At 39.9% G+C, this 72,089-nt stretch overlaps 1 long non-coding RNA gene across 1 annotated transcript; it reads right to left on the bottom strand.

The window, feature by feature from the left end:
* Positions 1-38,698: 38,698 nt before the first annotated feature.
* Positions 38,699-64,174, bottom strand: LOC106009780 (uncharacterized). The gene is made up of 4 exons (XR_001183781.3): positions 64,026-64,174; positions 62,944-63,007; positions 45,954-46,044; positions 38,699-39,287 (listed from the first exon to the last, which is right to left on the bottom strand). It is a non-coding gene; the product is annotated as an uncharacterized LOC106009780 (long non-coding RNA).
* Between the last annotated feature and the right edge of the window lie 7,915 nt (positions 64,175-72,089).

Here is a 72,089-nt window from a genome sequence, read left to right as displayed (position 1 = left end):
GAGATTTGGGAAAAACTCTAAATCTCTTCTTCCAAGGGTACCTGCGCCAGTTCCTGCTAGCAACTGGGAAAGAGAGGGAGCTGCTCAGGGCAAACATGAGGAAGTGACTGATTTCTTCCTTCTGCCAAAGGGGGTTGGGTAGCAGGTAGCGCAGTGAATACATATATTTTTCATGACTCTCAAGAAGGGGCTAGATCTCCAACCTGAAATTTAATCCTTTTTCTCCCAGCATGGGGAACAGTTCTTGCAGCACTGCTCTTTGAATATTGTCCTGGGGGCCTCACTCTTTATGCATGTCTTCATTCTGTACCCAGTAAGTGGAACAAACAGTTTGCAACTGACTCCAACCTGGAATAGAACAACATCTTACAGGAACCATCAAAATCTCAAATGTTCCAGTGGGTGTAGAAATAACCACTCTCAGCCACAAAAGCCAGGCATCTGGCTGGGCTGAGATGTGTAAGTAGATGGATGAAATTGAATACTGAGAGCTTGAGAGTCAAAACAAGGTGCAAAAAGTACTGCAAAAACAGATTAAAACAAAATCAGTACTTTAAATGGAAAGCAGGAAGTATAAAGGCCCCTGATGAAAAGTCCAAGGAGGGAAAAGCCAGTTGAATCTGGGTTGGTTGAAGAAGAATTTACAGAGATAGTGGAGACGAAGCTTGTCCTGGAAAGACAGAGAGGTCGGTGGAGAAGCCCTAGGAGGACTTAGGGGGTGGGGGAGGTGCCATGCACACTTTTGCATCAAGGAACAGCCGAACTATTTTCAGAAATGGGAAGAATTTGCACAAAGCAACACAGTGTGATTTTAGGTGGGAGAATGGGATGAGAAAACTCACCGTGGTGGGATTCATTGAGGATGGAAGCAAAGAAGGATGCAGAAGGTATGAGGAAAGTTGAACCATCAGACTTGCTGAGTGGACTACTCGTGGGGCTTGAGAAGCAACGCTGCTCAAAAGTGACATTTCCCGGGACACGAGAATGTTTAGGTGTTCATCCTGCAGGGATGAGGAAGTCCACACAGCAGCCCTGTGGGTGTCACAAGGGCAGCTCACAGTCCCATGGGACTTGTCAAGCAATTTCTTGTCCTTCTGAACACTGCTTCGATGGTTAGCAATTTTTTTCTCCTAAATGTTAGATTTGGAAGGTCATGTAGAATGGCTATAAAATGAACTAAAACAATCTTTAGCTTTTGAGCTATAAAATTAGTGTGTGACATAAAAAATACATTAAGAGAAACATTCCCATTTGGCTTTAGTCCTTAAATGATTTTAAAAAATATTTTGGCATATATCCTTCAGTCATTCCTCTATATGTTTTTAAATTCTCTACATAGCTTTTATATTGTACTCTTTTACTTTTATTAAGTATTGACTATTTAAAACATTATGTTTATGATATTTCTGAAGGTTATAATAACTGGGAATTTTCTAAAGGATACATAGCCACCATGAGTCTCATGGACCATCTGGAAGATGCCTATGCTTTCTCTTTGACTCAGCCATAATTATCATGTCTTGAGAAACTCTATCCAATCTTCATGCCCACAGTTGCCTGGCTTTAAGAATAGATGGAAAAAAAAGTACGTATTTTTAAAGTATTTATATGTGCAGATATATTCTAAACTGTCTTGTTTCACAAGATTGATGAAATCTCTTTTCTTTTTTCTTTTTTCTTTTTATTTTTCCATTAAGTTTATTGGTACATTTTCAGTATAAAATACAGTTACATTCATCATTGGGATCTTGTACCTTTACATGAGTATCTTCATTCTTATTTTTTTCCCTTTTCCTTGCCCACCCTTCCCTATTTGCAAAGACCTTGTTTCCATTTTTTTCCTCTTCTCATATTTTTTCCTTTTCCTTTTTTCCCTTCCTCTACCCCTCACAATTGCCCTGCTCTTTTAGACCTTTTCTTCCTGTTACACAATATTAGTTATACATTTTTAAATTCCAATATTAAGATCTAGGAGATATTACCACAGATTTTACAGAATTTAAAAGGATATAGAAAGTATATTACAAAAATCTTTTTTGAAATAAATTTGACAACTTCTAAGAAGTACCTTGGAAGACAAATTAATGAAACTAACTCTGGAGGAAATATAAAATTTGAATAGCACCTATTAAAGAAAGTATATTCCTAGCTTGAAAACCTACCTATATGACAACAGCAGGCTCATAAACATTTTAACTGATAAATTATATCAAACAAAGCAGAAAAAAGAAGGAACACTTCTCTCATTTTAGGAACTCAACATTGTGCTAATCCTAAAACTGGATAAAGATAACAGAAGAAAAAAGTATGAACAGAGATAGAAATTTGTCTAACAAAACAAACTATTGGAAGTCAGATCTGGCCATATGTAGAAAGTGGTTTTGTTATAGGGATGGCAATGTTGGTTCAGCATTGGAAGATCCACCCCCAAAAGTCATCATTTTAACAGAGGAAAGGCAAAAGCCATATGATCCTGTCACTAGTTGGAGAAAAAGTACTGGACTAAATTCTACAGCTGTTCATGGTAAAAGCTATCAGGAGACTAGAAGTAGAACAGAAACTTCTCAACAGATTAAAGACATGTACTCCATATTTCCAGCGAGAGTGCCTTATATAAATGGAGAAGATACAATGCTTTTTCCTTAAGGTGGGGAACAAGGGCAGATATGCTTACTCTTTATCTGTCCATTAAACTTTGAAACCTAGTCCCCACCAAAATAGTCTGGCCGTAAAATGACACAACTAGGATAGGATTGGCATGGCAGAAGCAAAATCTTTATATGTAGATGAAATGATCATCTACAGAGAAAATACTAAGAAATCTCTAGGAGCCCCTAGAACTTGTACTTGAATTTAGCAGGATTAGAAAACACAAGATATATATAAAAATTCAGGTCTGTGTATACTTGCTATAAATGAAGAATTGGATATTGAAATTTAAATGTTATGTAGGAGTACACAGGACCTAGAAAAGTTAAAAACAAAAACACAAAACTAAAACAGTGTTGTAAGACATTTAGTACCTAATTTTAAGACTTCTTCTAAAGCTACAGTAATCAAGGCAGTGTTGGTGTAAGGAAAGACATATAGATCATTGGAATAAAACAGAAAATCTAGAAATAGAACCACACATATATGGTCCACTGAGTTTTGAAAGATTATTTAACATTAGCATTTTATAGAATATAAACTCAATTCAAGAGCCGAGGAAGAGACAGTGTTTTCAGCAAATGGCACTAGAACACCTGGTATCCATATATAAAAAATTAACCTCAACCCTTTTTTTCCGTACATGAAAATAACTTGAAGGGATCTATGAACCTAAATAAGAAAGCCTAAAAGTATAAAACTTTAAGAAGAAATTACAAGGGAAAATATTTATGAATTCAGGGTAGGCAGGAACTACCTAGGATACAAAAAACATGATGTATAAAAGAAAAAAAATGATAAATGAGATTCCATCAAAATTTAGAACTTTAAATGACATCATTAAAATGAAAAGTAGTCCTTAAACAGACCATATTTACAATACATATAACCTATGACCAGAATATATAAAGAATTCTTAGAGCTCATTAATAGACAACCCAATTAAAATGTAGACATAACAAGATGATAAATAGCAAGTATAGCACAAAGAATGGTGTGCAACTCTAGAATCAGAAAAATACTAATCAGTACAATAATAAGATTGAATTATACATTCATTAAGGAGATGAAGTTAAAAGTTTTAAAAGCCTTGTCATGACTTTTTCTTTTTGTTGGATTCTCCCCCTTCGCATTTAATTTGTCATACCCAGTGGATTCATTCTGCTGGGTTTCCTGGGGTTGTGACCCTCATTGTCTTTTCCTAGGGTATTGTCTAAAATTTTTTGGAGTGCCCGTTTGGTATTCATGAAGTTCCTGAGGTGCTCTTTGTCATGAAAGTATCTTATTTCTCCATCCATTTTGAAAGATAGTTTTGCAGGGTACTTCAATCTGGGTTGGAGGCTGTTTTCCTTTAGGGCTTGAAATACATCACTCCAAGCTCTTCTTGCCTTGAGGGTTTGCATTGAGAAGTCTGCTGTGATTCTGATGGGCTTTCCTTTGTATGTGATTTGTTTCTTTTCTCTCACTGCTTGTAGAATTTTATTCTTCTGTTGGATTTCTGGAATCCTAACTATTATATGCCTATGTGTAGATTTATTTTGATTAAGGCTAGCTGGAGTCCTATATGCCTCACTTATCTGTATGTCAAGTTCTTTTCCCCTCCTTGGGAAGTTTTCTGCCATCACTTCTGTGAACAGTTTTTTTATGTCATCTGCACTCTCTCCTCTTTCTTCATTGACTCCAATCAGTCTTATGTTATTCTTCTTTGCATCATCTAGCAGCTGCTGGATTGATTTCTCATGTTCCCTTACAATTTTAAAGCAATTTTTCTTTTCCTCCTCACTGATTGCAATCTTATCTTCTGTATGTGAAATCTATCCTCACATTGGTTCATTCTGCTATGAAGACTTTCGATGGAGTTTTTAATCTCTTGGAAATCTGTTTGTATCTGTTTTATGGATTCCATTTGTTTCCTATGTTGGGATTCCATCATGTTCCTCAGATCCTCTATTTTTTTATCTGTGTCCTCTCTAGATTTATTAATCATGTCTTGCACCATGAGCAAAATCTTTGCTGTTATCTGAGTAATTCTTTCTGATTTCATTTTTCCCAGATCCTCTTTTGTCACCAGTTCAGAGAGTCCAGGTAGTTGAGTATCTGATTGTTCCATCTCGTTTCCCTTTGGGGTTGCTGTAGGTGATCCAGAAGTCTGTTTCTGAGACTTGTTTATGTGTCTTCTCATTTCCACAGGAGGGGGTGCTTCTGGTGCCCATGTGGCTCAGCTTCTCTGCCCTAGGAGCCTGGGATGGAGGCAGAGACCTTCCTTCCGGGTTCTGGGACTGGCTGAGCTTCTCTGCCCTACCAGCCTGGGATGGAGGCATGGAGCTTCCTTCCAGGTGCTGGGACCCGCTGAGCTTCTCTGCCCCTCTTTTCTTTTTTATTTTGCCTTGTATGAGTTGTAGTTTGTGTTTTCCATATCCTTTCTTTTACTGGCTATCCCAGATATTTTTACATGAATACTTAAGATGGCCTAACTATCATCAAAACTTTTATCCTTTTTCTAAATAGAAAGACATTAGAGTGCTTTGGATAGGATCAGTCTTCACTCAGATGATGGGCTATTGCAGTCAATATCTTTCTTTATTTTGATGAAGTAGATATTATTATTTTATGCAGTCAATATTTGTCCAGACTCATCTATGTATTTGTAGAAATTTTTGCTTGCCATTCCATTTTACATATGAGACTTCTCATTTGATAGCACTCTTATTGGAATTGTATCCTGGAGAATTTATCTTTAACATAAATCTGTTTATATTAAATCTTGTTGATTTCTTTTAGCCTGGATATGTTATTTTATCTTGGCTATTCTTTGAAAGTAATTTTACACATAATACCATTGTATATTGACAATTACTTTTACTTAGCTTTTTTAAAGATATTCATTGTCTTCTGGCTTTTATTATTAATGGTGAAAATTCATACAGTTGGGCTATTTGTAATGCCTTTGTTGAAATGTCTTTAGTTTTTTAGTACTTTACAGCTCTCTTTATCTTTTGAAGCTTCATGGTTTCACTATGATTAATACCTGAATGAGAATTTCTTTTTGTTTACATTGTTGAGGATTATTTGGACTTCTCAAATCTGAGGATCTGAGTTAAAAAAAAAATTCTGGGCAACCAGCCAGCACACGGTGAGGATCTCTGCCTCCTGGAGTGGGGCTCTGTCCCACCCATGCCCCATCCCCCCAGCTACCAGCCCCACCCTCAGCCCCACCTCTGGCCTCCTGGCTGTGCCGGTACCTGGTTCCACACTGCAGAGGCACAGGAGGTCATAAAGGCCTTTGTACTGAGCTACAGAAGATAGAGCAGAAGTGAACAACAGAAGGATGGCCTCTCTCAGGCTTCTTGATAAAAATCGAAGCCCACTGGACAAGTGAAGAGAATCTCTGCAATAAAGGCACACCAGACCACCTTACTTGGTACTTACTTGGTAAGTTGGAGGGATCATCACCTCCCATCAGAACCTGGACAATCTTCAGGGGAAAAGCAGCTGGAACCTGCAATAGAACCTTGCAGAGTTCAACCCTGCAGGAGGACAGGGAGCTCAACTTGGGACTTGCAACCAGAAATCTGCTGAATGTAACGGGTCTGCTACTGGCTTGCTCAGACTCATTGACTTATATTTGCACACTGCTGCCCACGTTGTCTATTGTGACAGCAGAGACATACCCTGAAGGAGGCCCTTCATTTTTATTTTTCATTTGTTATTTTCAAAATTTTTTTTGCTCTTATTTTTAATTTTAATTTTTTCCTACTCTTTTCAAATTTTTCTTTTTTCTTCTTCTTTTTCTTTTCTCTTTTCTTTCTCTCGCATTTGCTCTCTCATTCTCTCACTGTCCCACATTGTGCTTCATCTCACTTTTCATTTCCAATCTGGCCCTAATTCGGTTTTCTTCTTTCTTTTTCTTTTCTTCTCTTTTTCCTTGTCTTAATTGTCATCAGTTTTAAAGGAAAGTAAATACAGCTTCTAGCCTTCCTATTGTTGTTAGGTTGTTCTGTTCTTGTCTTTGTTCTTTCATTCTGTCTTTTCCTTTTGTCTTCAAAAGTTTCTTAGAGTTTGCGTGACTTTCCTGTGTCATCTGGCCTCACTGCTACCCTTTCCCTATCCTTCTGCCTATCTATCAGTCCCTTGCCAACTCCTTCTAACTCCCCATCCTGAAAGGGTAAAGTTGTTATATTGAAGAGGTTATTCACTATAAACATATGTTAGTCTGGTCCTCGATTTTGATTTAATTCACACAGTTAAAGGTGATAGATTAAAAACTATCACAAATTGTCATTTTCTAAGCTGTACTTGATGCTATAGTGTTGCTGATTGTATCACTTGGGATAAGGTGTTGTAATTGATCTAATCAGTTGTCCTTCCTGGTATAATGAAAATGAGATAGTCTTAGAGTTATGAGAGACTCAAAACCCAAAGACCAGATATATTTGAAGACACCTCTGAGAAGCAATCATTCCATAAGGGTTCTAAATACAAGCAACAAAGATACTTACAATAAGCAATTTCAAAGTATCAACCTCGGAATTAAACCAAGGACAGCACCAAAAACAAGAATGAGAAGACATTTAAGCAAGGCACAAACCAAGACTTCCAGCCCACCAAAGGCAAATTCTGGGGGAAATGAGGTGGAAAAGTCTGATAATAAACCACCTGGACACCTTGAACTGATAGTACAGGAAGTAACAAAACAGATGAATGAGGCTGTAGAAAAATTCAAAACAGAAATAATCTCCCAGATAACTACAGAGATGGTGGGCAGAATGAAAGACATGATTGGAGGCTCTCAACCAGAAAGAGATAAAAAAAAAAATAGATGAGCTCAGAACCATGCTGGAAGCCATGGATGCCCACCATAAGAAAGAAATGGAATCCATGAAACAAATTCAAACAGATATCCAGGAGATTAAAAACTCCATTAAAAGTATTCACAGCAGATTGAGTGACTGTGAAGATAGAATATAAGATATAGGAGACAGGATTGTGGTTAGTGACCATGAAAACAGAGATGTTTTAAAAATAGGGACAATGAGAAATCAATCCAGCAGCTGCTAGATGATGCAAAGAAGAATAACATAAGATTGAGAGGAGTCCCTGAAAAAGTGGGAGAATGTATAATTGACATAAAAAAAACCTGTGCACAGAAGAAATAGTAGAAAACTTCCCAGACAGAGGTAGAGAATTAGACATACAGATAAGTGAGGCTATAGAACTCCAACTAGACATGATCAAAAAAAATCTTTACCTAGACATATAATAGTCAAGATCCCAGAAATGCAACAGAAGAACAAAATCCTACAAGCAGTTAGAGAAAAGAAACAAATCACCTACAAAGGAAAGCCCATCAGAATCACAGCAGACTTCTCAACACAAACTCTCAACTCAAGAAGAGCCTGGAGTGAAGTACTTCAAGCCCTAAAAGAAAATAACTTCCAACCTAGACTATTGTATACTACAAAATTATCTTTCAAAATTGATAGGGAAATTAGATACTTTCACAACAAAGAACACCTGAGAAATTTCATGAACACCAAACCAGCACTCGAAACAATTCTAAACAAATTCTAGAAAAAGACAACGAAGGTCACAACTCCAAGAGGCCTAACAGATGGAAGCCACCAGGCAAGGCAAGAAACTAAAGAGAAAGGGGGAACAACAAAAAATAAAAGAGCCAACAAAAGTAAAACATCATGACAAAGATGAGTCAATATCTATCAATTATAACCATCAATGTTAATGGGCTCAATTCACCAATCAAACGAAATAGACTGGCAGAATGGATTGAGAAGCAAAATCCAACAATATGCTGTATACAAGAAACACACCTAACTCAAAAAGAAATTGATAAACTGAAAGCAAAAGGATGGATAAAGTTCTCCACGCCACAGGAACCCAGAAAAAAGCAGGAGTAGCAATCTTATTTGCAGACAAAGTAGATTTCAAATCAAAACTAATTAAGAGAGACAAAGATGGTCACTACATCCTTGTGAAGGGAACAATCCAAGAGGAAGAGATGACAATCCTAAATATATATGCACCAAATACGAATGCCCCCAACTATACAAAACAAATATTAATGGACATGAAAAACCAAATAAGCACTAATACAATCATAGTGGGGGACCTCAATACCCCACTATCACAAATATACAGATCATCTACACAAAAAGTTAACAATGAAATACTAAAACTGAACCCAGCTATTGAACAAATGGACTGAATAGATGTTTACAGACTGTTCTACCCCACAAAATCAGAATACACATTCTTTTTGGCTGCACATGGGTCATTTCCCCAAATAGACCACATGCTGGCTCATAGGACATGTCTAAGTAAATGTAAAAGAATTGAAGATACCCCCTGTATATCATCAGAATATAGTGCAATAAAATTGGTGATCAATAGCATAAGAAACCACAAAACCCCTACAAGCACATGGAAATTGAATAACACCCTCCTGAACAACCAATGGGTCACAGAAATTAAAGAAAGAATTAGACATTTTCTACAAGTAAATGATAACACCAGTACAACATACAGAAATCTAGGGGACACAATGAAAGCAGTTCTACACAGAAAATTCATAGCAGTGAATGCCCATATTAGGAAAACAGAGAGAGCTCAAATAAACAACCTAATGCTGAACCTCAACATCCTAGAAAAAGAAAAGCAGACAAACACAAAGCTCATACAAGAGAGGAAATTGTAAAGTTCAGAGCAGAAATCAATTTAATGGAGACTAAGAGAACGATACAAAAAATCAATGAATCCAAGAGTTGGTTTTTTGAAAGAATAAATAAAATTGATAAACCCTTAGCCAACCTTATCAAAAAAAGGAAAGAAAAGGCTCAAATCCATGCACTTAAGAATGAAAAAAGTGAAGTCACAACAGATCCAGCAGAAATCCAGAGGATCATCAATAGCTACTTTGAGAGCCTGTACTCCAATAAAATGGAAAAAATAGAAGAAATGGACAGATTCCTAGATACATATGAATTGCCAAAGTTAAATGAAGATGATATAAAATTTGTGAGAACCCCAATTACAATCAGTGAAATTGAAAACTTAATTAAAAATTTACCAACAAAGAAAAGCCTAGGTCCTGATGGCTTCACTGCTCAATTCTATAAGAAATTTAGAGGATAACTATCACCATTACTCTTTAAACTCATCAAGGAAATTGAAAGGGAAGCAAGACTTCCAAATTCATACCTGGAAGCAACTGTTACTTTGATTCCAAAACCAGGAAAAGACCCAACTCAGAAAGAGAACTACAGGCCTATCTCCTTAATGAACATAGATGCAAAAATCCTCAACAAGATACTGGCAAACAGAATACAGAGGGTCATCAAGAAGATCACACACCCTGACCAATTTGGATTCATCCCAGGGAATCAAGGATGGTTCAACACATGTAAATCAATAAAGGTAATACACTATATTAACAGAGCCAAGGACAAAAACCATATGATCATCTCAATAGATGCAGAAAAGGCATTTGACAAAATCCAACACCCATTCATAATAAAAATGCTACAGAAAATTGGAATAGAAAGTCTTTATCTCAACCTGATTAAGGCTATCTATGAAAAACTAACAGCCAGCATCATACTAAATGGTCAAAAAAGGAAAACTTTCATGCTAAAATCATGAACAAGACAAGGATGCCCACTATCACCACTCCTGTTCAATATAGTTCTGGAAACATTAGCCTCAGCAATTAGACCAGAGAAAGAAATGAAAGGAACAAAGATAGGAAAGGAAGAAGTTAAATTGTCATTATTCGCTGATGATATGATACTTTACATAGAAGACCCAAAAAACTCCCCCAAAAGACTTCTAGACCTAATTGACAGATTCAGTAGCGTAGCTGGATACAAGGTCAGCATCCAAAAATCAATAGCCTTCTTGTACACAAATAACAGACTCACTGAGAGAGAAATTAGGGAAACAATTTCTTCTACAATGGCATCCAAAAAAATGAAAAATCTAGGAATCAGTCTAACAAAGGAAGCAAAAGACCTCTATGCTGAAAACTACAGCACCCTGAAAAAGGAGATCGAGGAGGATATAAGAAAATGGAAAGACATCTCTTGTTCCTGGATAGGAAGAATCAATATAGTGAAAATGGCCATACTTCCAAAACTATTACAAAACTATTACATACATTTAATGCAATGCCAATTGAATGCTGGAAATTCCAGCAATATATTTCACAGAACTAGAGAAAACAATCCAAAAATTCATCGGAGCCAGAAGAGACCAAGAATAGCAAAAGCAATTCTAGGCAACAGAGACATGGCAGGGGGTATCAAAATCCACCACTTGAAACTACTACAAAGCTACGGTGATGAAAACAACATGGTACTGGCAAAGAAACAGACCCGAGGATCAGTGGAATAGATTAGAAGATGCAGAAACAACTCCAGACATACTCAGCCACCTCTGAAAGAGGAGCCAACCACTCTCACTGGAGGAAAGATAGCCTACTTGATAAATGGTTTTGGAAAAACTGGATTTCAACCTGCCCAAGATTAAAACTAGACCCATATCTATTACCATACACTAAACTAAGATTGATGTGGATTAAAGATCTAAATATTAAAACAGAAACACTAAACTTGCTGGAAGATAAGTTAGGTAGAACTCTTGAAGACTTTGGCATAGGAAAAGACTTTATGAACAAAATCTCAGTAGCACAGAAACTAGCACAAAGAATCAACAACTGGAATCTTATCTTATTAAAAAGCTTCTGAACTGCAAGAGAAACAACCAACAGAGCTAAGAGACAACCTACCATGTGGGAAAAAATTTTTCAGCAGCTGTACCTCAGACAAAGGACTACTATCTAGAATATACAAAGAACTTAAAAGAATCAGACCCCCTAAATTTAAAGACCCAATTCAAAAATGGGCATCTGAAGTGAGCAGACATTTGTTAAACAAAGAAGTAAAAGCTGCAAATAAACATATGAAAAAATGTACAACATCACTGGTCATTCAAGTGATGCAGATGTCAACAACACTGAGATTCCACTGCACCCCAGAAAGAATCACTGCTATTAAGAAATCAACAAATAACAAATGTTGCCAGGGGGTGTGGGGAGAAAGGAACCCTTCTCCATTGTTGGTGGGAGTGCAGACTCGTGTAACCATTGTGGAAATCAGTATGGAGATACCTCAAAGAACCAGGACTAGTTGTCCCATTTGACCCAGCTATTCCTCTGCTGGATATCTTCCCAAAAGAATTAAAAGAATCATACCACAAAAATATATGTGCACCCATGTTTATAGCAGCACATTTCGTAATATTGAAGGCTTGCAAACAGGTCAAGTGTCCATTAACTGGATAAAGATGTGGTTTTTTAAATAAAATGTAGTACCACTCAGCCATAAAGAATGACAAACTAGAGACATTTATAGCTAAATGGATGCATATTGAGGCCATACTCTTAAGTGAAATAAATAGGACTCATAGGTGTAAATACTGAATAATTTCTCCAGCGTGATGAACTGAAAGTGTAAATAAGGATTAAAATGATTAAAATGAATAATTAATAGTTTGAAATAGGAAGAAAAGTTCCAAAGGAATAGGGGAAGTGGGAGGGGAAGGGGAAAGGAAAGGAGGGAAAGGAAAAATTATGAGAAATGGAAAAAATGGAGACAAAGTCTTTTTAAATAGGGAAGGGTGGAGGGGGTGAAGGGAGGACAGGGAATGGGGAAAAAATAAGAACCAGGAAACATCATGTACACATACAAGTACCTAATGATAAATGTAAATGTAATATATACCTAAAATGTACCTATGAAAGAATTTAAGGGGAAAGAAATAAAAAAAGTTCTGGAAACTTCATTTTGATCATTATCTCTACAACTATTGCTCTTTTTGTACTATCTTTAAAATGTACATCTGAAGCTGCACGTAGAGATATATTACGACTTCTTGCTCTGTGTATTACAACTCCTGCTCTGTCTTCAGTGTCTCCTAACTCTTTTTCCCGTTTTCTCCTTTTAGCATTGTATTTCATCCTGCATAGTTCATTCAGATCTGTATTCCATTTCACTGATCTTTTTTGCTCAGTCATATCCAACCAGTTAACCCATCCTTTGAATGTTTCATTATAGGGATTATATTTTCATTTCCAGAAATTTCAATTTGGCTATTTCCACATCTTTTGGGGGTTGATTTAGTTGGCAAGTCTTCATAACATGTAGCAATAGTTGACTGTCAGTGTATGTTTCTTGGAACTTTCTTTATAGGAATTGTCTAAGAATTGGTTTGATGTTGAGTCTCTCCAGAGAGGAGTTGCCTTTGCTTCTGATATTGGTTGGGACATTTCCACCCTGCAACCCAAATAACTTCTGTATGTCAGCTGGAGGGAATTCTGACCATAAATCTGTGTGAAAATGGGCTTGTGGTTATATATTCTCAGGGAAATTACCCTCTATCTTACTGCTTTGGTTTTCCTTTTTGCAGAGTTGTTTCATATTTAGACTCACACTGAGATGACAGCGTAGACCATTGGGCTTTGAGTTCAGTGCTGGAATCTCCCATTAGATTTTCCTCATGAAGTGCAATTGGGGCTTTATTTTCTGTTTCCAAGACAGGATGACCCTGGGCCTGTTACATCATCAGCTCAGGGTCACCAGTGTACGTCAGACACAACTAGAGAAAATGATGGTCTATTTGCTTGGGTATCTAAAAATGATTGCCTCTGTTATTTGTTTTTTAATATCTAGATTCCTTCAAATAAAAAAGAATTAGTATTTCATTAAATTCAATTCAGTGGAAGGGTTTTTGAGAAGATCTAATGTACTGTACTGCCAGAATCAAAAATCAAATCAGAACTCAGGGTTTTTAAAAAAATGATTCAGAATTATATCAAAATAATTTCTCATAATATTGTAAGTGTTATATTGTAGTAGCAAATGAATGTGCTTAACCATCCCTTCAGGGTTAGAAATTTAAAGTTATCTCCATTTTTAAACTATTATTTTATTTAAAAAGTCCTGCTATAAACATTCTTACCTAATGGTTTTTACATGTTTGACATTACTTTCATAGAACATAGTGCCAGTACAAAAAGGATGCATATTTTTAAAAACTGTTAATATACTTCACAAAAGTGATTTTCATAAAGGTTTTATCTATTTACAGTCTATATAAATGGGAATGTTTTGTATCCTCATCAGTATTTGGTATCATTATAAATATTTTATATTTGCCAAGTTGGTAAGGGGTTTTTCTTTCAAAGAAAAAACATCCTTTTTACTCTAAAAGCTCTTTGTGATAAAAATGTTAAAGTTTAAGCAGGGCATAATGAAACATACTTATAATCCTAGAATTCTGGGAGGCTGAGGCAGGAGGATCTTGTCACAATCTCAAAGTTAAAATGATGATGATGATGATGATGATGATGATGATAAAAGTTTTGAGGATGTAGCTCAGTGCAAAGGCCCTAGGTTCAAACCCCCAACATGGCAAAAAAAAGTTGAAAGCATTCGATGTTTTCTAAGTTTGACTACTCATTCATATTACTATGCTATTGAAAATGAATACAGAAAGGCTTGTCCCCTGAGTTGGTTCATCAGAAGAAATGCTTATTTGACAATTTAGTGGTTCTTCTCTATATGTCTTCTCCCCTCCCCTGCCCTCTTCCCTGTTATTTAAGAAAATGTTTCAAACACATAACACACCTTATCTTGAGGGCACCTTCTTCTGGAGGTGCCAGGAGGTCACCTAATGTCCCCATATCAAATGGATTCTCTGTTCAACTCACTACCTCCTGAGGATAAACCAGTTCACTTGTTCTGGTCACTCATTTTCCAGTTGAATAACAGAAAAGGGGAAAATACAAGAAAACACACATCTTAAAAAAGTGAAAACTCTTGAGATATGTAAATCCACACGTGCATATCTTTACCCGTAAAGTCAAAACAATTTGTGTGTGCAGACTCAAGGCTGAGTGACAGAAAACTGAGCAGCGGATATTCTGGTTTTTGGTTCAGAGAGCAGACACACTTATTCCGCTTAGAGTAGTTTTGAGTGCAGATAGTGCAAAATGTCCCTCAAGGGTAAGTCTCCATGGCAAAGTGGAAGGACAAGGTGGCTTTGTTGCCCTTCAGCTCCACCAGCTCCCGCCTGGTTCCCACCTGGCAGCACCTGCATCTGTCCTCTCCACAGCCTTAAAGCCTCATTTCTAGGTCAGGGGACTCAGTCTGTCCCCTCTCCCCCAGGGGACTGCTTGCCTTCCAAGCAAACCCCTGACATAGAGCTGTATCCCTCTCTCTGCAAACTCTCCCCCAAGGCTGGCTGCTGACAGCTCCACCTCCTCCCTTTCTAGAAGTGCTGGGTTCGGTCAGCAGCTTCAGTGAAGCCTGGGCTGTGGGGACTGGACAGCCAGTCTCAGGTGTGAGTGACTGTCACACGGGCGGGCTGCAGGAGTTCTGAAAAAGTCTCCACAACTCATGGCATCATTTTTTGAAATAATCACCTTCTTTTCTATTGAAATTTGATTTTTGGAATATCTTAAAAGTGATTCTATTCAGATTCTGACAGGTTGGCTTAAAAAAGATGGAGAGTAATTAATCAGTCATTCTGTTTTTAAAAGTCAGGTTTGATGGACTTTACCCAGGACATCTGCATCTTTAGAGGGAAATTGTAGTTTGATTTGTTTGTAAATGTTGAATTGACTTCCTAACAGCCTATTATTGCTCTTTACCCACAGCTATTGGCTGTCTCTTGGTTTTTATATCTTCGCTTAGTTCAGGATGAGGGAGACTATCTCATTTACTCCCTCTGAGATATGGTAAATCTCCCCATTTCTAAGACAGGGAGGGTAAAGACAGCCACTCTCTCAGGTCTCCGTACATTTTGGTGTGATGTGACTTGCTATTTGTGTCCTCTAGCTATGCTGTGAGGAGGCCATGTAAGAGGGGACCACGGGACAGACCTGAGTCTCTAGGCTTCCTGGCTTGATTTATCTCAGCTTTTCTTTTTCCAACCTATTTTGGCCCATCATTACAGCCAGTCATCTCTCCTCTCCGCAATATTTTTTTTGGAAGAGAGCAAAGGAAGTTACAGAATGTAGAAGGTGAAAGTAATTCTGATTCTGTCTTGGGTAAACATGTTTCTTTTAGGAAGACATGGAACACTCCATTCAGCCACAAACCACTGATGAAGGGTTTTTGGGCTGCCAAAGTGAAGACCCACCTGAGGCTCTCCTCTTCTCAGTGGCATGGCCTGAGTCTCTCTCTCTCTCTGTAAAATGGGACAGTCATAGCCAGGTTTCCTTCACTATTCCCATCCACAGACACACAGTCACTGCTGTGTTTGTTAGAGAATTAGGTTCTTAGGAGTCTCTCTGCCAAGATCATTTTAAGACACTTTTTCTTAGAAAGGTCATTGGTGTATTAATTAGCATTCTCCAAATTCTTATCTTCTTAAGGATTTGGGAAAGCTTGTAGTTAAAACTTCTTTTTTTTCTTGCATTGAAAAAAAGGCCTTGAGGTTATAGGTTCTTTTCATTTTTTACAAGCATTGAAATGTACAAGAATGTTCTGATGAAAAATGACCCAGGTTCAAATGAGGGAAAGTCAAGAAAGAAGGGTGACTTGGTAAAAAGGCTCATATCTGGGAAGACAGAGGTGAGAATTTGAAGGCAGAGTGTGTGGAAAGAACCCTGGATCTGGCCCTCCATAATTTCTTTGACCTAATATATTTTACCTTGTCAGAAAAATACAAGATCTTGCTCTTACCTCTGTCCCTCCAGAACCTAGTCTCCACATTAGAATCAAGAATGTGTTTTTAAAATATTAAGCTAGATAATGTTGCTTCGCTTATTAAAGCCCTGCAAGGATTCCGAATGAACTTCAAATAAAATTCAAAGCCTTTGCAGTGACCTACAAAATCCACCGTGACCGGAGTCCCTGGTGACTCTAACTCAGCTCATCCATTCCTGACACACACATTGTGCTCGAGTGTGAACGCTTCTGTGGGCCTTTGCTTTTGCTGCTCTCTCTGCTCAGGTTACTTCCTTTGCCAGTAGCTGCAGGATCACCCTGGTCCTTCTGGTGTCACCGTTATAGCGAGGGCACCCTGCTCACATCATGTGAAGTGAGGGTCCTCCACATCCCCAGCTCGCTGCTCCGTTTGGGAATTCATTTTCCTGATCATGCCTGTCACCTTCTAATTCAGCATGCACTTTATTAATTTATTTATTTTACAGTTTGTCCTTGCCTGGAACGTGGGGAAGGCAGAGTTCTAGTTGATTTTGTTAATGAATGGCCCCTCAACTCTCAGAGCTATGCCTGGAGCCTGGTAGGTACTCCATGAATAATTTTTTAATTAATAAGGGAGAAAATTTAAAAGCGTATGATGGATTTTAGAAGATGAATATCTTTTGTACTTTGTCAGGCAAAATGATTTCTTTTACAAAACAAGATAAACCTTCAAAGTGGATTTTAATAAAAACCAAAGGAGAAGGAAAAGATATTGACTGCCAGAAAAAATATAAGCACCATACAAATAGTTGCTTTTGGAAATAGTTTCTGAAAAGAGAGAGGCTTTAAGCCAGATACTGTCTTCCATCTGTTTTTGCTATGTGTAGAAAGCCCTTCCTACCAAGTTGCCCTTCTCATGCTGTGGAGTGACACCCATCCGGGCCTCTACCCTTTCTGGTAGGAGATGGGTAATGTGGACATTGCCAACAGAAACACTGGTTCTCTGAAATGAACGCAAAACCTTTCATGCCCTGTGGATGCCACACAACAGAGTTGGCAGCAGATACCACAAAGATAAGCAGCGAGCAATTCTAGCTTCTGCCTCCCCTGGATTTTGGTTTGAAGGTCACTGGGTGTGCATGTCTTTTGTCCCTGTTTCCTGACACATAGTCCCACAGTCCCTGGCTCACAATTCCAGTTTTCCACAAGAGAATACATGCTCAGTTTGCTCACAAAGCCTCCAAGTCCTTGTCCTGGTTTCCAGGAAATTCTGTCAAAGAGGCTGCTGCTCTAGATCTTGGGAGTTTTTAGTGTTTTTTTCCTCTTTGGAAAAGTGATCTTGGCTCAAAGAATAACTAGCTCCTTAGTGCTAATCCACGTGCATTTACAAAAGTACTTGTAGGCTAGAAGAAATAAAGTGTTGATTAGGTCTTTATCTCTGAGCTAGACCACCAGGGAGCTCTTACCTGGGAGTTGAACTGATGATAAGGAGACCCAAGACTCCTTCAACTTACGCATGAACCTAGCTCTCCTTCTCATTCTTATGAACAGAAAAACCAAGGAGCTTACAAAAACAGAACAAAGCAAAACAAAAACTAACACTCCAAAGTCATGGGTTGGTTTCTTCCAGAACATTATTCATGTCACATTAGTTGGACTTCTGGCATTTTTCCCTTTGCCCTCAGAAGTCTTATAGAGTATAATCCTTCCATATATTCTGTGTCCAAGACATTTTATTTCTAATCTAGGTCACTGCTTTTCATCTCTTCAAGTCACAGTGCCTTGGGTATGGTTCCCAGGCTTCAAGATATCAAAAGAGAAACTGAGAAAGCAGAAATAAAGACGAGAGGATAAATTTATGTCAATGAAATCCCATGACAACTTACATTTAGAGATCATGCATAAGAGATCATTTTTTCCTTGATGAAAGGGTTTTTTTTTTTTAAACTGTTCTAAAAATGCTAATGAGACAAGTTTCAAGAAATTGACAGCAATGGAAAACTTGAATGTTACAATGACAACTAAAAAGAAAAAAATGATTTCACTCATCTTAATCTTGCTAGGGAGAAGAAAAACGTGAGCAGGGAAATGAGAGAGTTGGCAGTTGAAGCCTGGGGATTCCTGAACCTCCTGTTTTGTCCTTCCACATGCACAGGGTTTAAGCTGCCTTCAGGAGAAAGAAATCTAAGTCCATGATGGCTTTTCAAGCTGAAATCGTAGTAGGATCTTAAAGCTATAAGCTTCAACCCAGCAAGGCCACTTTCTAAAATGGAAATTTTGGGGGGTGGGTGATGATTGTGGGGTCAAGGGAAGGAAGCATCAAGGAGGTCATGGCTAGGGCTGAGCTAACTGGCATATCACAGTTTTGTCACCCTGGAGAGAAGCACAGTGCTGTCCTCCCTCCACAGATAGAGAGGTGCATGGCCAGCTTGGTGGGGAGTCCTGAGTGGCATCGTTTACATCCACCTGCTAAAGGCAGGCATGTGTGCCCATGGCGGGGAGAGGGATTAGCTGGTCTCCACTGAAAATCAGGACCCTGGCCACCACGGAGTTTGCACTTCCCTGGGAACTTGTCAGCCTGAGGAAAGCTCAGCTGTCACAGAGCTCCTAGAGAAGATGTTAGATCTATGTTAAATTTCTTTGCACTCAGCCTCTTTGTTCAGTCTGAACACATACTCTGTGTTTATACAGGCTGCCTTGGTATTGCTATCTACTGTTTAACAAAAGTGTGTGCTTGGAATCGCTGGCTACTTCCTGAACTTTGTGGGGTGGGACCAAGTTTCAGACCCCTCTTTTCTCCCCTGGCCTGCATATGGGGGAGTGGAGCTCTGGGCCGTGCTAGATGGGAGCAGGGGTGAAGGAGAAACCAGGCCAGGGATTCTGAGGGCTGGATTGGCAGGGGGATTGGAGAGGAGGTAGAAAGCCCAAGCGATTCCAAATTCAGACCAGTTGCAACGGGAGGACAGTATGAATTCCTGCCAGATGTCTGCCACAGCTGCCAGTATCTCAGCCCTCTCCAAAGGGCATGTCCACCTGCTATTAAAAATAGGCAGTGGGGGAGCAATGAGTATTCCATAAGCATCCATTTTTTGTGTTCCTGTTGGTATCAGTATCCCAGATGGTCTGTGAATCCTGGCTCCATTACTTAGGAGCAAAATGACTTTGAGCACTTGCCTCAACCTCTGTTTTTAAATCTACAAATAAAACAATGAAATAGGAATACTTAGGGACAAAACTATGTATGCCATTACATTTTAGTCTGTGTGGTAGAGATGGGGTCAGGATTTGCTCCTTCCCGCATCATTTCACATGTTGGGGGTAAGTAAGTAATAAACATTTTTTGATGAAATAGTAAGTGGATTTTGAGAATGGAGCATAATAGCTGGGAATCAGAATGCCTGGGCTCAGCCTTCTCACAACCATGTCTCCTCAGACAAGAGGCTTAGGCTATCTGTGATTTGGTGTTGGTACCAGGCTTAGGCTGATGAGGAGGCTGGGAGGAAGAGATGATGCACCAGAAGCTAAAGCTGGTACAACGAGGAGGACCATGGTAGGTAGCTTCTCCCCTTGCCCTTTCGGGGGTGCATCTGCCTTCCTTCCCTGTCTCACTCCACGCGATGTTGCTGAATTCCAGATCCGACACTCCCTCCCCTTCCTCCTAACTCTGTGTTCCGCGAACAAAAAGTGACAGTTAGAAAGAGCATTTGAAGTAAATGCCATCCGATGTTATAGATGACATATTTTTAATGTTACCTGGGGAAATGTTGCCAAGGTAAAAGCTGACACTCTGTGGAATGTGGTAATTCTTCCGTGATGGCTTCATGGGGAATGGGAGAGCTATGCTCTAAGCTGCTGAAATCTGACTTTTTCTCATCACATAAAATGTATTTAAGAACAAGCCACCGAAATGAAAGCTACAACCTCAGAATTCCTGCTTCCCCCTGCCCTGCAGAGGCCTCGTGCCCTCCCGAACCTTGTGAGCTTGCAGAGAAGCCTCACAGGCAGGCTCTGTGCTGCTGGGGGTCGCTGCCAGCTGCTGTCAGAGATGGGCCTAGGAGCAGTGCTTCTCATGTGGTGTGAGTGCAGTACACCTCTTTCTCAGCAAGTGGGCTATAGGCTTGGCTTAAATTTGCAACTAAGAATTGAGCCCAGGTCCTTTTGCCCTGAGCTACATTCCCAGCACCCTCTTTTTAGAAAAAAAAATTAAATTTCTATTAGTATCTGTTTGTAATGCATAAAGATGACATTCATTGTGAAGAATCAGTACTCATCCTTTTCAGTTTTTTGTTTGTTGAGACAGGGTCTTGCTAAATTGCTAAGGCAGGGCTCAGCCTTGTGATCCTCTCCCTCAGCCTCCCAGAGTACTGGGCTCACAGCACCACAGTGAGCTTCAGTTTCCTTTTTTAAGGGGTCTGGGCCTCCAGCTCTGAATGAGGGTGTCTGATTTCTGAAGCTGGGTGATGTTCATCCAAACAATATTCATGTTTTGGGATAGAGCTCAGTGCAGTCTGAACAGGACCAGTTTCTCAGGTGGGAGCTACTGACCCAGGGGCAGAAGAGAACCCTGAGGGTCCTTGGGTTATAAGGAGCACAGTAACCTCCGCCCTCCCACTTCCAAGACAGACAGTGCACACTGTCAGTGTAAACGCCTCTGCGTGTGTGTCACCCTGCACACAGCTACGATGTTAGGGGAAATGTGTAACGCCTCTTAGGCAGTAAAGAAGCCTAAAAACTGTGTGTTTTCTTGCAAAGTGAGAGCTTTAAATTTGTGATCCATAAATCTTTACGGAAACTATGAAATTGTGTCTGTTTACCCAGGGAGAGGATATGATTTGGAACATGGATTTTAGAGGCAAAGTGCATGGGTTGGAATGGCAGCTCTTGTCCTTATCACCCAAATTCTGTGTCTTACTTTCCCCATCTGTGAAATGGGTTTAACAGCAGGACCTACCTCTTGGAGCTGCAAGGATTCGTGATGCAGAACACGCGACATCTTTGTCAAAGTGCCTGCCACAGAGTGAGCACGGATCAGAAATAACTCTTATTGTTGTCCTTCTTATTACTTCCAGTTACATCTACAACCAGGTGGAGGTCAGATTCACTGCTCTAGAGCCTGATGTTACAAATGTTGGTGATGGCCTTGGATCATGTCACCAAGGGGCAGTTTAATCAATTGGTCTGGCAGTGAGGAGGCAAAACAGCCATACCCTAAGCTGACCCAGGGGCTCAGAGTTCACAAAGTGCTCTTGCAGGTTTGCCCCAAACTTGTTTCACCCTAAGTGTGAGGAGGAGCCTCTCCCTCTCTTTAGGAGGAGGTAATTTGGCTCAGGGACAGCAGGTGACTTGCCCACAGCTGCAGAGTTAAGGGCGACTCCAAGGTGCCCGCCCTTTCCTCTCAGGATGCCTGCCTTCCTCATGCAAGCGATAAACATTCTTGCAATTAGACCGCTGGCTGCATATTATAAATAGTGTAACTAATTTATCAGGGAAAAGCTGAGGGATTTCAAAACAACACTGCAGGTCCCCAGGCAGCATCAAGCGAGCCTTACGTGACTGCCGTTCAATCACTGTTCACGTTTTTGCTGCAGTCACTGGAACTGCGGTTGCCACAAAAGGCTCTGTGCTGAGCCTGCCCAACACCCACTGCTGCCTGGAGAGGGCTTGGAAAACACACTGAGAAACAATGCTCAGAAAATTTAAAAATGGAGGCCAAGGTGACAAAGTGCAAATTTAAAAGATGTATTTATGTATTTTTGACCTCAGGATGTCTTTATGTCTTTATGAAGTCTTGCATGGGTTGCTTTGGCCCAGCCTGGAACTTGACCTGGAGGATAGTTTTGGAATCCAGCTGCTGCCTGAAGGGTTTGCTCATCGCTCCCCACCCTCACCAGATTCCCTCTTTCCATTTCACTTTATTTGGTGGTCCAAGAGCTGTTCTCTGGGCCATCTGCTGTTGTGATGCTGCCCGTCTTTCAGATCCACCTCGAATTTTACTTCCCTATTAGAGGTCAGGCTTGTAATGCCTGCTTTAGAACTCCTACAGAACCGATTTTCTAAACAACTCGCATCCAGCTCTAACTGCTGCACATTTCCTTTCCATGGACACTTACCTTATGCTTCCTTCCTGTAGAAACATTTTCTTTGAGAGCCAGGCACACGATCTTCCTTTTCCTGTACTCCCCGCAGAACCTCAGATGATCCCCTGTAACTATTAGAATCACCCCACACCCCAGCCATTGATTACATGAAATGATTGATTATATGTACATATCATCTGTGTATTTGATTTAAATGGGGAAAAAAAAAACAACACCAATTTTTTTTTTGCATGTCAGCAAAAAATGCATTTAAAAATTTTACAAAGCTGCTCTGCTGGAACAATATTCTTCTTCTCTTACGGTTGCACTGCTTCTCCTGGCATCTGAGCACCAGTTCTTTTCTGGGGACCTCTATGTAGCCCGGATATAAGAGAGACGTGTGAGATGTCGTTTATTTCATTGGTACTGTTAGCTGGTAGAATAAAAGTGAATAAAAATGAGAAGTTCCCTTGTAACATCTACTTCCCAGGGCTACCACTTAAAAGGCAAACTAAAAGAAAGGACCAAGAGAAGAAAAATAAAGTGCTGCTTTCTTTTTTCCAGGGTGGGGAAAAGTGCAGTGGGTGGAACCCAGGGCCTTGTGCACAGTGCTGGGCAAGTGATCTGCCCCTGAGCCACACATCCCACAGGTCATCGCTCATAGCCCTTCAGTGCCGCTCATGGGCAGTAGTTTCTGACGCCCATATTCTCCTGACAACCAACAGGGAAGCTGCTGGGTAGGAGAAGGGAAGAGCCCCACCCCCGGCTCTCGGAGTTGGTGGGGGGGCAGGGGGAGTTGCCTGCCCCCTGGAGGATTCCATGGTTCAGAGAGAGGACTGATTGAGGAGATTCCCTGGTTCAGAGAGAGGATTGATTGAGGAAGGCATGGGGATGCACGGCCATCATCCCAGCACTCAGAGGTGGAGGCCAGAGGATCACAAGTTCAAGCCCAGCCTGGGTGACTTAGTGACTTAGAAAGGAGCTGGGGATTATCTCAGTGTGGAGCCCTGGGTTCAGTCTCCAGCCAGTGCCTAGAGAGAGAGAGAGAGAGAGAGAGAGACTGATGGAAGATGAGCTTGCTTTGCGGGGAGTGGGGACAGGCTGAGATGGGTCTCCGTAGTGGAAGCACTGGGCCTGGGCCCTGACTTTCTTTCCGCTGGGTGGAGGGAGTGCTGCCCCTCTGGGCTCTTGAACACTGACTCCAAGTGCCTGACATTACCACAAGTCCTGTCCCAGAATTGAATCAGGGATTTCAAGTGAGCTGAAATAAGTTCATCTTTTTCCTCTCAGTGGAGTGTGCCCACTTTACTGAGTGGGGCTTCTGTCTCCTCTGTCTCTCGGTTTCTGCCTGTCCTGGGCCGTGTGTGTGTGTGTGTGTGTGTGTGTGTGTGTGTGTCTGTGTGTGGATATGCACACACATAATCCCATAGTTTCAAGTGCCATCTGACAAAGGTTCATTGCTGGAAACTGTTTCAGTGAATCAGAACGTGTTATACTGGCTGTTTCTTAGTGGTGGGCAGTGAGACTGGTCTTTAAAATGCAAAACATTGGACAGTGAGGGGAAAAAAAGTTATTTCAGTTTTCTGTGAAATTTATAGTGAAACTGTAAGGCCAGGAAATGGCAGCAGGACTCGCAGCCCCAGTGGTCCTGGTGGTATTTACACAACGTGGGTCACAACCCAGGAGTGACTTATGAAATCAATATGTAGGGCTGCAGAAATACAGTAGCTTATTCATTTAAAAATGTATTTTAAATGACAGGGGACAGAAAATGTCAGAATATATCACCCATTATAGGGGTATTATTTTGTGAGCTTTTGTTTACAGAATAGCACATATTGTTTAATAATAAAATATGCATTTCTTATGGTGGATTGCAGTAAAAACATGTTGAAAACACATTGCCCCACATCATCGTGAGGATTTTCTTGATTTAGTTAGGTAGTAAAGGATGAGATATATGTTTTCGTGGGTTGGGAATGCCTTGTAGGGAAAAGTTTTTAAAAGACAGAACTACTAAGTAAGAGAGAAAGAGCTCTTCCCTCCTTGTAGGAAAACAGTGGATTTGTGAGCAGTTATTTGCAACACCATAGAAAAGCCACAGGCCAGGAGGGAGAGGCGGTTGAGTAAATAAGCCACTTCTGACCAGGTCTGATCATTGCAGAGCTGCTTATGTAGCAACAACTGGAGACACGTGACCCACAGATGGAGACTTGGGTGAATAAATGTGAGCCTGTCCTTACCATCAGATGTAGGGCTGTGGGTGGTTTGGAAAGATGAGTGTCACATTGTTGAGTGAAAAAAAACATAGATCACAAAAATAGTGTTTAGGAGGATGATCCAGTTCACCTAAATGCATCCCCTGATTGTGTGCATGATTGTGTGTTTGTGAGGACGTAGATCATTCTCTGGCAGTCAAAATAGTGAAAATGCCTATCGCTCTGAAGTGGGGGTCTGCTCCATGGGTTTGTCCTTCATTTTTACTCTACTTTATAATTATGCATCTGTGGATGTCTGACAAATGCAGAGCACGAATGTCATAAAGGAATGTGTGAAGTAAGCAGGGGACCCAACAGAGGTGGCCAGGGTGTCACACAGTGTGCTCTGCTGTCTGGGACTGGGAGGGACAAGGTCGTTTTACAAAGACAGATGGAGAACAGAGCAGTGAGTCAGGAGAAGCACCTTGCACAGTGGAAGGCTGGGCTCCGGGTTTGCTCCAGAAAAGGAGGAGGAGCATGGATAAAGCACAGAGAGGTTTCAAGCAGAGTGGCAAGTGGGTGCTGGCAGCGCTCCCTGATTCCCACAGCCGTCCTTCCTACCCACCTGGAGGGTCCTAGGAAGGCTCCCGAAAGTCTCAGGGCAAGAGCTTTCTGGGCCCACAGGTGCGAGTGTGGCCTGGGTAAGGAACTGGTCAGAGTGGCCTGGAAATAAACCTCCCAGGAGCAGCCTCGGCGAAAGGTGGACAAACAGGACTTGGTGATAAGCAGCCCAGCTTTTCTCCCACTGGAGGAAACAACTCCATCATGTGGTAGGGTCTTCACGACGTCTTAGGTGCAACTCAGTCCCAGGTACCCATGGTGACAGTCATGTGTCCTTAATTCATTCCTCTAGCGATCTTCCTTTCCTCAGATCCCACTTCTAGTCCCATAGGGTTGCTTCTTGGAATCACCTCCTAAATAAGACACTATCTACTCAAATCTTTCACCCAGGGCTGAATTGAGTCCAAACCAAACTACCAGCTTGTCTTTTAGATAGCTCTTTCTGCATGAACAACAAAAGAACTAGTGATTGTCTCGTGGGGATGGAATTATTGCATAAACAAAAAGGGGAGATACAGCTACCTCCACAAGCTGAAAGTGGGGTGCCAGGACCACCAATGCTGGTGCAACCTACAAAGTCACTGGACAGTCCCAGGCACTGACTTTTATTGACAACCAATTGGGGTAAAGGTGATGTGTGGTTTCTATGGAAATGAATGTAAACAAGGCTCATAAAGGACAAGACAAAGCATTCTGGAATTAGGAACAGAATAGACAAAACATATGATTGTAATTAGAACATTGTTCTTCTAGTCTGAAGATTTTAGTTGTGGGAATGGAATTTAGGTGTGAGCTACTCTGACCTCAGCATGTAGGCTTCAGCCAGATTCACTTCTATAAACAAGCCAATTGTTGGGTTAGCTCTTTACACACTGCCTTGGGCATAATCAATAATATGGTCCTCTATATCTCCCCCTTCTCTGTTTGAAAACAGTAGCTGCATCAGGTCTGGTGATCTTTGCAGGTTCCAGGGCTGTAGCAGGTGAGGGGGGTTGCTCAGATGCAGCCTTTGCAAGGCTTTCAATAGGGGCGTCACATTGTGCTGCTTGCAGCTAATCCACCTTGTTGGTCCATGGTGGCGCATTCTCAGATGATGGCCATCTTTTTATTTTCTGTTGAAAAATAAGCATACCTTGGCCCCTATGTTATTAATTGTATTGAGCCTTTTACCTTTTAGTTAGGACATCCTTTGACAACACTAGTGTCTAGGACATGTCTGTAGATCTTTCTTTGTATCAATGGAGTTTCAGTGGAGCATATTTACCTTTCATAAGTGGATCTAAAATATTTAAAATGAAGGTAACAAGATTTAATTGAGCTTGTGGAGGTAGCTGTACCCCCTCTTTTTTGTTTATGCAATTGTGCCTTTAGGGAAAGGTAAATAGGCCTGACAGTGGCTTGTCCCCATGACTTATCCAATGGACCTCTGTCACAAGGACTTCTAATGTGTCTAACTGACTCAGCTGTCCAATGATTTCCTCTAGAAAGAGCATCTCCAACTGTAGTTAGGGCAGAAAGGGCCTAGTTTCTCACTGATCACATTCATTATAGGAAATGTGTACCTGTACAGGATACATCTTAATTCTTTTTCCCCATTGCCCTCCCTTCCCTTCAGTCCTCCTTCCCCTTTCCATATATAAAACTTTGTTTCTATTCTTTTCCTTTCACTCTTTTTTATTTTTTTATTCCTATACCCTTCCTTCCCTTTGTTCTTCCTCTTCCCATCTGAACGTTTTCTTCCTACTTCCCAATATTTATCCTCCATATTGGTCCTTATTTACCCTTTGGGTTTCTCACACAAAAGAAACAATGCGATATAAAAAAATTAGGATTTTTAAAGCCAAGCTGTTTGCCCAGGTTCCTCCTGCTGAGAGAGAACCTTCTACCCTGGCACTGAGGCACTTTCAACAGAACCAGATTCTGGGGCTTTTTCTGGGCCCTTCAGTGGGCCAAAGCCTGGCTAAAGCTACACAGGTGTATTTTCTGGCTTTTGTTTGATCCCTCCTCTAAGTAACAGTGCCACTGTGGTTTCTGGCAGGGCTGACCAGGTCCCGTCCCTATTTGGCAAAATTGTGAGTAAAGTCTTTCCCCCATTTTCATGGGCTTTTGTGTTGCTCCTGGTGGTGGGCAGGCAAACAAATCCAGACAGATTTAGGTCTCTGCCTCCCTGGACTCTCCCTTTACGCTGAAGTGGGAAATTGCTCTTAATATTTGAGGTAGAATGTCAGATTCTTGGAGGTGTAAGTTTAGTCCAGTGTCATTTAAAAACTTGAAAACCAGAGGAAGCTCTTCTGAATGGTTGAACTAGGATGCCGGGAAAAAAAGCCAATTTTACTCAAGACATGCAGAAACATAAATCATTTGAAAAACACATAGGAAATTGTTCCTAAAAATTTAATTTAGCTGGAGGGGAAATAAAGTCTTTTTGTCAGATACAGTTTGTCCAGTCAGGGAAAGTAAGAAGAAGACAGAACAGTGTCTAATGTTCATAAAAACGGAATGGCTTCTCTAAAGTGAAGCTGCAGCTGAGATATGAAAAGCCGCCAGAAAGCAGTTATTGGAAGAGGATCTGAAGGAGGTGTCAGAGAATAGTGACAGAGAGGCACATTTCACTTCGTGGATGCAGCTTCAACTCTGCACAGGTGTAGTGTGAAGAACCCTTTGCACAATACGGCTGTGCCTCCCCCTTGGGAAGTAGAAAAAAAATGCAGCGAAGGTGGACAGCTGGGGCTTTGACCAGAGGGCTTCCTGTCTCCCGTGGGCACCTTAGCATTCTTCCTCAGGAAAGTGAAGTCAGCCACCATTTTCACTTCCATCCCCTGGTGTGGGAAGTGGGGTGTTTTCTGAGGAGGTCCTTATAGGAGGAGACTGTCTGTGAAGTAGACAAAAACACACTGTTCTTCTCTTCCTTTGCATATGCACTGTAAGTGGATGGTTCTTTTTCTTTTTAAGGATTTAATTGAAAACACTACAGAAAAACAGCTAGGGAGTAACAAAAATAACAACACCAGCATGGTTCATGGCTCAAGAATTCTTCCAGTTCTTCTTATCTTTGGGCCCATTGTGATGGCAAAGCAGAGGGAGCCAGCCAGTCATGAGCCACAGGGTATGCATTAACTTCCTGTAAGAATCAGGTCCATTAACCCCTACTAGCTGGACAGATGGTCTCACCCAGTGTCCCCAGGGTCACATCTACTGATGACTGAGCTTGTGTCCACCCATTAAGTGGCTTTACCTGCTGTTGATTAGCTTCTGGAGGCTTTTGCTTTGCTAGGGCCAAAAGCGAGGATGCAGGTATGAGCTAGGGTAGCACTGAAGGTTGGGTCCCTGTCTAGAAGGGGAAGAAGGCTTGAGGGAGGAGGTCTGAGGCTAACGTTCTGCATTGTAAAGAGATACACACATGCAGGTGTGTGAGTCGTGTGTAGTAAAAGGACAGATAGGGAAGGAAAGCAAAGCTTTTCCATTTCCCTTTCCTTCCCTTTCACTTTCTCCTAGTAGGGTCACCTTTGGAGCCCCCAGCAACTGTCCTTGACTGTGTCATCCTACATTCCAGGATCTCCAAAGTGTGCTTCCACCTACCTTGCTTTGAGTCCTTACAAATGGCACACCCCACTGTTGGGTTCTGTTTGCACGTTGAATGACTTACTGGGACTAAGATCCCCCTGCTGAGAGAAAAGCTGTGTAGATTCTCAAGTAGCCAATAACATAGCATTTACTGAGTATCAAGCATTTTATCTCTAGTATTTCCCGTGATGTAGGTTTTGTTTTAATCTGGTTTACAGGGATCAGAAAGGTTAAGTTCCCGAGGGTAGCTAATCATTGGCTGAAATAAGGAACAGATATAGGGAGACTGTGTTCTTTTTTCTTTTTTGCTTAAATTCTTTTATTGGTACATTTTAGGTAAACAGTACATTTACATTTATCACTGGGTGCTTGTACCTGTACATGACGTATCTTGGTTCTTATTTGTTTCCCCATTACTTGTGTGCCCTTCACCCCCTCCACCCTTCCCTATTTACATAGACTTTGTTTACATTTTTTTCTGTTCTCATAATATTTTCTTTCCCTCCTTTCCTTTCCCCTTTCCCTCCAACCAGCCCTACCGTTTTGGACCTTTTCTTCCATTTCAAATTATCAATTATTCATTTTAATCATTTTAACCCTTATTTACACTTTCAGTTCATCACACTAGAAAAACTATTCAGTATTTACACTTGTGTGTCTGTCCTATTTATTTCAATTTACAGGATGGCCTCAATATGCATCCATTTAGCCATAAATGTCTCTAGTTTCTCTTCTTTATGGCTGAGTAGTACTCCATTTTATTTAAAAAAACCACATCTTCTTTATCCAGTTTCCAGCTGATGGGCACTTGGGTTATTTCCAAGATTTAGCTATAATGAACTGTTGTACTATAAACATGGGTACACATATATCACTGTGGTATGATTCTTTTAATTCTTTTGGGAAGATACCCAGTAGGGGAATAGCTGGGTCAAATGGGACCTCTAGTCCTAGTTCTTTGAGGTATCTCCATACTGATTTCCACAGTGGTTGCACCAGTCTGCACTCCCACCAATAATGGAGAAGGGTTTCTTTCTCCCCACACCCCTGCCAGCATTTGTTATTGGTTGATTTCTTGATAGCAGCCATTCTTTCCGGGGTGAGGTGGAATCTCAGTGTTCTTTTCATCTGCATCTCTTGAATGACCATTGATGTTGAACATTTTTTCATATGCTTATTTACTGCTTTTACTTCTTTGTCTGATAAATGTCTATTCATTTCAGATGCCCATTTTTGAATTGGGTCTTTGAATTTGGGGGGGTCTGATTTTTTTAAGTTCTTTATAGATTACAGGTAGTAGTCCTTTATCTGAAGTACAGCTGCTAAAATTTTTTCCCCACATTGTAGGTTGTCTCTTAGCTCTGTTGGTGGTTTTTCTTGCAGTGCAGAAGCTTTTTAATAAGATGAGATCCCAGTTGCTGATTCTTTCTGCTAGTTTCCATGCTACTGAGGTTCTGTTCATAAAGTCTTTTCCTATGCCAATGTCTTCAAGAGTTCTACCTAACTTACCTTCCAGCAAGTTTAGTGTTTCTGTCTTAATATTTAGATCTTTAATCTACTTTGATTTTAGTTTAGTGCATGGTGATAGGTATGGGTCTAGTTTTAATCTTTGGCAGGTTGAAACCCAGTTTTTCCAACACCATTTATTAAATAGGCTGTCTTTCCTATGGTTGGCTCCTTTGTCAAAGATGAGGTGGCTGAGTATGTCTGAAGTTGTTTCTGCATCTTCTAATCTATTCCACTGATCCTAGGGTCTGTTTCTTTGTCAGTACCATGCTGTTTTTATCACAGTCGCTTTGTAGTATGGTTTCAAGTTGGGTATTGTGATACCCCCAGCCATTGTCTCTGTTGCCTAGAATTGCTTTTGGTATTCTAGGTCTCTTCTGGTTCCAAATGAATTTTTGGATTGTTTTCTGTAGTTCTGTGAATTATATTGTTGAAATTTCAATTGACATTGCATTAAATCTATATAGTAGTTTTGGAACTATGGTCATTTTCACTATATTGGTTTTTCCTACCCAGGAACAAGGGATATCTTTCCATTTTCTTCTATCCTCTTCAATCTCCTTCTTCTGAGTGCTGTAGTTTTCAGTGTAGAGGTCTTTTGCTTCCTTTGTTAGGTTGATTCCTAGATATTTCATTTTTTTAGATGCTATTGTAAAAGGAATTATTTCCCGAATTTCTCTCTCAATGGGTCTGCTATTTATGTATAAAAAGGCTATTGTTTTTTGAGTGTTGACCTTGTATCCAGCTACTCTACTGAATCTGTCAATTAGGTCTAGAAGACTTTTGACTGAGTTTTTTGGATCTTCTATGTAAAGTATCATATCATCAGCAAATAGTGACAGTTTAACTTCTTCCTTTCTTGTCTTTATTCCTTTTATTTGTTTCTCTTTTCTAATTGCTGTGGCTAAAGTTTCCTGAACTATATTGAACAGGAGTGGTGATAGTGGGTATCCTTGTCTTGTTCCTGATTTTAGCGTGAAAGTTTTCAGTTTTTGACTATTTACTATGATGTTGGCTGTTGGTTTTTCATAGATAGCCTTAATCAGGTTGAGATAAAGACCTTCTATTCCAATTTTCTTCCGGGTTTTTATCATGAATGGGTGTTGGATTTTGTCGAATGCCTTTTTTGCATCTATTGAGATGATCATATTGTTTCTGTCCTTGACTCTGTTAATATAGTGTATTACATTTATTGATTTACAGATGTTGAACCATCCTTGCATCCCTGGGATAAATCTGACTTGGTCAGCATGTATGATTTTCTCGATGACCCTCTGTATTCTCTTTTCCAGTATCTTGTTGAGGATTTTTGCATCTATGTTCATTACGGAGATTGGCCTGTAGTTCTCATTTTGGGCTGGGTCTTTCCCTGACTTTGGAATCAAAGTAACACTTGATTCCAGGAATGAATTTGGAAGCCTTGCTTCCCTTTCAATTTCCTTGATGAGTTTAAAGAGTAGTTCCAATAGTTCTTCTTTAAATGTCTTGTAGAATTCAGCAGTGAAGACATCAGGACCTGGGCTTTTCTTTGTTGGTAAAGTTTTAATTATGTTTTCAATTTCACTCATTGTAATTGGGGTGTTTAGAATTTCTATATCTTCTTCATTTAACTTTGGCAATTTGTATGTATCTAGGAATCTGTCCATTTCTTCTGTGTTTTCTATTTTATTAGAGTACAGGTTCTCAAAGTAGGTATTGATGAACCTCTGATTTCTCCTGGGTCTGTTGTGACTTCAACTTTTTCATTCTTAATTGCATGGATTTGATCCTTTTCTTTCCAGTTTTTGATAAGGTTGGTTAAGGCTTTATTGATATTATTTCTTGTTTTGAAAAACCAACTCTTTGATTCATTGATTTTTTTTTTTATCGTTCTCTTAGTCTCCATTGCATTGATTTCTTCTCTGATCTTTATAATTTCCTCTCTTGTATGAGCTTTGGGTTTATTATGCTCTTCTTTTTCTAGGACTTTGAGGTTCTGCATTAAGTTATTTATTTGAGCTGTCTCTGTTTTCATAACATGGACATTCATTGCTATGAATTTCCCTCATAGAACTGCTTTCATTGTGTCCCATAGATTCCTGTATGTTGTACTGGCATTATCATTGACTTGTAGAAACTGTTTAATTTCTCTTTTAATTTCCTCTGTGACCCCTTGGTTGTTCAGGAGGGTGTTATTCAATTTCCCTGTGTTTGTAGGGGTTTTGCAGTTTCTTATGTTATTGATCTCCAATTCTATTGCACTATGCTCTGATAATATACAGGGGGTAACCTCAGTTCTTTTACATTTACTTAGACATGTCCTATGAGATAGCATGTGGTCTGTTTTGGAGAATGACCCATGTGCAGCCGAAAATAATGTGTATTCTGATTTTGTGTGGTGGAACACTCTGTAAACATCTATTAAGTCCATTTTTTCAATACGTTGGTTCAGTTCTAAAATTTCATTGCTAATTTTTTGTCTAGATGATCTGTCTGTTTGTGATAGTGGGGTATTGAGGTCCTCCAATAAAACTGTATTAGGGATTATTTGGTTTTTCATGTCCATTGATATTTGTTTTGTATAGTTGGGGGCATTCGTATTTGGTGCATATATATTCATGATTGTCACCTCTTCCTCTTGGATTGCTCCTTTCACAAAGATGTAGTGACCATCTTTGTCTCTCTTAATTAGTTTTGATTTGAAATCTACTTTGTCTGCAAATAAGATTGCTACACCTGCTTTTGTCTGGGTTCTTGTTGTGTGGAGAACTGTTTTCCATCCTTTTACTTTCAGTCTATCAATTTCTTTTTGAGTTAGGTGTGTTTCTTGTATACAGCATATTGTTGGATTTTGCTTCTCAATCCATTCTGCCAGTCTATTTCTTTTGATTGGTGAATTGAGGCCATTAACATTGATGGTTATAATTGATAGATATTGATGTCTATATTGATATAATCTTTGTCATGATGTTTTACTTTTGTTGGCTCTTTTATTTTTTGTTGTTCCCCCTTTCTCTTTAGTTTCTTGCCTTGCCTGGTGGCTTCCATCTGTTGGGCCTCTTGGAGTTGTGACCTTCGTTGTCTTTTTCTAGAATATTGTTTAGAATTGTTTTGAGTGCTGGTTTGGTGTTCATGAAATTTCTCAGGTGTTCTTTGTTGTGAAAGTATCTAATTTCCCTATCAATTTTGAAAGATAATTTTGTAGTATACAACAGTCTAGGTTGGAAGTTATTTTCTTTTAGGGCTTGAAATACTTTGATCCAGGCTCTCCTTGAGTTGAGGGTTTGTGTTGAGAAGTCTGTTGTGATTCTGATGGGCTTTCCTTTGTAAGTGATTTGTTTCTTTTCTCTAACTGCTTGTAGGATTTTGTTCTTCTGTTGGGTTTCTGGGATCTTGACTATTATATGTGTAGGTGTAGATTTTTTTGATCATGTCTAGTTGGAGTTCTATATGCCTCACTTATCTATATGTCCAATTCTCTACCTCTGTCTAGGAAGTTTTCAACTATTACTTCTGTGAACAGTTTTTGTTTTATGTCAATTGTACCTTCTCCTGTTTTTGCATGGACTCCTATCAGTCTTATGTTATTCTTCTTTGCATCATCTAGCAGCTGCTGGATTGATTTCTCATGGTCTCTTATTATTTTTAAGAAATCTTTGTTTTCATTGTCCTTAACTGCAATCCTGTCTTCTATATCTGGTATTCTGTCTTCAGATTTCCTTAATCTGCTGTGCATACTTTCAATGGAGTTTTTAATCTCCTGAATATCTGTTTGAATCTGTTTCATGGATTCCATTTCTTTCTTATGCTGGCCATTCATGGTTTCTAGCATGTTTCTGAGCTCATCTATTTTTTTTATCTGTTTCTATTCTAGACCCTCTAATCATATCTTTTACTCTGCTTACCATCTCTGTAGTTATCTTGGAGATTATTTCTGCTTTGAATTTTTCTAGAGCCTCATTCATCTGTTTTGTTACTTCCTGTGCTATCAGTTCAGGGTGTCCAGGTGGTTGATCATCAGATTTTTCCATCTTGTTTCCCTCAGAATTTACTCTTGGTAGGGTGGAAATCTGATTTTGTGACTTGCTTAAATGTCTTCTCATTTTTGTTTTTGGTACTGTCCTTGGTTTAATTCCTGGGTCGATGCTTCAAAATTCCTTATTGTTGCTTGTATTTAGAACCCTTATGGAATGACTGCTTCTCAGAGTTGTCTTCCAGATAGACCTGGTCTTTAGGTTTTGAGTCTCTAATGACTCTGAGGCTATCTCATTTTCATTATACCAGGAAGGACAACTGACTAGATCAATCACAACACCTTAGCCCAAGTGATACAATCAGAAACACCATAGCATGAAGTACATCTTAGAAAATGACAATTTGTGAAAGTTATAAATCTGTCATCTTTAACTGTGTGAATTAAATCAAAATGGAGGACCAGCCCAACATATGTTTATAGGGAATAAACTCTTCAAAATAGTAACATTACCCTTCAGGATGGGGAGTTAGAAGGAGTTGGGGAGGGAGGGATAGATAGGTAGAAGGATAAGCGAAGGTTAGCAGTGAGGCCAGAACACACAGGTGAGAGAAGGAAAAAGAGAATAAGAGAAAAATAAAGAAGAAATCCAAATTCGGGCCAGAACAGGAATAATATGGGAGATGAAGAACAATGTGGGACAGCAAGAGAGTGAGTGTGATAGAGAAAGAAAGGAAACAGAAAAGAAAGAAAAAAAAGAAGAGAAAAATAAAAATTTGAAAAGAGTAGGAAAAAAATTAAAAATAAGAGCAAAAAACCTCAATAATAATAATTTTGGAAATAACTAATAAAAATGAAAATGAAGGGCCTCCTTCAGGATATGCCCCTGCTGTCACAATAGACAGCGTGTGCAGCAGTGTGCAGATATAAGTCAGTGAGGCTCAGCAACCCAGTTCCAGACCCATGGGATTCAGGAACTCCCTGTCCTCCTGTAGGACTGAACTCTGCAAGTTTGTACTGCAGGTTCCAGCTGCCCTTCCACTAAAGATAGTCCAGGTTCTGATGGGAGGTGATGATCCCTCCAACTTACCAAGTACGGCAGTCTGGTGTCCCCTGTATCTTTGTAGTGTGGAACCAGGTAGCAGGACAGCCAGGAGGCGGGGCGGGGGGCGGTCCTGCAGGCGTCGGCAAGGTTAAGCTGATCGCCAGCCACCCTGGGCGTGGGCAGGGGCGAGGGATCATCACCTTCTAGCTGGTCCCCACTGGTGTGCGTGGTACGGGCTGGATGGAGAGGGGCTCCCGGCGACACGGGACCTCTCTCTCTCTGGTGGGCCAGGAAGGCTGTGTTCTTCATCACTGCATTCCTGTTCTCCCCACATGACCCCAATTTCTCCAGGTTGGAGTTTGCCCTGCACTACCCCGAACCTCTATGCCTTTCTCTTACTTCCCCACTGCCTAACCTTCCAGCTACACATCACTACCTGACTCTTCCTCGGCTTCACCTTCTGTTGTCCTCTGTCAAAATCTTGGTCAAATACCACACACTGCAATATTTTGTAAAGCACTTCCATAGCCAGTTTCTCCTTCTAAACATGGAATTAGGATATTGTCTATCTCTTGTGGCTATTAGGAGGATTAAGAGATGAAATATATATAAAGCTTTAAGCAAGGACCCTGGTACAAAAATAAGCACCGAATGCTAACTATTTTTCTTATTTGCTTACTAAAATAGCCCAGAGGTAATATTAGCTTCATTTCACGGACATGGAAAGCAGAGCATAGACACCTAAATAGCTCGGAATAAGGAATTCTACAGTCGCTAGCAAAGCTGGTGAGATGTGGGTCCTTAACGCTCGTTTCCTCCCTCAGCTCCGTCTGGGCGTTACTTGGCCCTCTCAGTTCATCGGAAGAGCAGAGATAGTTCATATTCCATTGCAGATGATCAGATTCTCAGGTTCATGCTGAGATCATTCAGGGCTATCAGACTTGGGAGTGGAGAAGTGGGGAGAGGAGAGGGCAGGGGAGGGGACAGTGGAAGGCTGGCTTCCAGGTCCTGGACCTGTGGGTCAGAACCAAAGAGAATCAAGGGAGGGCAGCAAAGAATCTAAGAGCAGGAGCTTCTGAGGACACTCAGTGGGTGGTGTGGCTCACACACCTGGGAGTGAAGGACCTTGTTGCACAGGAAGTGCAACTGCACCACAGAGACCCAGCAGGCTGCTGCAGTTCCACGTCACAGCCACAGAGCTAGTGTTTGCCTGAAGGTGGGTGGTGAGGCTAGCATGAGAGTTAACCCTGTACAGAGTAGATGCCTGATTTCCGGATCAGGGACAAGCTATAGATGACAGGACTTGTAAGGCAGGGAGGATGTGGAGTGGAGCAGAGCAAAATGAAGCACATTCTTTGTCCCCTCTGGAAAGTGGACCCTGGGTGAAAGCTCAAACTGACTTTCCTAGAAGGGGCTTAGGCTAAGGTGGCTTTTGCCCATAAGGGAGCCTCTGTTTTCACCTTAAAAGTAACAGGCAAACTTTCCATGCAAAGAAGAAAAAATGATCCTGCTTCACGTAAAACATTTAAGGCTTAAGAGATTTTTTAAAAAGATGAACAAAAGCAAATTACTTTCTTATTTACATTTTTATTGTCACTCATACACTCAGAAGTAGCTTAAATATAAGAGGAACTCAGAATAATAGAGTAAAAATCCGATGCACTGCCTGATTAAAAATGCAAATTTGAAGATGCCACTGATCTCTGAGCTAAGCAAAGAAAACACAGGAGAGGAGGAAAGGTGGTTTGAGGTTGATTAGAGAATTGAAATGATTGTGTGGGCTGAAGGAGGCAGGAAATGCAGAGAATGGCCTGGGAAGAATACCAAGGGTGACTGGGCAAGTCACGGTGATCCAGGATCGAAAAGCCAAGTCACCCAGAGAGACCCAAGAATGCTTAGCAGGAGTGAGGTTTCATTTCCCAGGACTGAGCTGATGATTCTTGGAGGAAACCTAATCTGCAAATATCAACTGAACACCCACTGTGTGCAAGGCCATAAAGAGACACAGACAATGGGAGAAATGTTCATTGCCACAACTAAACATTCAAAAAGTTGAGTAAAGGAGAGAATCACACATCTCAAAGAGAAGACAATGTTACATGCAGCATAACCACACACAAGATCCTTCATTGTCTGGGGGTTTTGATGGGGAGAGGTAGGGTGGTTGGGGAAGTCTTTTGCCAAAGAGTAGTGCTTATGGTGGGTAGGTTGGAGAGATCGAAGATGAAAGAAAACAAGAGCATTTCCAGAACCAGGACATTATCTGGGTAGGATTCATGATGACAGCAGTATCAGAGAGCCTGAGAATATCATGTTTGGTCCAACTCCGCCTTCTCACCTGCCCCAAACCTTCCCTCGTCTGGGTCTGGCCTCACTGGAGGCAGACTGTAGGGAGGGTGGCTGTTCATAGGATGTGAGCTGGACTGGGGCCCCTGCCTGAGTGGGAATGCTGCACAGCACCTAGTCTGGCAGGGCCTGTCATGTCCTTAGGGCACCAGCATTGGAGATATAATGCAAAACACTTAACAAAGCAAGAACCTGGGCAGTACAGTGACATGTTCAGGCCTGAGAACAGGTCTGGATGGGAGGGTGAAGAACTGGTCAGTAAATTGAAGATCTAAACCCAAGCTCTGTTGAATGTGGGATTTTGGGGAGTGGCTCCTTCTAAAGGGTGTGAAAATTACAAATTACAAATATGTCATTTAATATATTCAGTAATATAACCAGTTTTCACCCACAACTCTTTTGTAGAGTATGCTTGAAAAATACAGTGAATGTTTAGATTTTTCTATATTTATACATTACAGAAATAGTTTATTAGAATAAAAGATACATGGCCATTAATCCCTATCAAAATCCTCCCCCACACTTCCAGTACACTTATCCCATCTTTCTTGTCACTTTCTGAAGCAGTTCTGGAAGTCCTCTTTTGTGAGTGTCTTCTAATTTGTTGCACTCTTGTGGCTTCCTCAGTGTCCTGAATGGATTAAAAACATTTCCCTTTAATGACCATTTTGATTTTGGGGAAGAGCCAGAAGTTGCAGTGCCAGATCCAGTGAATAAGGTGGATGAGGATGCATTGTCACATTTTTACGAACATGCCTTTCCATGGAACATATTTTTGATCATACCTCATAAAGACTCTTGGGAAAGAGGACTTCCAGAACTGCTTCAGAAAAGGGCAAGTATGATGGGATAAATGTGTTTGAAGAGAGGGGGAATATTTTGGGAGAGATTCATAGCAATGTGTCTTTTACTGGAATAATTTTTAAAAATTTAAACATTCACTGTGTATTTTGATCCCCCTTTTCATCTTAGTTACTTTTCTCATTGCTGGGACAAAATGCCTGACACTCAAAGTTAAAGGAGGAAAGGTTTATTTGGCTCACAGTTCATAGAGGTTTCAGTCCACAGTTGGCTGGCTCCAAGGCAGGGTGGCATAGTAGAGGGGCATCGTAGAGGAGAAACAGTCCACAGCAAGCAGGCAGGGGAGAACAATAAGGGATGGCCACAATCTTTTCTATCTCTTCTATCTTATTCAGGCTACTTAGGGAAGGTAGAACTCACACCCTTAATCCTAGTGCCCTTGATCTTAGCATTGCACTGTGAAATAATCCCAGTGTCACATGCTCTAGAAACAGCCCCACCTGTGATTCCATGAGGCTTTGGGGGGACATCTAGACACAAGCTATAGACCTTATATACATTAAAGTCTAATCAAGGAGCTCTTCATACCCATTAGAATCACCAGGAAGGTTATTAAAAATATAAACAATCAGGATTACCCTCAGAAATGCATTTTCAGTTAAACTGGAGTGAGGCCCAGGGATGATATTTCTTGAAATCCTTCCAGCAACGTGGCAGGCACTGGTTTATAGCTCAATGGGCTTCTTTCTTTTCTAATATGCTCTGAAATTTTCTTCTTGTGTGCTTGCTCTTGTGATTTTCATTCTGGGTTAGGAATTAAATTTTGTTAGGAATGGTATGTTTTGACATTAATATAGGACTTCTTATTTAAAAGAAAATACTGATAAAAGCAGCAGATGCCCAGTTCAACTTCCCAGGTTGTTTGGCCTCCTAAGGCTCTTAGACCATTGTGGGTCTGTGATGATCTGCGATGGAATCCAGCTCCAAGGACCTATGTGAGCACAGTTCTAAAGGACGCCAGGAGAGGCCAGCAGAGAGCTGGGAAACCCTTTCCATGGAATAGGAAACAGGCTCTGTGAGACCTGAGCAGGCAGAGGAGGAAATATTTGATCCTTTATGGCGTGCAGGGCATACCAGTTGTCTGTGCTCCGTAAATTAACTAAAGACCAGAGTCATTACTCAGACTCAAAATGGAAATCAATAAGGGATTCAATAGGGAGTGGCAGTTTTAAAACAGGAAGAGAAAGAAATAGGTTCTGAGATACTGCTGGCCGGTTGGCTTGTGGGTTGAATGCCGGTCCCATAACTGCTCACAAGACTCACACTCTGCTGAGTCTATGCCTAAGCACAAATCCATGATAGGAAGAAAAAGCCTTTATTTAAGGAAGAGTGACTTTACACCTGTGGGGAATATGTGACCGGGGTAGAGTAGAAAACAGTAAGGTGAGATTCCAGGAGAAGCACTGGAGACTAACTAATATTTAGTAGCAGCATAAAACAGTCCTGTAAGTTGGTGGTTACTCCAGGCAGGAGTTGTTAGAAGGCCAGGGAAGGACAGGCATGATGATATATATAGAGCGCCACATCAGAGAGGGTGTTTGAAAGTAAGTCTGCACAGTGTAGTGATTTCCACATGACTGCTGTTGGTAAATACCAACTTGAATCTTCTTGAGGCCAAACTCCCAGCATCTTGCTGCTTAAGTATGGTCTGCAGGCCAGAAGTGCTGGTGTCACCTAGGAGCTCATTACAATTTCAAATCCTGGGTCCTGCCTTGGACTTGGGCAATCAGGATTTGCATTTTATCAAGGTCCCCAGTGATTCATATGCTTATCATATGCACTGAAGTTTGAGAAGTAGTAGGCTAGCATCAGTCCAGATGGGCCTCAGTGATGCTGGTTCTACAGAAGATGAATAAAGTATCCTATCATCAGGATGTGAGGGAGAATAGGTGCATTTGGATGAGAGCAGGGGAACCTGTTACTGGTATGTAGACTTTGCACTTTCTTGTGACATGTTTCTGTTAAATCCTAGTAGATTCCTTATAGTTACATGCAAAATCAATGAACCATGTCCTTCTCATAGGACCACAGTAGAGAAACTGTACCCGCTCCTGATCTGGAAGAAAAGAGTGAATCAAAATGGAAAGTGCTGCCCGAGAACAATAGGGGATTTTGTAGAAGAGTTTTGCTACTGTGGTCCACAGTTTTCAGTTCCAGAAACTAGACTTTTATTATTTCTGTTATTTAGGCTACCCAAAGGCAATCGACAAGGGGCCACTAACATCACAAGGAGGATTGTGTTTGCATTTGCTTTTTATAGCTGCTGTAACAAATTCACACAAATTTTGTGGCTTAAAACAGCAATTTAAAAAAAATTATCTGTCAGTTCTGGGAGCCGGATATCCAGAATTACAGTGAAGGTGTCAGTAGGGCTGGTTCTTTCTGGAAGATCTGGGAGAGAGGCTGTTCTGGTTCCTTCTTGAGGCTGCCAATGGCACACAGTGCCTTCTCTCGTCCTCTCCCTGTCCTCTGTCTTAGAAGCCAGCAGCACAGAATCTTGCTTTATCTCCAGCAGTGCCAACTTCTTCTGTCAAGCTTCCCTCTGGCCTCCTCTTATGAGGACACTTGTGATTGCATTTAGGCAGCAACCAGTTAATGAAGAATAATCTCTTTCAATATCCTTAGCTTGATTACTTCTGCAAAGCCAGCTTTTCCATACGGTAACATTGTCGGCTTCCTGAGGACCAGAACCTGGATATGTTTGGGGGCCATGATTTAGCCTGCAGTGATGTATAAACTATGGTGTTCCTTAACAGATACCATAAATATGGCCTTCCATTGATTGTAACAGCTTCACCTCTTTCTTGCCATTGGAAACTGACACGGAAGACAGAACGAGTGCACAGTGAGTGGTTATTTTGTGTTAGTCAGACTGAACATTAGTTTAGGACCCTGACCCCAGCCATCCCTCCTGGCTGGGTGGTCATGTGATTGAGAGCCTCGCTCCTTTGCGCTGGCCTAGCTTGCACTGCCATAATTTGCTCTCAGACTTCCTTGTTCTGCTCTGCTCCCCTCCTTCTGTTGAGAAATCTTTTTCTTTAGATGTATACTATAGATGAAATCCAGGTAGTGGGGCTCATGAAGCACTTAAGAAATCCACCTGTGCTAATTCAGGGAAGAGAGCAGCTCAAGGGGAAAAACAAGTGGTTCTAGTTAACGTGCTAGTGTCATAACCTTGGAAGACTTTAGGATCTGGAATACAACTTTGAAATTGTCTAGTCTAGTTGTGTCTCTGATGATGGGAAGTAAGTTCCAGGAGACAGTGGGATGTCCAGGGCCACTCTTTGATTATTATTTAGTCAGTGGAAATTCATAAAGCAGCTACCATTTACAGAAGCTGCAAAATGGAATAAAATGGGAAAGAAGAAAATAAAGAGTGATGACCATAGATGAAAGTGGCAGGAACCCCGACATTTCCATGGGAAACCATGCATTGAGAACTTCTGAGTCTGATGCTCTGTAGGTTGTGGAGAAGTTCTTTAAAACTGATGCTATTGCTCCATCATTGATAAGGCAGAAAGAGTAGCATTTTGTTTACCAGCACAGGTTAGAATGAGAAAATCTGACTCTTTTCCAAGCTAGAGAGTAAGTTTGCTTACTTTCCCAGAGGCAAGCTCTCTCTCTGCTGGTTAAGTAGCAACCCACTGCCGGCCCATCCCTCTGGGAAAAGCAGAGAAGCAGCAAGCCAGTCCTTTTGCTCCCTGCATATCCTCCAGGGAGAGGGAAGGGAGCTGATGGATGTGATAGCTGTAGGACAAGGGTAGTTGGGTCAGGAGAAGGAAGCTGTCCTCTCACATGGAGCACCAATTTGCCTGAGCTGGAAGGACCAAAGTGACTGTTCCCAGTGGGGTTTGAGGCTGAACAAATGATGCCATTAACTCTCTCCATACGCACTCATACATATCTTTTACCATGTGTGTCAACATGATGTTTGTTACTATATGTCAGACACATTCAGAATCTTTGTTTATTTGCAGCTCCCTGAATAATGTGCTTGGATACAATACGATCGTGACGACAGAAAGCTGTGAAGCCGTGAGTCACATTTTACGTGTTCATTAAAGGCCTATTCTAGTTATCTTGGGTTTAAATGAAGGATATACATATATTTCAAAATACTTCAGGTATAAAAGGAGTCATTAAGGTTTGTTTTTCTGAGGAACTCAAAGGCAATGAGTCTTTCTATAGTAATAAAAAGACATCCAGGTAGCCTCACAAAAAGCCCAAGTTACTCTCCCTTGTCTGAGGGTGAAGAATGCAGGCTCCCCTTGTTTCTTGTTGGCAACTATGCTGCATTCTACTATGATTGGAAGGACCTCCCTCAAGAGGGAGCAGACTGGCTACAGGGCCTCCTTAATCAGATGGAAAGTGTGAGGGTTGCTAGACCCAGGAGCCCTGCAGATTTTGGTTCAGTTCATATAGATACTGACACAGGAGGAGGAGAAGGAGGAGGAGGAGGAGGAGGAGGAGGAGGAGGAGGAGGAGGAGGAGGAGGAGGAGGAGGAGGACGGGCTTAGTAGTCCTTCACGTCTGCCATGACTGTCCTGCCAGACTGGTCACCTGCTCACCACATTCTCCAGCTCCTGAGTGACCACCAGTCAGTGTCCCTAGGGGTAGACATCTCTGACCTTCTGTTCTTCCCCAATCTGTTATCCAGTCACACACTCCACAGCCAGCTCCTCCTAGAGTCTTCTCTTTTTATTTTAACTAAGCTCATTTCAGATCAAGGAGACTACAATTTGCTAATTTACCGTGTCTTTGTCTTCCTGCTCAAGAACCCCCCAGTCTTCTGGAGGATTTTTAGATTTTTCTAAATAGAGAAAGGCTCATCTAACAACAACAACAACAAAACACAGGAAAGAAAAACTCAAGGTGCCATCAATCTACAAAAAGGGAAAGGCCACTAGCTAAAAGGCCCATCTCAAAATATTGCCAATAGTTATTGCTCATTGTTCCTGTTTTATGTGAGTCACCATAGTTTTCAAATACATTGCTATCAGAAACAGAAGACTAGAAAGAAAATGATCCTGGTGGTCAAGTGAGAACACCAAAGTTTGCCTTTCTTTGAAACTCCAAGGTGGAGTGCAGGGGCCTATTTGGTCATCACAGTGGGTCAGGACTGGGTCAGGTAACTAAAGGAAAGAAATCACCCCAGTGCCACTTTGAACATTTTGAAGCATGCTGAATTTGGTTTGGTAAATAAGACGCCCCAAGGCCAGCCCCAATTCAGGTCACTTTGCATGACTTCACCTCAGTGGCTGAATGGACCCTCCATTGCCCTGCAAACTAATCGCATTTGACTGAGGGATTCCTTCAAAGCTCTCCCTGCACAGTGAATTTTAAATGACCACTGACCTTGGGTGACCCGCACTGCAGAGTTCACCCTGCAAATTGATTGGACAGTGCTCTGTGGTACCTTTAGGATTCTAGGTTTGTGGGACCCCTGCAACCCTGCCCATAAATCAGTGGACAGGGATGGTGATTACAAATTACTGTTGCTATTTTTGCACTACAGTCCCTCTGTGTGAAGTAGTCCATATTTTATCCCAGTCGGCATATTTTCTTTCTGCTCAGGTGCATTTTCTCTGTATTTCTCCAAGGCGCCTTGCTGAGCAATTGCTTTGTCATCAGTGTTTTGTTCCATGTGTGTTGTTGCATAGTCTGATGTCTTCAGAGTGAGAGGGCGAGAGGGTTGGGATGACTGAAAGCAAATAGGTAGAACTATTGGAAATGACAATGAGAGAGAGAGAGAGACAGAGAGAGGAAATGTTGGGTGAAGTCTATGGCTGAGATGTCAGAATTTTGTTTTTGAACAATTTTGAAAATATGGTATGTTGATTTTGGAATTATCCTGTTCAACAATGTGTGGTATCATCTGTATGTGTACCTCTGTGCTCTCATACATCACAAATACACTATGAAAGCAGATGGACGCTCTACTCTCAGGCTTTGAAATGAAGTTGGTTCCTTTTGTGTGTATAGATCTTGATCCAGACTTTACCTTCTCTCTCTGCCTTTTGGCTCTAAGTGACTCATGTTCAGCCCAGAAGAGATAATGGAAGAGAGAACAAGAAACCAAGGCTCACATCATTGAAGTTCATATAAATAGAAGTTTCAACTAAAGGATCCCAAAGAGAAACAGGTTATAGGAAGGCTTAATAAGTACAGACTTCTGTGAAAAGGAGACAATTTAAATTTACTTTACCAGACTTCTCTTAGAAGGCTTAGTAAGACAATCTAATGCCTCAGTTTGGGTCTGGCTCCTAAACAAACTAGTTTTAGGACCTTGAACAAGTTATTTAACTACTCTACACTTTCCTACTATAAATTGAGTGATAGTAGCATCTACCTCATAAGGTCATTATTAGGATCGATAAGTTAATAAATGTTAAATGCTTAGAACCATGCCCGGCTTGTAGTATGTGTGCAATAAATGCTAGCTCTTATTATTTTTGTGCCCTTTATCTTTAACTGACATTTGGTCAAAATTTTCTCTTAAAAGGTCAGGTGTTTGTATTAGAAATTTTGTTTGAAGGTTGCATTCCTGCTTCCACCCCATTTGTCTTGGATTTATAGCAAGACAGAGTGGCTGCTCTGCATTTTGAGATTTCTTTTAGCAATTCCAGATATTCCAGTGATTATTTTTTTCCAAATGTCAAGAAAGCCCTTACTATTGGAATAATAATAATAATAGCAAACATTTACTGAGCCCATTTTATATGCACCAGGCTTTCCATGAATTAATGCTTTCAGTGTATCGGTGTGTCTGCTCCTCATAACAGCCCTATGACATTATTCCCACTTGATAGATGAAGAACTTGGGGGCACAAAAGCTGAATCATCAGTGACTGTCCAGCTAATGGCTGAGTCTGCAGCCAGAGCCACCAAATTTGATTTTTCTCTGGCCAAATAATAGTGCCAACTTTACCTCAGGGCTGGTCACTAATCTGAATTTTTGAGTTATTGGCTCATCCATGATGATATGAGATTTATTATCAAAAGTGTGATGCGTTCCAACATCAAATTAACTGTGGTCACAAATGGGTTTTCTAGTAGTGGTTCTCGCTGATCCATCTCCATATGATTTATCTGTGAGCCACTCTATTTCAGTATTAACATCGTCACACAGAAGAAGCAAACATGTCTTACATTTTTAAATCCCCCTTGGTATCCATAAAAGCCTTGGGTGAAGACCTTCTTTGGTTCTTGCATCCCTTTGCTTGCCCACATCTGATACACTGCTGCTTGTTCTCAATCCATCTCCTTGGGGAGAAGAGACTTTGCTAACATGCAGGAAGTAGGTAGAGCGAATTCACTGGTGCTCTTCAACTATTTGCCAAACATGTAACAAAGCCCAGGTGTTGGAAATAGCATTTTTCTTAAAGAACAAGTGTTTGGGGCTTTCCTTACCTTAGTGCATTTACCATGGTCTTCTAATTCTTGGAGGTGGACCTTGTGAAGTGAATCCCAGTCTCAGAATGAAGAGATGGCCAAGTGAATGCTGGAAAACAATAGGTCAATTTGAACCAAGGGTTAGGCCTCAGTTCTGTAGTGCTTTTCTATATTTTTAATAAGGATGTTCTTTTAGCTGAATTCATTGACCTAAACTAGTCTATCTTAGTGCACCCTTTTAGTCAATATTTACTTATTTACTTTAAATTTCTTTAATCCTTTTTGGTTTTTTAAATCTTTTTTTACTGTATTTTATCTATTCTATGTTTTTTAGTTTGCTGTTTTATCTTGTTTATTTCATACCGTGTTATCACTTTTTATCTAAATTGTATGTACTTGCTCTATATGCATGGTTCCAACTTTATTTGCACTTTATTTTATCTTTAATGGCAAGAGAAGGTGCAGGTAGGTAGTGAGCAGCTGGAAGCCACTCCTGAATCGAACCAGGAGCCAGAAATTGCATTCCTTTTTCTTCCCAAATACTTTATCAAATAGTCCTTTGAGTTTCCCAATGCACATTCCTTTTTCTTTCCAAAAATGAAATTTCAGCTTAAAAGATATCAAGCTTAATTGTGTAGTTTCATCTGTCAGCTTTATTTTCTCCTACTTTTACCCTATCACTCTAAGATAATGTTTATTTTAGGTTCCTTAGCATTGAGTTAGAATGGTACTGTCTCAGTATTGGCTAAACTCTCTATTTGTTTTTGGATCAAAATCCCACAACTGCTAGATGTACACTGGGACTTGCACATAAAGCACAGGAAAAACCCAAGTAGAATAGCTTCCCTCTCTACATTTCACCTTCCTCTAACATTTCAGTTCCTCCCTGTTAGGGTTCAGATCTAAAATGACCCCTCAAAGTCATTTTGGAAGGTGTCTGGGAGGTGATTAGGTCATGGAGGTGCTGTACTCATCAGTGAATCTACTGATGACTTCAGCGGCTGAAAGTGCTCTCCTGAGATAGGGCTTGCTTAGAGATAGTCACTAAGGGGAGGACCTGGAGGGTCTTTCTTCCCTTCTTCATTTTTTTTCTTTCTCTTCTGTGGCACTGGGAAGTTTTTGTGGCATTGGGGCTTTGGCACAGAGCTACATTCCCAATTCTTATTTATTTATTTATGTATTTATATTGAGATGGGGTCTCACTAATTGGCTACGTTTTACAGTCTGGGCTCAAACATGCAATCTTCTTGACTCAGCCTCCCAGAATTCTGGGATTATAGGCATGCACAGCCAGAAAGATGCATGGCGTTCTTTATTTTTGGTATTGGAGATCGAACTCAGGACCTTGTGCTTGCCAGGCAGGCACTACTGCTGAGCTAAATCCCTGGCCCAGATGCATATATTCTTGTCCCCAGCTTCTCTCTCTCCCTCTCCTTCTTCCTCTCTGTCTCCCTTTCTTGGCTTCTGGGCTGCTGCTGTCCTCTGCCAAGCCCTTCAACCGTGAGCTTGTGCTTTGGAGCCAGCTGACCTTGGACTGAACCCACTGGAAACTGCAGCCTTTCTTCCTTTAGGTTGTGGGTATCTAGTGTTTTGTCCCAGAGACTGGAAAGTGACTGATCCCTTTTTCTCCTTTCTCAGGTCTCCAACTTACCCAAAGCCCTTTCTACTGTTCTCAGGGCTCTTTGGTAATTGAATAACTTCCCCCAACCCAAGTATTGTTCTTGTGTTTCCTCATTATGAAACATCTTCCACATTGCTGGAAGATGCATTCCTCTTCTCAGATATCTCCCAGGTTACTTGTGGCACCTGGAGTAAAATCCAGCTCCTCAGCCCAGGATTTAAGGTCTTTAGATTGTCCTGTCTCCCTTTCCAAATGTAACTCTGCTGCCTCCCTTACAGCAGACAGAATACCCAAATGGAGGAGCTGCCTCTTCCTCACTCATGGCTCAACTATGTGTCTCCTAGTTGTCTCTCTTGATGGTTTCTTAAATATATTTTTCTCCATTCAGAAGTATCCATTTTTACCCTGTTACATCCCTTTTCCCACTTTTTGATTCCCCTCTATTTCTCTATATTTTTATGATCTTTCCTGGAAACATTCTATTTGATGAAATGAGTATATAGTAGATCTTGGTAACAGATGGAACTTGGTTCAAATTCTGATTCTGATCTATAGTAATCATTTGACCTGTGGAAAGTTATTTTACTTTGTGAACCTTCTTTTGAAATTTCTAACATGAGAACAATACAATTTACCTCACAGGGTTGTTTTAAGGATAGATGAAATTAAGTCTTAAATTCTGAAGTCTTCATGGATTGCAAAAGCACAAGTCTCTCTCTCACTCTCAAGTATTTGAAGAGAGGTAAAGACAGGAAGGGGGCTTCGTGCTATTAGGAGTTAAGAATCCCTAAACTGGGCATGGTGGGGGATTCTGTGATCTCAGCACTCAAGGAGGAGGCAGGAGGATTGCAATTATGAGCCCAACCTGGGCAACTTAGCAACTTAGTGATGTCCCAATCTCCAATAGTGCCAATAGAGAAAGAAAGAAAGAAAGAAAGAAAGAAAGAAAGTCTCAAACACTAGAGGAGTGTCAACTCCTAAGCTCAAATTCTCACTTGATACCATTAGGTTTTCTAGATTTTAAAAATTTTATCTGGATTTAAGGGACATTTTATACAGGCCAATATATGTTTTTTGACTGAGAAATACTAAAGTGTTACTAGGCTGATCATCTGGAAAACAAATCAATGTGTATAACTATCTTTTATAATTGGGATTTCTTTGGAGTAATGTTAAATTGCAAATATATTGATACCCACTATATTAAGTACCTGAAATAAATTAAAACAGTAAAATGTTCAACTAAATTAGCCTTGGAAGTGATGTTAGTTAAGTCGGCAGTTCCAACACGTGCCGGGAAATTGATGAGACAGGACTTCTTAGGGAAGACGTGGAGAAGGCACCAGTTACCAGAGTGCTTGTGAAAGACGCATCCATCAGCACACGGGAAGCAAGGATAACTTTTACCTGAGCTCCCCAGCTCTGCTGTGGGGACTGGGCTCTCAGAGGCATTCACCTAGGGAGGCAGGCCTACAGACATGGACAGGAGTAGAGGCACCAATTCACTGAAGCTGCGTAGGCAGCGTGAAGTTTCAACACAACCAGGAAGTCAAAGATAAGCACTTCCGGTGAAGACTGGCTTAAGCCTGCAACCTGCCTCTCTCTGGGATCCCTCTACACTAATGGTGCTTCAGGTGGAAGAAGAACACATCGGAAGGGACAATATTGTATTTTGAAAAACATTTATTATTCACAGAATGTATACAGAATGTTTAAAGAATGTGGAAATTCCCCCATTTCTCTTCACTTTGTTCCTAGGAACTGAGAAAGCAGACTTTTAATAAGCTTCATTAGCAAGAGGAGCATTGACGGACTCAGGAGCTGAGACAAGAAGGAAGAAATAGGCAAAGTGAAATAGTGTCACAGATTGTGCCATGTGGGGGAGCGTCCATCATTTTGTTGAAACATTTCTTTAATATCACCAAGTACAGTATCTATATCACACACAGACACACACACACACCAGAGTGATTTCTAAAATGTTTCAGATATGTATCTATATATCATATAGATCTCTATATCTCCGTGTATGTATCTATATCTATCTATACAGAGAAGGTATAGTAATTTTAGTTTCATAATAGTAGCTATATCACTGAGTACTTATATTTAAGGCAACTCTACTGAGTATATATTATTTCCCCTTGATGGATGTAGAAACTATAGCTCAGGGTACCTCAGTGACTTGATCAGTCCAGCTCCCCATGGCGAAGTCCCAAGGAGACTGGTCATTCCAAGAGCTATTATTAAGTAAATAAATAAAATGGCACATGGCACACCATGAAATCATCCAAAAGAGTTTAAATAGGATAAACTTTATAATCACCATATTACAGGGAAACGTTTTTCTTGCTTGAACTTTTAGGTTTAATATTCATCATTTGATCCAAGTATTATTGTTGTGTAAAGTCCTGACTTTTGTTTGCTGACTGATAACTATTTTCTCTTTAATTTGTGCTTTCCTTAGGAGTCGAATTCATGCAAATGCTGATGTCGCTGCCCTGTTCCCTGACCCAAAGCTCCTAAAGCAGGAACTTCAAGGGGTCAGGTATTGTTCTGGGTTAGAATCTGAAACTTAGAGAACAATAAACACAAAAATGGTCAGAACAGTAATACAGGATGCAGCAGTTGGTCCCAGTGGCAACATATGATGAATCTAAAGGGCTGAGCTAGAAGGCCAGGGAATCTGCCTTGGGCGATGCATTGTGCTGGCTCAGCAGGCTTTGCTGGTGCTAGAAAAAAACACCCATAAATCCAGAGCCAGGTGAGTTGTGAAAAGGGCCAAGAAAGGAGAGAAAGCCAGAGCAGAGCACCGATTGTGGGGAGATAAACAAACTGGCCAGGTAGGGAGGACAGCAATGCCTCTCCAGGAGCACTTCAGGCCAGCTCAAGAGTACCTGGCAGGGCAGACGGCGCCTCCGGAAGAGTTGTGTGCTCTTCTGTGTGGTGCTGCTCCTCTTGGCCCAAGTGCTCCAGAGTCAAGGCACAGCCTTTACATACATACCAGTGACATAAATATATGATGCATACTCCAGAAACTGAATAGTTCATCCTTTTTAGGATTGGCATCATTAATTTTAATGCTTGTCTTTTGCTAGAACAAACATTTTCATCTTCATTATACTGAAAGGTAGTTCTTCCAATCTCTCTCTAAAACATGTATCCATTTATGTTTTCAATTTACTTTGTGCTATTTTTCAAAAAGTCAGGTCAAGACCTAATTTCTAAAGCAATCTTAACAGTGTTTTGTTGTTCACCAGTGACTTACACTGTTAAGGAATCTATCAGGATTTCTTTGTTGCTGTTCTTTCTCTGGTATCTCCTTCCCAATATCTCATTCTCTGTGATTTGCAGTTCAGCATTTTGAATAAAATTTCATGACAAGAATGGGTGTTATACTTTAGAAAATGGCAACTTCATTTCAACAGCTACATAATTTCTTAGAATTTATGCTTTTTTATTGTGAACTTCGATCATCTAAATATCAAAAGACATTCAAACTCTTGCAATACAACATCTACCTGAGATGTAATAAGGTTCCTTGCTTTCCTTTCAGCCCTAACAATGGTATCCAAACATACATCTCTTTAAAAAAAACCCAAATAATTTATCAGAATATAAATGGGGCTGAAAGCTGATGCAGAAGTGATCAGATTACCGAATAAACCATTTTCTTGGCAACATTATGGCGACTGTAAGATATGAGGGAAGAAGACTAAGAACATGACACAAACGTAGATTTTTCTAATTTAGAAGGCCAGTGATGAGTCATTCAGCTCAAGGGATAGGAAAGAAAAATCTCTTTAAGTCCTCAACATGCCTTGCAGTAGGCTTAGGAAGGGTCAGTAAATGGACAAATAACATGGACTTCTCATTCAGTTAAATGGCATTCATTTAGTGTGAATACTAATATCACTAGGGCCTGTGTGATCATCAATGACCATCATGGGACTATTCTTGGTGGAGTTCAAGTCACACTGTTTTGGGAAACATGAGAATATTTTCACAGTGGAACAGATGGCTGCCATGATGGATGGGTTAAAATGAACTGATGCTATGACCTATCTCCACGTTTGGATTTCCCTTAATATCAGCTACTGTCTTTGGCTATATGATATAATAAGCCAAATGCTGAGTAACATCAAAACATTAAAATATATTAAATTTTCTGTAAATGAGGAAAAGGTGACAGAACTATAAGAGAATAGTGCTTAGAACTGACCTTCATAAAAATAATCTATTAGTTTGAAACAATCCTACTATGTAACTGTGAAAGAAATGTAGACTGTAGACATGGGAAAAAGGTTAAGTGTTAAAACTATCTATCATCAAAAATAATTTTTTAGTATATTTTTTAGAATACATTATTCTATGTGAAACAGATTAGCCAAAATGGTCTCAAATGACTATGACTCTTTACAAATAAAAAATTGAGATCATATGGTCTTAGCGTTAACAGTATGACTCATGTGATTTATATAGGAATATTTATCTATTGAATTTTATTTCATTAACTCATTCATTTCCTTATCATTCATTTACTTATTTTTCAATTTATTTAGTAACTATTTCAGGTAAATATAGAAGATGGAAAATATTTCTAAAATTAATTTTTAGAAGTGACTTAGCCTATCTAAGATGTCAGAGCAAAAACAATAGAAATATCATACAATTTTTATTCTTAATAACGAAAAAGTCCCTTAATTTTCCAGAAGAAATACTTTATCCCTGGGACTTTGGGTTGAATTGTCCTTCTTAAATACATCTTCTCAGATAATACTTGAGTGATGTATTGGAAGCTTCTGCTAAGTATATAAACACAGCAAATGTGATACTAGTTTATATAGCAACTAGTGGTTTGATTTCTGTGTTTCATCATTATCCTGGCCCTGTGGCCATTCTTTTCTAGTGGCACTTATCACTTGCCCTGTGCCTCCCATCTTTAGAACAAGACGTCAACTACTCCCCTACACAGTCTCTTCTTCTCTGATTCTTCCCTTCAAAATGTATTCTTTATCCAGTGTGGATACTAAAATGCACACTAACCTTGCAAATGATAAAATGACACCAGAGACTTGTGAAGTCTCTTTCTGACCCTAAAATGGTACTTTCACAGACTATTGAATTAACTCAATTTTTACATTATTAACAGCAGGTTTCTGGAGAATTAGATGTATACTGATGGTGGAGGGAAGCTTTAGGTAAATTGGGCTGGCAGTTAGGAAAGAGCAGTAGATGGGAAGTGGAGGACCAAAGAGAAGCAAGAACACATAAGGACAAACTGAAACCCATGTCTGTCCTTAGTTTCAGCCTCAGTGATGCCAGTGACCTTTGAGCGGAGCATGTGGCTTTTGACAAAGTGCTATGAGATGGACTAGGACATGGAGACTCTGAGGAGGAAGGTCTGGGGGAACTTGAGGAGCTATGGGTTTATGTGCAGCTCACATTGACATAGCTAGCTAGTAGATCAATAGACATTTACATGAGTGGCCATGTTGCCTAGTATCATTCACTAGCCACTGGAATGTAAAATTACTGCTTCCCCTCTTCCACTCTGCAAATCCTGCACACAGGTAAATGAATAATCCTAACCCAGAAATATATAGGGAAGTAATGTCTCAGACACTTAGTTCCAGTTTAGCTAAATTAATCCAGTCCCAAGTCATCATTACTCATTGTCAATGTGGCATCACACACAACTCATTTTTCATATTTCTCCATTAACTCTCTTCCAAAAAAATGTACAAATTCTCTGCCATTTCTTTGGGTGACATTCATGCCTCTTTTCATTGAGCATTTTTGCACTTAAATACTGAGACATATTGGCAATCCTTTTAGGAAATAGAAATATTATTAGGAAATAGAAAATATTAAAGTGATTAATATGTCCAAACATTTATTGATATCAAAATAAGGAAGACATTAATGACTATTAGTTCTTATTTATATCACTGGTCACATAGTCATAGCTGGTATTTAAAACTATCTTTTTCCGCTATCCATTCTGTATTCCCTTTGTTCTCATAAAACACCTCAGATACTAATGGTTCCTTGTCAGGGGGGTGATCTAAGACTTTTATCCAGAAATTTAAGAGCTATTAGTAGTATTTTTTTTTTGTAATTTTACATTAACTTTTTTGATAGGTCATGGAATTGTTAAGATGCTCCTCAGTGTATCCTTTGCAGTAGCAGACTGAGTTCTTCCTTCAAAGTCAACATCAGTCAGTTTAGCCAATGATTAGCTCCCTTCTTTGCTTATTAATTTGTTGGCATGGGGAACCTAACCTGCCTTCATGGCCGCATCAAATTCAAGTTTTAATAGAAACATGACTGTATCTTCTGGTAGAAGCATTCTTCCCCTGGGACTGAGGGTCTCTGGACTAAGAGATGCAAATTTGTTGGATGGAAGTGGAAATATTTTGCTAACTCACCTCCAAAGATAAGAGAAGCAGACACTATTTGAGTGAAAACACACAATGACAAATAAGGCAGAAAACTATGCTCAGCATCATTAGTGATAAGGGAATTACAAATTAAAACCACAATGAATGACAATAGTTAATCCACTAAATGAATAAAACTAGAATGACTTTTGATAGCCAGTGTTGATAAGACATGTAATAACTGTAACTCAGATAATTTTGACAGGAGTGTAAAATAATAAACCACTTTTGAAAAAAATGGCAGTTTCTTATAAAGCTAAATGTATTTTTGACCCAGAAATTTTACTACTACAGATTTACTGAAAAAAAAAACCAAACAAAGCACTTGTCTACACTAAGACATGTATAAGAATTCTGAGAAAAATATATAAAAGCTTAAATTATTAGAAAAATGTGCCATAAACATGTATTGCAATTCAACTGAAATTAGGTATGTGTATGTGTTTAACACATATTATTAACGCAAATATTTCAAAAAGAAAATTTGACCTCGTGTAAACAATTTTCATCCTCATATGAGCAATTTCAAGTACAAGGTAGATTTGAAACCCGAGCACAGCTGTATCAGTCTCCTCATCCCATATTGTTCTCGGTGCACAATATTACCTTTCTATATCTACTTCTCATGCTTCACTGTTCCCTAATTTCTCAGAACTTTTAGCTTCAAAGAGAATAATGCTTTGATCCAAAACCTTGATCAGTTAGTGTTGGCTTAATGCCTTGGCCTTTGTCTGGATCCTTTGTATCACCACATGTTCCTAGCTATCTGGGAGATGAGCAGTGACCATCTCAAATTCTTCCTTAGCTTACTTACACTTTAAGCTTCTTATACCTGATCTCCCCAGCATTCCAGTTTTCCTTGAATCATTTAATAAGGAAATGAGAATTACACACCAGGAGAAATTTGGGCTTTAAAAACACAAAGGGGATCTGGAACTTAAGCAGATGAGTGAAGTCTGTTATGGCTTATCTATTTCCACATGGGGCTAGTGTGGACCTTTCTTAGGGGGTGTTCTAGGGTGCTTTTTGATGGATCAAGGTGGCAGAGCAAGCTGAGAGAGGGGCCTTCCACTGTGAAGCTAGTATTGGAGGAAAATCATCTAAGCAAGAGCACAAACAAAAGTTTTGAAAATGAGAAGAAATACAGCTTCAGAAAAAAAGATGGAGGGTGCACAAGGTAAGCCAAGATGGGCCAGAGGAGACATATTAGGTTTAGTATAGGTTTCCCCTATCTAGGATCAACTTATGATTCCTTAGCAGCTCTAAGAAAAAATTCAGACTGACTTTTCCCCTAAAGGCAAAAAGTTAATTCTAAACAGTAAAGACATGTTCCAGTGGATAACATTATCACATTTACCATGGAAATAAAGATTATTGATTTTTCGTTTATTCATTCATTTCAGAAGTACTACCTGACAACTACATGGCAAGATGTTATGAATAAAGAAATGCTTCAGAAGACATGGTCCCTAACCTGAAGGAATATACTGCCTATGGAGAGAAACACATCGTAAGACATTTATAAAGTAATCATTGTGTCAGTTTATGCTAAGTTATGAGTGGATAAACAGCAAACACAAAATCTATATGGTTTTATGCAAGTTTTTATATTTTTTGCTTATGTATTGCTGGCTCTTGGTTTGAGAACTTCAGAAGGCAGTTTTTTTTTTTTTCCATGTTGTTGCATTGTTCCAGATCCTCTGAACTTGTGACAGTTTCACATAAACAATTAATTTTAGGGAAAGAGAGAGCTCGAAAGTAGAGCATCAGAATGTTACCTGCATTCATAGTTCATCACCCAAGCAAGTTGTATGCTTGTATGCCATGCTTCATTTTATGGGAAAGAAATATAATCACCCCATATGCTGATAAGTAGATATCTGGTAATTAGCGAAATCTGGGATCCTGTTGTCTGCTGTAATGATAGAAATATACTCAAAGGGTCACAAGTCATTAGTCAGCAACAGAGGGTAGAGGGGTCAGTGCTTGTATTTTGTTCCAGTTATGGAAGGGAAAAGTAACTGAAGTGTTGGCATATATAATTAGGGAGAAAGATAGGAAATTAAAATGAGCATCTCCCCATGAATTCTAAGCTCTGATCTAGAAAATAAAAATATAAATTTTGTACCTAGTTGTGCAAAGTCCTATATGAAGTAAAAAATAAAAAGAATGCATGATTCTGGCTTTCTAAGATCTCACAGTATAATGAGGCAGTAAGGTGATCCAAAAAAATGAAGTAAAAGATGATCAGTCTGATAACCCATGGACTAGAAATCTTTATTACTTCCCTACATACATAGCACAGTGATAATGATAACCTTGAGACTCTGCAAAACACTAAAGTGCTCTCTGAATCACAACAAAAGATTAAATTATTTTCAGTACAGCTTAGGTTTGAGGCTATTGTTGAATTTTAATTCTAGTCAACTGGCCATACACGCATGGTATATGTTATATATATCAAATAACTTGAACCTTCGATGAAATAAAATACACCACATTTTCTGATAATTTGTAAATAAACTCAGAGAAACAAATAAATATTTTCTTCCAGTAACATCTGCACAAGGATTGCTTATGCATACTAGCAATTATGGTGATTTATAATGAGAGGGAGATGGAAATGGGTTAAATAGGACATTATATAAATTGGCTATCTGAAAAAGGTACGTATGTTTTGCAGAAGAGGTGAGAAATATTTTTGTGGATGTAGAGATGAAAGTTTGGGGAAGAATTTAGGGAAAAAATAAGGTGGTTTAGAGATACAAATATGAGCACGGTCACATTTGCTGTTTGGAGGTTGCTGGAGAAGAATATATTAGAGGAAATAGAAAGAGGAAGAAAGTTCCAGTAATAGGTTGTCTCAAAGCTAATGATAAGGAGCTTTTGTGTGCAAAGTACAAACTCAAGTCCATTCTCTTTCTCAGAGGACAGGCCTGGCCTACACATACAGCTCTTGGTTTGGTTTATAAGGTAGATTGGATTAAGAAGAAACTTCCCAATTTTGGATCTGTACAGACACACATAGATGCTCAGGAACTGGCAGAGGAGAAGATGGATTTTTTTTTTTTGGTACCAGGGATCAAACTCGGGACCTTGTGCTTTCAAGGCAGGCGGCAGAACCACTGAACTAAATCCATGGTCCAACATGGATTTTAAAGACCACAGAGAGTATCCATAGATTGGATATTCCTTGGGTTTCTGTCTGAGACCCACTCCTTTCACTACGCTGATCATACCCATCACTATGATGGCAGTTGGCATCCACATGCTTATAATTCTTATGTAGAAACAGAAAATGCATCCTGTAATGGTAAAATGTAGAGTGGAGACTGCCTAACTTGGAATGCCAACTACACTGTTAGTGTAAATCACTATTAGTGACTTTAAGCAAATTTCTAGGCTTCTCTGAACTTCAGATTAGCTTTCTAATCTGAAAACAGAAAACTATGTCTTCTAAACAGTGATATTGTGCAGATTAGATGAATTAGTGCATAGTAAGCATTTATAAGGTATCTGGTACATGCTAAATACTTGAAAATCCAGTGACTGTTTTATATCTACCAGGATATAATTTTTTGTTTTGCAAGGAGAACATGTGTATTCATCTGCATGAGGGCTATTTCCACCTGGATACCCAAGAAGACCCTCAAGCTCAACATGTCCAGGAATATTCTCTACCCTGACCCACTCTTATGCTGTCTGCCCCTGAATATATCTCCATCGGGCTCAGCCTTGTGACTTCATATTATTTGTCACATATTACATGACAAATATATTATTATGTGAATATTTCATAGGAAGAAACACTTGACAAGGTCAGTGGAGGAATTTGAATTTTTGAGCATGACTCCAAGGTCATAAAATTAGACAGGAAATGGAATTGGAAATTGTGGGCATGAAAAGCGGGTCTCACGTGTTGCCATTACCAGAGAGCTGCTTTACGTAGTAAATGCTTTGTATTCACAAAGTACACAGCTTCAGAAAAGCAGCCTTTTTGATGAGCAATCCTTTATCGTTTTCAGACATTTTCACACCTCACCTATTTTGTTCTCCACTCTCTCTAAAAAACAAAGCAACACTGTTTCAAAGAAAGAAGATACAGCTCTCCATCACCAAGGAGCCTCCACATTCTCTTGGGTCATGTTACATGGAAAAGGAGAGTTGACCTCCTTCCTGAAGGACATAAATTGGCATCTTTTATAGGAGAAAAAGAAGGCATGCTTTGAGGGAGGGATGATAAAAGCATGGGGGAAGAAGAGGATATTGCAGGTAAAACAAGTGGCAGATAAAGAGGATGAGTGAAGGGTCAAAACGATATATGAAGATATACACATTTCTTGCACAATCATTCCATAAAAATGTCAACAAGCAAATGGTTGGCTGGCAATACTACAATTAAAATAGGTAATTTAAGTGAAGGAAGTAGCCTAACTGAGCTCAGTGTGACTATTAACACTTATTTACTGGTCTCAGTGGAATAAAATACTGAAGGACAAGAGCTTGAAGTGAATAAAATTGTATCCAATTTACAATCATATGAAAAGATAGCAGGCTCATGGCCAGAAAATATTCCTCAATTAAGCTTCATTTCAATGGCTTCAGTTTAACCAGCTGGATTTTTATTTAAAGTAAAAAAAAAAAAAAAAAAAACCAACTATCTTATCCAACTTTTGAAAAGCAGGATTTGCCTTTTAATGGGTAATCTGTCTCTTTTTTATAAAATGAAAGTCAGCAATAACTGGTGTTTTGCACACATGGAAGCACAATAAAATTGATACAGAGAAATGGAAGGCACAGCCCCCGTGCTCAAAGACACAACGTTCCACAGGGGAGAAATACCTGACAAATGGGAGGTAACTACATTTGGGTTATGAGCACGTATCTCACTGGGACTTTGTCAGTTCATGGTCCAAGGCTATGTACTTTATTATTTGCCAGTCGACTTATGAGATAAGTGAGTTCTATGCTTAACGTGCCATGATAATTTTCAAAATAAATTTTATTTTATTTTATCCCATTCCCCCTCAAGCCCCCTCCCCTCCCTCTGTACAAAAGCTTTGTTTCCATTTTTTTTCTTCTATTTTCACTTTTTTCTTGTCCCTTCCTTTCTTTCTCGCTCCCATGTTATGATAATTTTGAAGATGACTTCTCAATTAAAAAACAGCTTAATGTCAAATTATTTCAAATAATCATTCTAACAGGCTGTACAATTTAGTAAAATTTTATTCCTAAATATATAAAAATAATTTCAGATTCTGGAACTCGAAGAGGTAAGCTTTTATCAACTGGAAAATTCTCTTTCATCAAGATGCTGAACAAATAAATTAGATGTTACTATACTAGGAAACCTATTTCATCTTTCATCCTGCTTTCTGTATTTTTAAGATAAAAATCCAAATTGTTCTCCTGTGTCAGAACATTCAATATGAAAAGCCAGTACAATAGGTTAAAGTTCTGTTTTTTTAAATGTTAGGTAATCAAGTATCACGTTTCATCTTCACACATGCAAATAAGTTGAAAAAGTAGAACTATGCAGATAATGGAATACAAATCAACAAGTGTTTGTGGGCCACCACTAGTGAATCTGAATGCTGTAAATGCCAGAGGAGTAGAATTTCTACCCTCAGTGATTCACTAATTAAATAGCCACAGTGGTAGCCTTAGAAAGGGAGGAAATTTTATGAATTTACAACGATGCAAAGCAGAGGAAAATGGGAAGCAAAGAATGGAGAAAGAACATTTAATTGGAGAAAATTAAGCAGTGGATCCATAGAGAAAATGGCATTTAATAAGGGGTTTGAAGAACCTTCAGATGCAGCAAAGCAAATAGGGTGAAGAGAAGACCTATGCATTAGAGAAAATGCCTGCAAACCAAGCATCTGCTAAAGGAGCTCGTGTCCAAAATATATGAGGAGCTCAACTCAATAGCAGGAAAACAATAACCTGATTAAAAGTGGGCAAAGTATCTGAACAGACATTTCTTAACAGAAGAAATAAAAAAGGCCAATGGATATATGAAAGATTCCTCAACATCACTAATGATCAAGGAAATGCAAGTTAAAACTAACATGAGCTGCAATACCTGTTAGAATACCTGTTAGAATGCCAGTTATTAAAAAGAAGAAAGGTAACAAGTGTCATCAAGTATGTAGAGAAAAGGAACTCTTGTTCCTTATTGGTGGAAATGTAAATTAATTCAACCATGATGGAAATCAATGTAGAAGCTCCTCAAAAAATTAAAACTGGAACCACCAGATGATCTACCAACCCCACTTCTGGGTGTATGTCCAAAGGAAATGAAAGCAATACGTTTAAGAGATGTCTTCACCCCCATGTTTATTGCAGAATATTTCAAAATAGTGAAGATATGGAAGCAATCTAAGAGTCTATTAACAGATGAATGGAGGAGATGGTGAGGTATTACATGCCTATACTTCCAGCTACTCAGGAGGCTGAGTTAGGAGGATCATGAGTTCAAGACGCCTGGACAACTCAGTGAGACCTTGTCTCTAAAAAAGTAAAATTAAAAAGGACAGGAGCCTGGGGAAGTAACTCAGTGGTGGAGTGTTTGTCTAGCATGCACAAAGCCCTGAATTCAATCCCTGGGTTCAAAGATTTTACACCACAAAACAACACATAAACAAAACAAAACCCAGTTGAATGGATAAAGAAAAGATGATAAACATACTGGAATACCATTTAGCCTTAAAAGGAATAAATTCTGTCATTTTCAGCAACTCAGATGGAACTTATGCTAAGTGAAGTAAGCCAGGCACTGAAAATAAAGACATAATATAGTAAGCAAAATAATCCAGGTTCCAAAAGAAAAAATACTGTGTAATCTCACTTATATAAGGAATCTAATGATGTTGAACCCATAGAAACAGTAGGAATGTGGTTGCCCTAGGTGGTGTGAAGGAAGAACGGAGATGGAAGAAAAGGAAGTTGATGTCTACAGAATGTAACGTCTCAAACTGGAGGAATAAGGTTTAGTCATCCAATGTACTGTGTGGTAACAATAACTAAGAATAATGTATTATAGGTTTTAAAATTGTTAAAAGAATAGTTTTTAACATTCTTACCACACATACACATAAAATAAGCTGGTGTATTAGTCAGCTTTTTCCTTGTTGAGACACAATATATAAGACCCACAACTTTTGAAGGAGAGATTTAACCTGCTCACGGTTTCAGTCCATGGTCCCCTGGCTCCAAGGGAGGCACAACATGGTGGAAGGTTGTGGTGGAGCAAAGCTAATTAGTTCATGGCTGACATTTGGAAGCAGAGCAAGGGAACAGTGCAAGAGCAGGAGTGGTGACCAGACATAGACCCAAGGGAACGCCTTCATGACCTTCCCAGATATACCTAGCAGTGCTCTCCACCAGTCCCTGAGATATATGCCAAAGCCAATCACGTAGAAACTTTACCTTAACAATCACAGTTGGTAAAGTGATGGTTATGCTAGCTCGAGTCTTTCTAACTTGTAGTATAAAGTCCAAAATATCATATCCAAAATATCTAAATTGTATACAGTCCAAAATATCAAATGCACATAGTTATTATTTGTCAGTTAAGTGAATATACATTTTTTAAAAGAATGATAGGTAAAGTTGACCTATATGGAGACAAATTAGAAGGGCATTTGAGGTATTGTAACTCTAAGAGCAAAACAGGCAGGTGGTAGAGAATGAAATTTAATGGGAAACACTAAATAATATAGTTCTAAACAAAGGTTATTGAATGGAAAAATGGGTAGATAAGTTTGAGTAGATTGATTTAATACTGGAAGGCATTGAATTTCAAACCAAAGCTTTTGTATAGCTTAAAATCTACTTGTTTTGCCATGCAATCTAACCCAAACTAGAAGCTATCTCTAAGTCACTTAAGTACAAAAAAACCCAAGCTCTAGAGCCTTCATCAAAATGCTTGAAGATTTGTCTAGATTTTTCTAACTTCTGAATCTTTTTCCTTGCTGCTTTACATTCTACTCAAGAGTTACTTTGGGTGTCATCCTTTACAAAATGGTTATGAATACCAAGTTTTAAACAAGATTTATTGAAATAGAATTCACAGACCATAAAATTCACTCTTTCAAATTGTACAATTCAGTAGCTTTTGGTACATTTACAGAGTTGTGCTAATGTCACCATTATCTAATTTTAGAACATTTTTATCACCCTCCAGTGACATCTCATACCTCTTATCTGTCAGTTCCCCATTCTCGGTATCCCTGACCCCTGGAAACTGTTAGTACACTCAGTCTCTGTCACCTTGCCTACTTTAGACATTTTCTATAAATAGAGTTATATAGCATGTGCTCTTTTGTGTCTGGCTTCTTTTCACTCAGCTTAATGTTTTCAAGGTGTTTCCATATTATAGCATGTATCAATACTTCATTTATTTTATAGTTGGATAACATTTTATTGAATGTATACAACACATTTTTGTATCTACATTTAGCAGTTCATGGAAATTTGGATTGTTTTACTTTCTGGCTATTCTAAATTATTCTGCTGAGAATATTAATTTATCTATTTTCTGGTCACTTGGTCCTTTTGAAATCATTGCTTAACTTGAGGCAACAGGCTCATTTTTTGGAGAGTCTTTATGAATTTTAGTTTTAATGTTAAAACCATGCCCAGTTTCATTTAACTTTTATATGTGTTGTAAAATCAGGGTCCAACTTCATTCTTTTACAAATTGATATCTAATTGTTTTTGCATCAGTGTTTAATTTTCTTGGCCCCCACAGATGTAAATGTGTTTTAATCGTCACACTTACATATTTGAGCACTTACTTATCCTTTACTGACTTCTTTTGTAAAAGGGTTAGGTTAAATATCTATTTTCTGAGTGGATGTTTATAGGAAACATGGACGGATTAATTTCTTGTATGTAGTTTTCATGCCGTAAGAAACTGACATAAGAAATTTAGCCTTACCTGGCCATGGTGGTGCACACCAATAATCCCACCAGGCTGAGGCAGGAAGATGGAAAGTTCAACACTGAAAGGCAGAAGAGAGACCTTGAGTTAGGGAGACCTTGACTCAAGGTAAAAAAATAAATAACAGAAGCCATGGATGTAGCTTCGTGTGAAGGCCCTCAGTTTAATCCCCTGTACTGGATGAAAAACAGAAAATTGGCTTTGTTTTCAAATTAAGACTAAGGACTTCTATTAAAACCCCATAAGCTAATCTCTGTTCCAGAGGTTCGTTCTCTCTTAGTTACTTTTCTCATTGCTGGGAACCCACGAGTTAAAGGAAGAAGAATTCATTTTATCTCACAGTTTATGGAGGTTTCAGTCCATAGTTGGCTGGCTCCAAGGCAGAGCAGCATGGCAGAGGGCATCACAGAGGAGAAACAGTCCATGGCATGGTGGGGAGGAAGCAGTAAGACGTCCTTGTTTCCCTTTTTATTCCATCCAGGCTGTAAGCCTATTGATTGGTACCATCCGCACCCAGGGTGGATCTTTCCTCTACAGCAATTCCATCACCCACACCCAGAACTATGCTAAACCAATCAGTAAGCTAATCCAGTATCACACACCATGATCCAGTACCATGCATCTATAGTCCACTCACATGCAAAAGCCCCACCTATGAGTGTATGAGGCTTTGAGGGACATCTAGGCATAAACCAAAGCAGCTTCTCTGAGAAAAATTTCCAAAGAGGTGATAGGGCTTCTCAGGAGAGAGAGACTTAACCATAGGAGAGCATAATGAGACTCTGAGCTCTGTGGGGAGCCCACTCAAAAGACAAAAAGGAGGGGAAGGTGTCTACTTGCACCTGGCCTGCTTTTCTTTCCAGACTCACTAATAAGAATGAAGCGAATGCAGGAATAGAGGAAGGCCAGGGTTCTCATATAGATGAAAGAAACATAACAGGTGGAGAACGAGCATTTACCCAAAACACATATCTAATTCCTCAGGCAACATGCCCTGTGCTGGTGCAGGCCTTGATTCTCACTGACCCCTCTCCTCCCCACCCTACTGAGTCACTCAGCAGGAAGAATACAACACGTACCTGGCTCTCTCATGGTCTTAGACGAGGGCTTCCTCAGACTCACTGTGGTTGTGATGCTCTCATACGCACCACGGATCTCATGTCTGGTCACTCAAAGACTGATGACCAGCCTGCAGCAGAGAACTTTGCTGGGAAACTTTTTGTTTTGTGAGTCACTGCAGGCAAAGAAATATTATTGCTGACTTTTTGATCTAAATATACCCTAAATTTTAGATGGAAATTGATGGCAATTCTATTTTGGGCCAAGAATTCACTTCTGGGCCCTACAAAATGACATTTTTGGCTCTACTTTATATGGAACCAAAGGGAATTGTTCATTAACATTTGCAAGCTGTTTCTTTGTATTCATGGTCTGATGAAAATGACTCAGGAGCCAGAAAATGTGAAATGAATTTCCATCTCTCTCCCTTGACTCTGTGGGTAACTTTGGGCTGAACTCTTAACTTCCCTGAACTTATTTTCTCCACCTGTACAATGGGGATAACAATAATAGGGAATCTGTTTGCTTCATTGCCTAGGTCATTGTGCATAATTAAAAAAAAATCTCTCTCACAAGTGAGAAGGATACAATTAAGTGCCTCTTTTGAAAGTTGGAAAATAAAAGTTTGGCATAAATGCAAGTTTCAAAGGCATGAATCATTTTAAGGACTATCGCATTTTTTATTTATTTGGCATAAAATATAACAAATCATTCTTTTACAATTTTAAAATAAGTCCACACTGACAGTTATTGATGATAACATGCAATATTGACCATTAAATTACTTTGTTAGTAACATGGTTTTCTCATTAAAGCATACATGCCCTTATTTCTAAAGTTTTGGTCAACTACCAGCCTTCTGGTAGTTTTAGTGTGTGACAGGCTCTTGTTCTATGTGCTTCTGTGTCTGAGGACAGTGTGATCCCCATGCACACACAGTAATATGCCAGCCACTCCAGTTCTGCAGGGTAAAACTCCCAGTCAAATAAACACACTTCAGTGAGGTTTTAGGATCTCTAAATATTTTTAATTAAAAAAATTTATTTCATGTTTTTTAAAATAGCGAACTCATCATTTAAACCTAAAAAACTCCAAGTTTGTGCAACTTTTAAGGAAGGCATCTGTCGCCAGAACAAGGTGCACTCTGGTTTCCAGTCACGGAGTGAAAACTACATTTCACATGGCTTGCTGCGTCCTTGGGACCGAGAGTGTCTCTTTAGATGCAACGTGCGCTCCACCTTGTCCAGGCAAACTTTCATTATAAAGATGCTCAGCATGTAAAGAAAAGCTTGCAGTCATTTCCTCAATCATATGGTAGCATTTACCTACCGGATCTAAAGAGCTTTATTTCATCTGTGCTTTCTTTTTGTGATAGTCAGACACCGAGCACTTGATTGACTTCTATTATTCTGCATATTGCTTTGGTTGTGTTACTGGGTGGGAGTTGTGATTAATCTTGATTTTGCTGAAGTCATGGTGGCAAGGCTACTTCGAGTCTATGTCTCATTCCCCTACAAAGTGGCTCATGGAGTCGATAACAGTCAAGTGGAGCTAAGTTGCTCCTTCACTGGCCATTCTCAAACAAAAGACAGATTCCTTCATGGGTGTCCTTCCTGGACATGATCTGGGAATTTGAATTTTAAAAGAAAAAACCTTACAGATGTTTTTGATATTCAGCCATGTGTCAGCATTATTATTTTAATTAAAGAACAAAATAGAAGATAATAGATAATAGAAAACAGGGAGCTAGATGTTCTGTCAATGGGAATGGGACCAAGAGATGAAGGGAGAGGGGGGAAGAAGGGGATGTAAAAAGAATGAAGACGTGTGACGTACATGCACCAGCCCCTCAGGGTGAATGTAATCAGAATGTACTGCTAATGTGTACTAATTAAAAAACAGGTTACTGTTTTAGTTTCTTAAAGTCCTCCTTGAATTCAGAATAAATGTCACTGGGATTGGGGTGTAGCTAGCAGTCGAGTGCTTGCCTAGCATGTGCAAGGCCTTGGGATGGATTCTTAGCATTGTAAAATAAAAACAAAAAGAAACAAACACCTACAGAATACATGTCCTTCCATGTGTTCACATGTCACTTTAAGTCCAGCACAAAAGAGAGAACCCCCAGCTCACGCTTGGATGGGCCTTTTCATACTCATGGGCTTTTCTGCTTTTTGTAGCTGGTACTGGGCTACCAGTTCATGTTGTGAACATCATGTTCATTTGTTTATTTTCCCAGTTTTTACACTAGCCAAGAATAAGTCAAGATTTAGAGCTGCATTCAAGTACTTAGACCACTTATTAACTTATTATTTTGAGGTCTGAGTATAAAATGTGTCCATCAGTGCATTTACTGCATACTTCAGAACACATAGGAGGAAACCCAACCTCAGCAAGCGTTATATGTCAAAGTGGGTAAGACAGGAAAAAAAATCACCAAAAACCAAATACCCAAACCGGAAACAAAAATGCAGGATATTAAAACAGGTAGTTTTATTCACTTTCTATTCCTGTAACAGCTCACTTTTATGCTAACCACTATAATTGTACCAATTTAGCACTTTGTATAGTATTCATTATTTAAAAAAGAAAAGAGTATTGCCCTCATTGTTAGAGGTTATCTCAGATTCTTAATTGAGAACTGCTAGGAAATATTAATACCAAGCAGAAAGCTGAAAGGCAACCTTTAAAAACCCTACCAGACTGAAGAACTCCAGCTCTACTGTTATGCTCTGCTGCATCCTGCATATGATCATTTTATCATTCAAGACGTTAATTGAAGGTTATTTTCAATCTGGACTATGCTTTCATGTCTTTGGAGTGGGATGCCCATATAGTAATCTTATTCTGTAGTGTTTTGGCCGTAATAGGATACTCTTCCTATTAACCCTGTTGTGGGACAGACAGCTAGAGACAGACAGAGTTCCTAGTGACGGGAGGATTCTTGATAGGTTAAGTTAACTACCATGTTGCCAAACCTACCCACAGTCTAGACTTCTAGGGAGCTTGGTCCACATCTGCTCAGCAGGGCTGAAGGTCTTCTGGTCAGAATGTGTCTGTAGGAAAGGTAATTTTTGCTTTCTTTCCCCTGGATATGCCCTTGCTGCACTGAATGTCACTCCCTTTATTTTATGGATGATGAGATGTACTAATCACAGTGTCATATTGAAAACAAAAAAAAAACCCTACCCATTAGCCAGCTCAGATTATAATTAAAGGAAAAAGAGAAAAGGGCCTCTGCACAAACAGTGCCAAAATTTCAAGGGACCGATCCATAGAGTACAGAGTCGTAGGGATGCATACTTGGTGAGTAATTTTCCTAGGCCACACGTTACCAAAAATTCATCGGACACAGGCTTCCCTCTGATTTCCATTTAGGTTTAATGGGTGAATAATCATGGCTCATAAGTTTATCTTTAATGGCAGTCACAGCAGACATTTTATTAGCAGATTCTGCAGGCTGCGGGGCTGTCATTGGCTGTTATAGTGATTGTCTGTTTTAAATATCACAGCTGTTGGTGTTTTTATTTATTTATTCATGATTTGATTCCTGCCTCTCCCACATCTCCGATGCTCAAAGGCAGGCTCTTTTCCTTTGCTCTTTGAATTGTGAAAGGCCGCTGTGACAGGCCCTAGCCTGGGCCATGGAGTGTCACACAGGGTCCCATGGTGCAGAACAAAAAGCCATGTCTTCCGGAATCAGGCAGAGCTCTTTATGAGTGCAGGGCCTTCTTGTGGGGGCCTTTCTCTGGCTGTGAGTGGCAGGCATGAATGGGGTCCTATCCGGGGCTCAGGGCCAGTGAAGATCCTTCTTCATGTATTTCTTGGCCAGAGGAGTGGAGCCCCTAGGAGAAATGCAAATGCCCAGGCCCCCACTTCCCTATGCAAAATGAGATAGCGCTGTGAATAGACATTGGAAGCACTGCCATCTGCAGTTTCTAAATTCAGCGGAGGAGACAGAGTGGTCATAATACATAGCATCTTTCATTGAGTTGTGTGGGGACAGGCTTGCATTTAACAGATGACATTATTGCCTTTGTCTTCAGAAAGCCCCTGTGAGTCAGGGTGGAGAGAGGAGAGAAAGGAAATGGAGTCTTGGGTGAACGTTCCTAGACTCCGTGTTTCTGATTCAGCACTATTGGGAGCCTCATGGCCTCATATTTTCAGCAGAACCTATAGTTAGGTAAAGGCTGCTGCTGCTACTGGTAGGGAGCTGATGTGGGGAGCCCAGACATGCCCTGACTACCAAGTCACCCCTTCTACCCTGGGAAATATGCTGTGCTTCCTGGAGTAAATAAAACAGTGTCCTCGCCTGATGGACTGGGGTGGGTGGGGCACCACGACAAAGCGTGGTCACTCACAGAAGCCCCTAGTGGCCATGGCCTAGCAAAGGGCACCGGGTGGCTTCCATTCACATTGAAATGTAAGTAACTCATTGCAGCAAATTTCCTAGGAGCAGGCTTGGATGCCTGCGAGGCCACTGGAAGCAAGAAGAGAGATGCGAGAGTCACCCATTTGCTGATCTTTCTAGGCTTGTGTTCTGCCCCCACACACTCTGGTATATATGAGATTCTTGCCAAGTTCAGCAGAAACAAGACTCAGAGGATCTCTGTGACCCCCATTGCTTTGAGAGAGAGGATGCCACAGGCTGTAAAGGTGCTAATAGTCCTCCCCTTCATGGTCTGCAGCACATTTTACCTTGTGTGCCTTTTAGTAAGTGCTTCTGTAGAGGAACAGTAAAAGCCAACCTGCGATAATAACGCAGAAGATAATGGTGGGTGCTGGGATTATTTGGCATGCAAATTTCACTGTTGCTTTGATAATATCTTTATCCAAATAACAAGGGCCAGAAAATGACAGTGGAGCCAGACTCGGGCTCGGCACTGTCAACTTTCCATATACCTGGCTGCAGACTCTTCCCAGGGTCGGGCTGAAATTGGTTGGCAGTGGCCACGAAGGGAGAGCTGTACCCCTGCAGCCCTTGTGATGAATCGGCGGTAGTGTCAGCATCACTGTATTGGCGAGTGTGTAGCTTAGTGGGTCTCAAATTCTGTCCCCCTGCCTTGCCCCAAGCTCTAAGAGTCTGTAACCTGTGTGACAGTGTTCTTAAGGGCCAAATACAACAATTATTTTATCACTACCATAATAGAAATTAACTTAATTCGTTCCGTGATTTTGGTTGTGAACTGAATTAGTTTGTGAACCGAAATAATGCGTGTGTGTGTGTTGTTTTAAACTTCTTTGCCTGTAGATGGTTATTAAGCTTTTAGAACTTGATGATATCTCCTTAACCAATCACTGTTGGCTAATGTTTACCCATTTTTAAACTGTCTATTGGGTCTGTTATAGAATCCTGTTGGCTCTACCCTGGTAGACTGAGCGTCTGAGTAACTTTTATCACAACCATACCTCTTCCTTTGGTCTGAGCCACGAAAGATTCCAGCAACCAGACCTGTCCTTCTGCTCTTGCCACCAGGGTTCGTTCCCCACACAGCAGCTGGAGCAGGCTTCGGAAATGGAGGGCAGGAGAGGCGACCCTTGCTCAAAGCTTGTGTCACCAGAGGGAGACTCAAGGCTCGCATCTCTCTGAAGGCCTTCATGGGCTGTGTGGCCTGGCTGTCCTGCTTTGTCTGTCCCTCTGTCACAGGAACTTCAGCCTCCCAGCTGCTCCTTGAACAAATCAGGGAAGTGTGCAGAGTCCTAACTGTTTTTCTGCCTGGAATGCTTTGCACACAACTATCTGCTTGGTTTAAATCATTAGTTCTTTGAAGTTTTTGCTCAAGTCTCACCTTCTCAGTGCAACCACCTTGCTTAATACTGCACAACTTCTTGCATTTTCTAATTCCCTCTCCCCTTTACACGGTTCTTTTCCTTTTCCATTGCATCGATCATATTCTAACATTTTAATCACTATAATTAAAATGTAAGTACTACGAGAACAAGAATCTGTCTTTTACTGGATTTCACGACTTCCAATAAGTGCTCCAGAAATATTCATTTCTCAGGATTATGGAGCACTAAAATTTGAATTGAATACATAGATGCTTATTATGTAACAAAACCTACTGTACCCTGAATATACAAGAATGAACAAGTCATAAATACTTGCTTATAGCTTACTGGCAAAGACAAGTGGATTCAGGAAAACACAGAATAAAATAAATAACAATGGAAAAACAACCCGAGACGATTGAGAGGAGTTTACTACATTTGCGTGTGCGACCTCTACTAATGGTCATGGTCTCATTCTCCATGACATTGTTTTATGTCTTTATATAAAAATAGATCCTCTGCTGCAGTTCAGTCCATCAGCATTCACTCTGGTCTCCAACGAGCACGATGACACTCAGGTTCTCCACCTGTGGAAATTTAAGAACTGCTATTTGGTTGCGTGATGATTTTCAAGGATATTCGCCTATATTCTGGTCATCTAATTCTCATTATAACTTTCAAAGTGCAGGTATTTAATATGTTCTTTTTCTTTTGTCTTTCAAACACCAAGCAATGGCTTGCAGGTAATTTTATACATTCAGAGGCAGGTTCTGTGAGGTGCCACTATGTTGCTGTTTTTAGTGCTATAGCTACGATCTCTGTGTTCAATTTTCTTTCCTTCTTTTCTTCCATTTCAGTCCACCACCATGGACCTTTCTCTCAAAGTAAGATGAAATTCTGCAATAATTGCTAAGAGTGGAAAAAGTGTATCTTAATGGGATATTTGTTTTCTCGCCGAGTAGTCGATTGGACCGTGAACACTGTATTGCTTTCTCATTCAATTCCATGGATGTTTATCCTGCAGTTCTTATGTGATAGGCATGGCCTAAGTACTTGTAAGAGATAAAAAGATGAATAAAACAACATTCTCATTTCAAGAGTTTATAGTTAAGGAGGGGGTCAGGGTTAGTGTGCAGCAGTAGTGAAATGCACTATGGGTGCAAGGTGTGCGTGCGTGTGTGTGACTTTTTAAATATACTTTTAATTTTAGAATAGATTTACATTTAGTTGTGAAGATAGTTCAGAGACTTCCAATATACCCTAAGCCATTTCCTTTATTTTTAACATCTTGTCTTTTCCCCTTCTGTAGTTGCATCCAGGGCCTCAGGCATGCTAAGAATATACTCTACCACTAAACTACATCCTTGGCCTAATTTTTTCCATTATTATGGTACATATTATCACTAATGAACCAATACTGATTCATTATTAACTAAAACCAGGCAACATTCAATTTTTCTTATTTTTTTTAAAAATTGAATACCCTTTCTCTGTTCCGGGGTTCCAACCAGGATACATTAGTCTTCATGTCCCCTTCTGGTCCTCTTAGCTGCGACAGTTTCTCCACTGCCCTTGTTTGTACTGGCTCTGACAGTTTTGAGTAGTGGTCAGGTATTTTTTGAAGAATGTCTCTCACCTGAGATTTTTATGTTTTACTCGTTATTACCCTGAGGCTATGGGTTTGAGAAGACTCCAGGGGTACAGTGTCCCAATCAACCCAATACATCAAGTGCACATGTTGTCCTCAGGACTTGTGGTCTCCGATGTTAACCTCAACACCTGGTGGAGGGACAGAGCAGAGGTAGCACTCTCATGCTCCTCCACTGCAATCCTTGTGATGTGTGTGCACCAAGCACCTGGTCAAGCCAGGATTGTGCAATGGCTCCCTTGAGTTTTCTCTTTTAGGTCCAGCCTGTTCAGTCTCTGAGGCTGTTTGCCTTTTCACATTTCCAAGATTTCACTCAGGTCTTTTCATCCAGTTTAGGGTCTCCAGGTATTTGGAGAAATACCAACTTTGGGAGTGGGGGCAGCTTTTGTTTTGCTAATAGTTTCTAGAAACTTCATGGTTCAGGTTAGTTATGGGATTAAATATTTTGTTTTAATAGCATTAAGTCTAAGGCTTACACATACAAGAAAAGAGTAATGATTAATTTTATGGATTCACAGAATTCTAAAATAAAAGTAGCTTTATTTCAAGTTAGGGATGTAATGCACATACGGTATTTTGAAAGTTGGAAATCAGAGAATTATATAAAAAGAAAACAAAATTATCTATAATTGTCATTAGATAATTTCTAGTATCGATTGAGTACCTT

The sequence above is a fragment of the Heterocephalus glaber genome, unplaced genomic scaffold, assembly GCF_053883595.1.
Source record: "Heterocephalus glaber isolate CG9 unplaced genomic scaffold, H.glaber_assembly_v1.0 deba00000122, whole genome shotgun sequence".
NCBI lineage: Eukaryota > Metazoa > Chordata > Mammalia > Rodentia > Bathyergidae > Heterocephalus > Heterocephalus glaber.
The sequence above is the reverse complement of the archived record's forward strand: the minus strand, read 5'-3'. Positions and strand labels throughout refer to the sequence as shown.